The sequence below is a fragment of the Dipteris shenzhenensis genome, chromosome 30, assembly GCF_047967505.1.
Source record: "Dipteris shenzhenensis isolate YYH24624 ecotype China chromosome 30, Dip_SZ_1.0, whole genome shotgun sequence".
NCBI lineage: Eukaryota > Viridiplantae > Streptophyta > Polypodiopsida > Gleicheniales > Dipteridaceae > Dipteris > Dipteris shenzhenensis.
This window is the reverse complement of record NC_141625.1, coordinates 36913221-36974168: the sequence shown is the minus strand read 5'-3', so window position 1 is coordinate 36974168 and position 60948 is coordinate 36913221. Positions and strand designations below refer to the sequence as shown.

General features: G+C 43.0%; 2 protein-coding genes across 2 annotated transcripts; both read right to left on the bottom strand.

Moving 5' to 3' along the window:
- Nucleotides 1–249: 249 nt before the first annotated feature.
- LOC147882060 (uncharacterized) lies at nucleotides 250–36516 on the bottom strand. Its single transcript, XM_087401767.1, has 7 exons — nucleotides 36322–36516; nucleotides 36006–36235; nucleotides 25190–25456; nucleotides 22640–22951; nucleotides 22286–22447; nucleotides 19130–19213; nucleotides 250–645 (listed from the first exon to the last, which is right to left on the bottom strand). The coding sequence occupies exons 2-7, from the start codon at nucleotides 36078–36080 to the stop codon at nucleotides 532–534; spliced, it is 1014 nt and encodes a 337-aa protein (XP_087257893.1). The 5' UTR covers nucleotides 36081–36235; nucleotides 36322–36516; the 3' UTR covers nucleotides 250–531.
- Nucleotides 36517–52841: 16325 nt separating this feature from the next.
- Nucleotides 52842–55113, bottom strand: LOC147882059 (ADP/ATP translocase 1, mitochondrial-like). Its single transcript, XM_087401169.1, has 4 exons — nucleotides 55016–55113; nucleotides 53973–54483; nucleotides 53496–53867; nucleotides 52842–53390 (listed from the first exon to the last, which is right to left on the bottom strand). The coding sequence occupies exons 2-4, from the start codon at nucleotides 54471–54473 to the stop codon at nucleotides 53094–53096; spliced, it is 1170 nt and encodes a 389-aa protein (XP_087257295.1). The 5' UTR covers nucleotides 54474–54483; nucleotides 55016–55113; the 3' UTR covers nucleotides 52842–53093.
- Nucleotides 55114–60948: the final 5835 nt, after the last annotated feature.

Below are 60948 nucleotides of genomic sequence, written 5' to 3'. Positions count from 1 at the left end.
CTCATCCAGCAATAAATAGCAGACCATGCAGTTTACATCATACACAATAGTCCCCTAAAATGTTGAAAACCATCAACTCCATCCTAGCTGCTATGTCCTTCTGTCTTAAGACTTTAGAACACTATTCTGATTAACACAATAGCTGAAGCTTTTCGAACCACATGGTGATACAATAATTGGAGACAAAAAGTAGCAATTTCTATGCTCTATTAATACCTTTGATGTATCACCATGCATTACTTTGGTCTAATTCAAATCGAAACTTCAAAAACCACTTTGATCTGAGCACCCTTTTATTCAAACATGAGGGTCCCCAAGAACATATCCCACAGCACATAGGCAGGAAATGGTATGCTCATATACCTCAGGACACTACAATTAGACCAGATGTCAGAATCATTTTCCAAGAAAGGGCATCCTCACATTATCTCCATTGAGATGCCAGACCATGAAGACCTGCACAAAGAGCAGGATGGTGTGGTGGAGAGCAAAGTAGCAGTTTATCGGATATTTTAAGTGTGCATAAAGCTCTCACAAATTGTTCAGCAAAACACCAGACATCACAAGGACTGCCTCCCCTTGCAAATATACACGACCTTCTTCAAAGTCCACTCTGAGATGTACTGTTCCACCTCGCCTGGATGCCTGGCTCATGAAAGATAAATATGTATAAATAATCTTTCATTACAAAGTTTTAGATAGTTCCAAAGACAGTTTCTTACTTTTTTGCAAATCAGGAATATCAAGCCTTTTATTCATGGACACTGCACGCAAAATTGTGACCGACACTGAAGATCCTATCTTTAGTACAGCACGTTTGAAATCAGATATACATTATAACCAATGTGAATGGAAAATTATTTCTTGTGTAATCATTTTAATATCTTGTAAGCATGTGATGCATTTTTATATCTTGTGATGCATAGATGAAGATCCTATCTTTAGTACAGCACGCTTGAAATCAGCCATACATTATAATGAATGTGAATGGAAAATCATTTCTTGTGCAATGATTTTTATCTCGTAAGCGAGTGAAAACAGTCACTTTGTCTATTGTGTTTTGTGTTAAATATTCAAATCATGCTTCTTTCCTTGGAAAAGATTTCATAAAACTCCATGTCTCGCACTGCTCGCTGCTTATACTTTTGAATTAATCCTTCTATCAACTTGTACCAAGAATTCCTTTTTGTGGAAAGGGACCTTCTTTAAAGCCTGCACGTCCATATAAGCCTGGTTCCAATGCCTGTGGCAGAAGCCCAAGCTCTTTAGCTTCCAGAGGTCATGCAGCAGTATGAGATAGTATTGGTTCATTGATGGCTAGTGCATCATGGATGCAGGTGTATGCACGATCATTTGAAACTTGCAGCATGGAAAAGATTGAATTGGTTATATTTATTTTCTGATGATGCTAGCTTGGGGGCTTGTCCCAGCACTTCATGTATTTATGCCATAGAGACAGAGGCATGTTCCCTCATCTATTGTTGTGCATTCACGAGGAACAGTTAGTGCCAGGGGAAACTGTTGTAGGCCTTATGGAGAATGGAGTAGGAAATGCCTAAATGGGGTTTAAGTAGGAGAGTGCCATGTGGCCTAGAAGGAGTTATCCCACATATGATGGGTTGTGGAGAGGTCTTGGGGCAGGGGCCATACTTGTATTTGAAGGAGATTTGTATTGTGGAGAAGGGAGATCTTCATTTGAGCCTATTCTCGTTTCATTAGTTGCATTCTCTTCTTTCTGTCATTAGTGATGTTAGGTTGCCTTAGCCTAGGGTGTAGGACAAGCACCTACCTCGTTGACGGTAGGTGCGGCCGAATGTAAATACGGACCAAGTGGTACATGCCATGCCTTGTCAGAGGGAGTTGTATATAAGAGAATGGATTAGATATAGATAGGGTCCTCCAATTGCTATTCTAACTAGTAGGTGTGTTGAGTTCGGCTAGTGAACAGGTTGTATTGCCTCTTCGTAGAGTTTTTTCCTAAGTAATACAAAGAAGCTTTCATTCATTCCATTGCCTTCAACATTTCTCTCTCTCTCTCTCTCTCTCCCCGCCTTGCTGCTCCTCCCCACCTTGCTGCTGCTCCTCACCACGCCTTACCTCGCCAGGCTGCTCCGCCACACCACGCTCCAGCTCCCCGCCTTGCTCCAACTCCCTGCCATGCCTCAGCTCCCCGCTACGCTAGCCTTACCTGGTTTGGACCTGTTCGCCCAGCCAGCCTGCCCACCTGCGCCTCTGCCCTGTCTGCGCCTCCATTGCTGCGGCTCCCTTCCCTTGTGCTGCTGCTGCTTGCTCCATTGCTGCACCTCTGCCCCGCCCTTGCTGCTGCGCCATTGCTACGCCATTGCCCGCCATTGCTACGCAATTGCCCGCCATGGAGGCCCATAAGCAGCTGCTTGCTGCTTGTGAAGCAGCCTTGGGCTGCGAAAAACACCAAGGCTGAGCTTGGTAGCCAGCCCCCCCCTCAGCCCTCGCAATCTACACCAAGAAGACTTTTTGAAGTCTATCAGATCAAGAAAGGCTCTGCCACTATGGGGACAAAGGAGAGCTCACCCGACCAAAAAACAAGGGGTGATAAGGACCGGAAGTATAGCCTCATCTGGACGAAGGCGGAGAAAATAGAAGACCCGAGCGCCAAGGCTTGCATATCAAAACTCAAGGAAATATGTAAGATGCAAGACACAGAAATTGAAGGCCTACGCAAGAAGCTGAGAGAGACTAGAGAAGATGAGCTCTCAAACCTTCGAGCCCAAATGCAAGATGAAATGAAGAAATGGCAAGAGGAGATGCAAAACAAATGGACACGTGAGAAAGGTAAAATGATGCATGACATGACTCGTGCCCTAGATGAAAAAAACAGTAAGTTGACCTAAAAATTTGAGACATTGGGAGCCCATGTTGATGCCCTTTAAAGTGAGAATGACAAACTGAAGGCAAGTTTCAGCTACCTTTTAACGAGGAGCTGAACACCATTAAAGAGCAAATGCAGCAACTCAAGAATGCGAAGGGGTTGTCAGAGGAAGGGTGCAAGATCATTGATATGCTGAAATCAGAGAATGAACAACTCGAAAAGCTTTGCAAACAATGGTACAAGGGAAACACGCCGAGTTCACATAACAAATCACGAAAGGGAAAGCTGATATGCTTGCACGGAAAGATGTACTAAAGAAAGACACAACACCAAAGAAAAGGGAGCTTATTTCTGAAACAATTGAGGAAGAGAAACGACGGGATAGCAAGAGTTTGAATGTGCTGGTCAGAGGCCTAACATTAGGTGATAGCCCCATGTCAGAGGCCAAAATCATCTTTGATAAGATGGGAGTAAACCTCACCTGTGAATCAGCCTGGAGAGCGGATAAAACATATGCACCAACGAGGCCTTTGGTTGTAAAGCTGCGAACAGCCATAGATAGATCCACCCTTATGAGTACACAGATAGCACTGAAGGGGACTAAGATCTTTCTAGATGAAGATCTCACACTCCTACAACAAGAACACACAAGGGAAGGAATGGTACGGGTGATGGCTGCAAGACAAGAGGGGAAAATGGGCAGTTTATAGAGATGGTAGTGTGAACATTCGAGAGAGGGTAGAAAAAGAAGTATGAGATGCAGCAGGAGAGGGAGACAGCACATGACGGTGTCTAAACGATGGGGCGAGTATGCAAAACAAATTGAGGATGGCTTCAATGCACATACTGGAAACAAGCAGGTGGGCCTGCTAGATTTCAACGAGGATTCCCTCATAGTACCAGAGATGGATGCAGCAGAGCTGGGGATCGTGAGGCAATCGACAGATGCAGATGCACCAGTGACAGCGTATGGGAGACATTTACTCGAGTTGAGTGCTATACATGATCTGATCATATACAACGGTCTCCGAAGATGGCCATCATCTGGCTGACTCACCTGTTTCCCACAAGGAGGGGGTAGTACGGTAGACTACCTGCTCGGTCCACTGGCACTAGCCCCATGGATACATGATTTTATTGTGCCACTGCCTCCACTCGAAGCCGACCACTCGTATCTCACTTTCTGTATATCGGTCGCCATGCTAGCCATGAGGAGGACCCCCCCACCACCCACTCGTGTTTAGATCCATTCTGATCGTGCTCTTGACCTGGCGTACGTGAGCCACCTGGCTTCTGAGCTTCCAGTACTACTTGGTGATGGGATGGACCTTGCACAGGCATTAGACACTCTTATATCGGTGATACAGGATGTTGTCGCCAGATCCTTTCCCACGACACGATCTGCACGTGTTTCAGATGGGAAGATTCCCCAAAATCCATGGTTTGATGATGAGTGTAGAGAGATGAGAGCCCACCTTACACGTGAGATAACACTGGGACATTTGACTCCACCAGAGACACACTGGATCTCACATCGAGTGACACGATGTAAGAAGCGGGCTTTCCTCATGCACAAGATGGATGAGGTGATCAATTCCTTTCGCGGAGGAGATTCTACCATGGGATGGGGACTCTTATAAGAAGGGAAGTCACCCATTCCCATCACAGATACCGCAGTCTAGCACACATATGCTTGCTCTCTATATGATGTCCTAGGTCAGGCACCACCTGATATGTCCTCTATGCCCAAACCCACCACATGTCATTTGTTTACTTCGCAGAATGTACGAGCTATCCTTCGGCTTCATCACCGACGATCACGAGATCATGAGAGGAATTACGCACTAAGCATTTTGCGCATGGGCAAGAGATCCTGACCCCGATATTAGCACAACTGTTCAATCATGTCGTATGCCATGGCTTCCCACCTACCTGGAGCACCACCACCATAGTACCGATACACAAGGTAGGTGATCCCATGGACACTGGGAACTATCATACTCTTATGATTGGCCACACTTTGGCGAAGATATATATGAGTCGGTCCTAGAGAGGGAGATTAGCAGCCACACAGAGGGTCACGGACAACGGGCACTTGGGCAGGCAGGATTTCGGAGACAACACTCCACCCTAGATCACATTTTCACCCTGAGGGCTATTATTGAGGAGGCGAAGTTGAGGCGTCAGCATGTCTACACTTGCTTCGTAGATTTTCGTAAGGCATTTGACACTGTCCCACGCTCTCACCTAATCAGGAGGTTATAGGAGTTACAACTCCCAGATATTATTATTTGGGGGGTCATGAGTCTGTCAGAGGGAGGATACGTGCCCCCAGGAGGCTTATCAGACTGGATTGAGAGCACCATCGGAGTTAAGCAAGGTTGTCCTCTATCACCAACTCTCTTCAGGCTCTATATTGACAAGATTACTTCTTTGACTCGACGGAGAGGGTTCGCTCTTGGCTAACCTGATGGTGCAGATATTATTGTATGCCGATGACATAGTCCTCATATCATCCTCAGTAGGGGGATAGAGGCCTTGATAGTTAACTTTGGAAAGACCAAGGCTATGATCTTCAACACCTCGTGAGCAGTGTCCTGTCACCATAGTTTTACACATCGTGGTGAGCCTCTGGAGATAGTGGAGTCCTACACATATTTGGGGATAGTGTTCATTGGACTAGGTTTCACGATGATCCATGCGGGTACGGCACGACTCACATGAGGATGGGGTGCTCTGGCCCGACTACAGAGGCGATGCTTCCAGGCACACTCCCAGGACCCCCCGATGAAGGGCTGGCTCTTTAATACACTGGTGAGACTGACTACCATGTACGCAGCACCTTTCTAGAGGAGTTTTATGTGGACATCGATCACCGTACTGTGAAGTATGTTTGTAAACAACCTAACTTGAGTGGCCGCCAAGCTAGGTGGACAGAACTCATGTAGGAGTTTAATATGGAAATTCAGTACCAAAGAGGGAAGGATAATAAAGTTGCTGATGCGTTGTCACGCATTATGCATAATATGAGTTTCACGGTATTAGAGAGTGCTCTAATGACCGAGATTAGAGAAACTCAAAAGGTCGACGAGTTCGTCCAGAGCCTTTGGCCTAAGGCTTATGTATTTAAACCCAAGGAAAAGGGTGACTTGGCATCCAAAAAAGGCCAAACTTATGCAAGATATACCATAAGAGATGGTATGGGGAAAAGAAATGGCAAGGTAGTAGTACCTGATTAGAATGATCTCAGACAGAGAGTCATTTAACAGTGCCATGATAGCCCATGTGTGGGACATCCAAGAGTCGAGAAAACGTATGATCTCGTAAAGCAAGATTTCTTTTGGCAAAAAATAAAAAAACATATTCATGAATATGTGACGGCGTTTCTCGTGTCAGGTAAGCAAAGTAGAGCAGGTGAAGCCACCTGGCTTGTTGCAGCCATTGGAAATACCATCAAGCAGATGGGAGAGCATTTCCATGGATTTTATTGTTGATCGGCCTATGACACAAGGTGGATATGATTCTATCCTTGTGGTTGGTGGACCGTCTAACCAAAATGGCTCACTTTATTCTGACTAGAAAGTCCGTTGGACCGCAGTATTTGATGCATTACGGAATGAGCAGTGGGGATCATCCCGAGAATGGTCAGACAGAGAGAGTCAACTAAAGTTTAGAAGATATGCTAAGAGCATATGTGTCATTGAAGCGGCATACATGGAACAAGTGGTTGCCATTGTTAGAGTTTGCCTACAACGATATAAAGCATTCCTCTTCGAGTTGAACTATGGTTATAGACCAACAAATCCAACTACAGTTGGAGTACCTTAGAAAGTGCCTAGTGCCGCGAACTTTGAGGTTCAGATGCGGGAGATGCTAGCACTTGCTAAAGCAAATATCCGCTAGGTTGTGGATAGAGCAAAATCTTATGTGGATAAGAGATCTTTGAGAGAATTTGAGGAAGGAGAAAAAATGTTTCTCAAAATTCCTTCAAGTTCCATCTCTCTATCAGTTGGAGAGTGTATCAAGTTATCCCCTCGATATTGTGGGCCGTGGTTGATTCTAAAAAGAATAGGCAAGATGACCTATAAGCTGGAATTGCCACAAGGATGTAGGGTGCATCCTGTGTTTCATGTTTCTCGTCTTAAAAAGTTTTTGCACCCAGGTGACTCACTAATTGAGGGTGTTATTTTGTTTCAGGAGGTAGAGGACAGTGCGAGGCGCAAACCAACAAGAATCCTGGACCAAGGAACTATGCAAGTTCCAAATCGAAAGATACTCACGATGTTGGTTGCATGGCATGGACAGTGTCTATTAGATGCTACCTGGGAATCCTTATACCAGATGCGGAGAGCATTCCCAGAGTTTATCATCGAGGACGCTGATGTCTAAAGAGGGAAGGAATATTACGCTCAAGGTGAGGTAACATGACCTCAGAAGGGTTGGTGGACATTTTCCTTTAGAGGACCAACTTTGTAATATACTTATTGTGCTGAATGAAAATGGTTAAAAGAATCAATGTCAAGGTCCTTGGTGAGGGTGACATGGCACAAGACTAGGTGGATCTAAGGCTAAGGGGCCTAAATGCATTAAATGTGCCAAGGGGCAAGTGAATTAAATGATATCCCAAGAGAGAGATAAAATGATGCATTTAGGTGATGCTCTCAAATGATGACATGTGGCGGACTAGATCCATCTAGGGATATGTGGGCTCTGTGTGTAGCATGCGAGAACTTCTTCTTACGTATCTTTTGAGCTTGCTACAGTAGGGAATTGGCTGGGTGGAACATAACTGTGCCAGCAACCGTGATTCCAAGTCAGATTTCAGTTTTGGTATGCAGGTTTTGGGTGGTAACACATATTTAGAAAAATTTGATGTAGTATATCCTTATCTACAGTTTAAAAAAAAAAACATGTATAACATTTGAGAAAAGTGTTTCAATCGCTTAGAAACAACTCTCTTTTTGCTTAAGAATCCAAGTGTGAATTCTATGTAAAAGAACTACACTACTTGGGACATATTATATCCTATAGAAGTGATTTGTATGGATCCTAAAAAGGAAGCGGCCGATATCGTAGGTTTGTCTAGATTTTAGATGAGATTCATCCAACAATCTAGTAAGATAGTTATTCCGATGATGGTTCAGCTTAAGGGGAAGGGAAGCACCTTCATATGAGATGAAGGAAGAGTTTTGAAAAGTTAAAAGTAGCTATAGCTGCACCTCTTGTCTTAAAGGTATTGGAAATGAACCATTCGTGGTTGAAACAAATGCCAATGATTTTGTTGTTCGAGGTGTACATTACAAAAGGGTCGACCAATAGGTTTTAAAAACAAAAAGTTAGATTGCGCTCAATGGAATTACTTGCCATATGAGAGGGACCTGTATGCTATAGTTATACTTTAAAGAAACGGAGGCACGCTTTATATCGTTCAAAGTTTGAGATCATATTTTATCAAGAAAGTATCAAAAATGGATTTGCAATCAGCTAGAACTTAAAGGAAGAAAAGCTAGATGGGCTAAATTAATGCAAGAATATGATATTCAATTGACACATCAAAAGAGAAAATTTAACGTGGTAGGTAGCAGATTCCTTATGCTGAATGCCAACAGTAAATAAATTGAGTTTTACTCAATTCCAAAATGATTTCCTAGAGTCCCTGAAGAAAAATGTGAGTTTGATTCTCACTATTCTGAAATATGTAAAACAATTATGAAAAGGGATTCAACAAGTTAACGAGCTTTCATTGAGGAGTCACATGGTAATGGTGGCACACCACAAATTGGCAATGCAACCCGACGCTGAAAAATCTGTACACTTCTCGAGGTACGTGTTGGAGCTGTGGAAGTTGAATTCGCCAATTAGATAGAGTGCTGGGAGAGAAGGGTGAGGAGCAAAATACAACACTAGGGCTGAGAAATAAGGGCTGGACCCCCCCAAAGGTCTTTATTGCAATAGAATAATCTTTGTACAATTGGCTCTTGAAAGAGCATAGAACTGAGTACAATTTTCAATACATCTGGGAGGCCACAGGCCTTTAATCCATTAGAGGTTAGCGAAATGCATGCATTCCTAATTCTTGGACTATTTCTAGTCCCTTGTGGACATCCCCATAGTTCTCTTTTTACCAATGCAGAGCAAAAGTGAAACAATAAAACTTATTCATGGTTAACCAACTTCACCATTCTTTGACCGAAGTCAATTCTAATAAAGATTACTCTTTATTTTCTTGGAAGAACTCCCAAATGGTGAACAGGCAATAAGAGACTCTAGTGGAAAAAATATAGTATTGAAATTGGCTACCTGCCCATTATAGGTTAGCGAAATGCATGCATTCCTAGTTCTTGGACTATTTCTAGTCCCTTGTGGGCATCCTCACAGTTCTCTTTTTACCAATGTAGGGCAAAAGTAAAATAATAAAACTTATTCCTGGTTAACCAACTTCACCATTCTTTGTCCGAAGTCAATTCTAATAAAGATTACTCTTTATTTTCTTAGGAGAACTCCCAAATGGTGACAAGCAATAAGAGACTCTAGTGGAAAAAATATAGTGTTGAAATTGGCTACCTACTCTACAAAGATAGAGTAAGTGTCCAAGATAATACTGACATTAGGCACCGAATTCTTTTTTAGTGTCATGATAGTGTAGGACACTTCAAAATTCAGAAGACGTCCACAGTTTTGAAAATACAATTTTCTTGGTATGGAATAGACAAGGACGTCCAAGATTATGTATTAAAATGCCAAAAATGCCAAGTCAATAAAGATGAACACCTTAAGATAGATTGTCTGCAATATCCTTTGGAGAGGTAGTCAATAGAGCGAGCTGGGAAAAGCGAGCGAGAATTTGTTGAAGCGGTAGGAAAATCAAGAAAGCAAAGAAAGAATCCAAGTGTTCTATAAAATAATTGCTAAAGTAGAAAGTATTCAAAAGGGGGGTTATGTGTCACATTTCTTGAAATTAAGGAGTCCAAAGTTAAGTACTATTTTAACGTGACCCACTTGGGTTTGGCAATTACTAGGGGGTCACTCATAAACATGTAACATAGCACTTTAATGCATTGGGGGGTATTTTTATTATGAAGCGACTTATATGCTGTTTATGTTCATGAGAGATTTATAAAATAGCAACTTAATGTAATTTATATATGTAGATTTATGAAGGGGTGCCAAAACTTTAAGATTGAAAATGTAAACACATACAAGGGTTTAATCAATTACATAAGAAAATATAAAAATGCAAGAATAGGGGTAATTTTTAACACATGCTTGCTCGCACATACTTTATGGGTTTATAAAGAGTGACCCCTTGAGTGCAATTAGAAGGTAGAGGATGTAAAAATTTGCCTCTTTTTTTTTGCCAAAATAGACAATGTCTTCTTGCTCCCTATTATGGGAAACCTTGCTTTAAATTTGATGCAACAAACCAGTCAAAAAATCATAAAATTCATATTCTGATACAAACAATTCTTTTAGATGGTGTAGATGGGCTTGATATTCATCTAAATTATGCGTTGTCATTTGATTTGACATGTAACATTATGCCATTTGGATTTGACAATCAAACGATTAAAAACTCATCTTTTGGGCCCAAACAACTAAATTTTGACAACTTGCAAAGATACAGGGATGTAAAAATGTCATCTTTTGGGCCAAAATAGGGAGCATGTTAACACGCTTCTAGTTTTGGCCCAACATCCCTGTATCTTTTGATTTACAACTCTAAATGGGTCATGTTACATATCAAATCAAATGGCAAGGCATGATTTAGATGATTATCATGCCTTCTTACACCATATTATAAAATTTCATGCATAAAAATATGAATTTGTGATCAATTTGTTGCATTAGTTGGATTAGTGGGATGGAAATCATTGGGGAGGGATGTTTTTGCAATAACAAAGAAACATGGGTTTTGTTTCAAGATGAATAGGGTTAAGTATATAAGCATTTACATATGCATGGAATGTAGACTATTCCATTCAAGAAGTCCTTGGAAACGCCCCACTTGTGTGAAGGTTGCATTGATGATCTCAATTACTATGGTGGAAAGAGAGAACTTGATAGCACTAGGGTTTGTCTTTGATACTACTGATGACTTATCAATGAACACACCAACTCTATTACAGGGGATGTGGAATTAGTGTTAGTGGCTTTCAACTTTATATGCATATTTAACCTTTTAGCAATTGAGAAAACATATGGACTTTTGAATAAATTATTATTTTTTCTACTCAAATAGGAGATTTATAAATCTTTTATTATTTTGTATCCCTCGCTTTTTTGTAATCCTCTCCTTTGGAGATCCCATGTGGCAAATGGGAAAGTATCTCCGTGTATTTATTACCTAGGACACAGAGGGGGCACGACTTTGTGTAGTTTATCATGGGATCAATTGACCAAGATGGTTGAATTTATTCCAACCAATGAAGAAGTTAAAACTCCTAACTCAGCAAAGCTAGTTGTAGAGCATATTATAGGTTATATGGGCTACTAGCCGGTATTGTTAGTGACTGGGATAGCAAATTTAGTAGTCATTTTTGGAATTATGTTTTTATGAGGTTGGAAACTACTTTGAATATGAGCACTGTGGATCATCCCCAGAGTGATGGTCAAACTAATAGAGTCAATAAGGTCCTTGAAGATATGCTTCGAGTGTATGTAAGTAAAAGGCAAACTAATTGGGAACAATATTTGCCCCTATTAGAAATTGCATATAATAGTGTCAAATTTCAACAACAGGTTCTAGTCCATTCATGATAATGTATGGATTTCAACTTGAGCCCCAATTGTGGTGGAACATGAAAAGAGAAGATTCAAGCAGTAAAAGACTTTCTTCCAAATATGAATCAAATGCTTAAGTTGGATAAGGATAGCATTAGAAACGCTAGAGCAAGAAGTTACACAAACCCACACCGTAGAAAGCTGAAGTTTGAAGAAAAAGAGAAAGTGTATCTTAGACATTAACCGGTAACCATCCAACCTTTGACTCTTGCTTGCCATGGATACATGGATACATGAGTCAATGCCATGTGTATGATCAAAGTGTGACATCAATCATGACACATCGATAACGTATCCATTAATTTCTCCAAATATGCCATACTGAAATATTCGCCAAAATCTCCCAAAAAGTGTCCACTGAAGCATGTGTAGGTCTATAAGAAAAGTGGGGAACATCATCAAGAGAACATGACTCAACCAAATTTTATTGAACGGAAAGAACCTAAGAATAGTCATGGTGCGCATGAAAGACCTCACGCCCCACCCCAAAAGAGAGAGCCAAGCCACCGAAACCCAAGTCATGAAGAAGGGGGACAAAAGTGCTTAAAAGACTAGCAATCCCTTTCCAAATAAGCCCCACCTGCTTGCAACCTCATAGGAAACGCTGAATGGACTCCTCAGCACAAAGGCAACACGTCAGGTATAGGATGCCTAAACCTGGACCTACACACGTTCACTGCAATCCCTCCGTGAATAGAAAACCAAAAGAAAAGAGTCACTTTTATATCCGAAGGGATTTCCAAAGTCTCTTCCAAAAGGGATTTTGCATGTCTGTAGAAATCTGAAAATTCTCCCTATGAGGAGATATGGTAGGCTTCCAATCCTTGAGGCTGAGTTGAAACCTCTCGGCATTACTAAATGAGTAGCGAAAGAAAGGGCAGCTCTTCTCTCTATTTTCTACATCAATCCACTCCCACTCCTTGGGGTCCCACTGCAAATACTTTATGGGACACCTTCACTTCATGAACCCAAGGGAATGTGATGCGGGTTAGGGTTGAGATATCGACTTAAAATCAAGAAATGTTGTTCCACATGACTCAAAACCCTGACAGGTTCAAAAGCAACATCCACAAAGATATCCTCATCCCTAGACTTGAATAACTTGCGCCCACCGTGAACATTAAAAACCAAGGCATCCTCGTCTAAACCACATCCAAGTCCTATGACTTGAAGTGGAATACCTAAACTCGTAAAAGCCCCAAGCCAAGTAGAATGATGGTGTGGCATACCATCTGTAACAACCTAGTACTATCCACCCAATCCCCACCCGTGGAAGGAGAGTGGGACTGCATGCAACGAATGGAAAAATATTTCCAAGGTTCCTATCTTGGCAAAAGCCACCACAACCTCGCAAAGCAAGGTCCTGCACTACAACTTTGATTCTCTTACAGGATACATGGCAAAACATTCACGGAATCAAGTTTGCATGAGGCGACCCCTCCATCTTGGCAACGTCCTCTTCCTTTTCCTGAGGACGGTGTGAGGGACAAACTCGCCAATATCACAGCATGGAACCTCTGGGTTGTGAGATGCAGCCTAGTGATGGGTGAGCGGAGTGTTCCACCCAAGCGGCGGCCACTCTGGTTGCTATCTGGCAGGATATCATCTATACTCTGCACGCCACTTGGGAGTGCGGGTCATTGGATTCTAAAGCAATCGCCGAAAGGCAAGAGCGGTCTTGCAAGGAATGGCCTGCAGACAATTTCTACATTTTCACGTTGCGAGGGATCCGCTAGTTGATTAGTCCTCCCCCCTGGTTGTTAGCCCCTATCCCTTGGGAAGTAGGCCGATTTTTATTTCCGCCAAGCTTTTGTTTTTCCCCAGGTTGGTGCTTTCAAGATAGCCGACTTGTATGGTTGACTTTTCAAACATTAACAAAAAGTTCATTTCCTCCGCTTCGACCACTCTCTACACGGAGACGGTGTGATGAGACCCGGAACTACCCGATCAAAATCCTCTTGAAGTGGGGGAGGTGAATCCACGAGTATCCTGGTGGGTTGATGAATCCCTCCTCTAAAATCCGTAGGCGGTGGTCTCTATAGAAGCTGAGCTTCACAGGGAGCTCGCGAGGTGCCAACCAAGTCTTGAATGTCTGTAACTGTACGAGATCCTCTAGGATGACCTAGTTCACCTCATGATCTGTGAGCGGGATAGAGGGGGCCTCAATGCTATACTAGAAGAGGATAGATAAGATGTCACATAAAAAAGTAGTACAATTAGTGGTGGATGTGGACTTGTATAGTCCCTCCAAATTTCCCTCCAACTCCCACTAGAGTGATACTAAATTTGTCCCTTTTCCCCCCTTAATTATAGCCATCCCTTCCCATAGAATCTTGCCCTTAAAATTACATGTTCTGGCTGTCACACGAGGGTGCTGAGACAGCAAAGTGATGCTGATCAGCCTAGTAAAAGAAAGGGGTACTCCTAGACAATGCTCTCTGGCTGCCATGATTGGCTCATCCTCTAGAAGTCCTTTCCATCTGATGAGGTACTCATGTATGCCTTGTTGCGGAGTACTCGATCTCTGAACCGCACAATGCGCTCGGGGACATAAAGGATATGACCCTCCTCATTCATATGTGGTAGCTCTGGAAGTATGTGCACAAGCCGGCCCACGTGTGGTTTCAGCAAAGACACATGAACACATTGTGGATCTTGGAGGTGCTCGGTAGCTCCAAATTGATATGTTACCTCCCCTATCTTGAGGATGATCTTGTAAGGGCCATAATACCGATGAGCAAGCTTTGTGTTGGTATTACCCTTCAATGAAGCATAACCATTCTTGTGGAGACGTGAATGCACATAATCTCCTTCCTCAAAAATCAAGTATCTCCTACGTTCATCCACAATTTGTTTGCTTGGCTTGAGCATCTTGAATAATCTCTTTAACCAATTTTAGGAGAGCTTCCATCCTCTCGAAGTCATATCGTGCTTGCTGCTTTGTCACAGCCACGTTTGCGATTGAGGAAGGCATTCCGACTTTGCACCCATACATTGCCTCAAAAGCCCTTTTGAATTTGGCATGAGCCCTTTTGAGGCAATGTATGGGTGCTGTTGTAGCGAAATTCAGCAAGTGCAAGCCACTTATCGCACAACCTCTGGGTTTCATGCTCAGATATTCCACTACCCATTTGTTCACCCTTTCAGATTGACCATCAGTCTCAAGATGGTATGCAGTGTTAGGAGTAAGTAAAGTACCCACTGCTGAAAATAATTCCTGCCAGAAATGACCCTAAATTTTGCATCTCTATCATTGACAATTTCTAGAGGGAATCCATGATGCTCAAACACATGATCAACAGGCAGCCTGTGATACTGAATATCGGGTCTTAGTGGGTATGAAATGGGCTTGTTTTGTCAACCTATCCACCACAACATAGATGCTATCCCATCCCCAATTAAATGGAGTGGCGTTCTTGTAGTCACAAGACGACAGCGAGGGAGAGGTAGTATACATTTTGTGTTGGTGATTGGTCTCCACAATGAGGGCTTTGAGCGTGAGAAATTGTCCCGTATGAAGCCTGCTAGGCTAATTGCTCTCATGTCATCCCATTGTGCATGCTCGCTGATAAGTATCCCTAGTTCTGATCCGCATGCATTGGCCATCGGGTGACCCATCAGAATGTGGTCTGACGGTTCCTTGCATCCATGTGGTGTCCTTATAAATTGAGATGATAGTGTTGATTGTCCAAGCTATAGGTAAGCCTTTATAGAAGGCCTCATTAAAGAGCTTGGCTAGGATCGGTACAAGTATTTTCCAGCTGCGTGTCAAGAACTCTGCTTGAGGCCCTTATGATCCTTTGGTCCGCCATTCTATAGTGCTTTAATGGGTTCCTCCAGCAATAGATTCCTCTAGCCATATTGTAGTGAAGATATGGAGTCTTTACTCCATAGATATTTTTCTAATTTATTTATTACTAGTGTGCATGTTTGCTGATCACACATATGACTGTTTTGTGTGAGTTCTCTTCACAGGACTTCACAAACTGGCCAGTTATCTTCAGCAAATCCAATGCATTGGTCATCTGAAGCTTTAGTGACTCGCTTTCCAGAGTAGTTAAAATACCGTGAGTTTATTTTCCATGGTTCATATACCATGAGTCTATATTTTCTTATTATGGTGGTGGCACCTTTTGAAAGGGTAGCCATAGCTGAAAACTTCATATGGTGACAACCAATGACATCTAGGTGACAAGATGTCACCTTTTGAAAGGGTAGCCATAGCTGGAACTTCATACGGTGACAACCAATGACATCTAGGTGACAAGCTGTCAAGAGCTTGTGAACTCCACTATATGTAGAGTGATCTTACAACCCAAGGGGTTGTCTAGGCCCCCACGGTTGATAATTTCTTACTAATCACTCTCACCTGTCACCATACCTCATGAGACTCGGATGCTCCAAACATCCACAAGGTTTCCATACCTAATCATAGGCTTTATACACCCTACATACATCCTAGTACCTTCAAGCTTGCCCTTAAGGGTGATCCTTGGTGTTCTAGGCAACACAAAATTAAATCATGTACATTAAGATTCAGGGAGAAGATATGATGAAAGGCCCACAGGGTCACTAGCTAGGAATGTTGTTAGTCACAAGTGTTCTTCTACAGGTCGTTTGCATTTTTTGGAACCAAGGAGAAGAGAATTCCTTATGAGATAGCAAAAGGGGAGCCAGAGTAGGAGCTAATTGAGGATGATGTTCTCCATATGATTAGAGTCATTGGTTTAAGTGATGGTTGATGATGGATAGACCCGCACCCATTGGCTATCATGAGTTGTCCTTGGTGCCTCTGCCTCTACGGTGGATGTGTACTCCACCACTTTGGGACCTTGGAGAGGGGGAGAGGACAGATGCAACAGACCTTGTAGGACTCTCATTCTTTGACTACATAATTATGAATGCCAAGCATGGCCAGTTTCAAAGGTTACCCGAGGTTCTCACCTAAAGAGCACATTGGGAGTCCTTTGGCATCACTCTGACCATGAGATCTTCTTTTGGAGTCGACTCTAGATGTCCTATCGGGTTACATTTTTTTGGATCTTCCAATAGGTGGATTCCTAGTCAACCCTTGGAGAAAAACCCCACATGCTCGAGATGCTTCGTAGCCTTGGAGTCCATTTAGCGTTGCATTTGGGGATGCAAAGAGGCCCAAGGGATGTAGTAGGGCATCACAATCTTGCTTGGTAGAATGAGGAGAGACACGCCTTACATCAATGGGGCATCAATAGCTTGGCTTACTCAGTCAAGTCCATAGATCCTCCATGAGCAAGCCTATCATTCTCATTCATAGGGAAGCACCTCAACTTATCACTATATATGCAATGCCCTTTTCCATAATAGATGCCAGGCGCCCTCCATAGACTCGGCTTGGGAAATCATCACCAATCTCATCGCTTGGCAGATTTGGAGATCCAAATGCACAAGGGCCCTTAATGGAACCCATATCTTTGCATCTCAATCACTCTCAATAATCTAGCAGGATATTATACACCCCCTCATGGCTACTTAAAGCAAAGTTCAGGGCTCATCATGTGCAGCCAAGGTAGGAAAGCGGCCTTCATGAGAGAGTGCACTCATAGTTTATTTTTCACTATTATGCCGCCGCCGCAAGGCCCTTATGGCACTTCACTTTCCGGTTGGTTACAACAGCCTCACATTTTTCTCTAATTGATATATTAGAGGTTTTCTTCCTTTCATAGGATTTGTCTTGTTCTATGTATTTGGCCATACTTAATAGAAGTCCACTTCTTTGCACACAAAAAAGAAAAAGAAAAAGAAAAAAAGGAATACGAATGCACTGCACTCACTCTTTCCTATCAAAACCTTGCTAGTAGACTGTGGGAGAATGCATCACACTGTTTTTGCATTCCAATCTTATGATCTTTGTTTGGATTTGTGAAGCTAACGTTGTTAGTTATTTTAGTTCATGGCTATTTAAATTACAAGTGTTAAATTAAATAAATAATTGGGAACATGCCTTCCACTACAGCACAACTCTGATAATCATCTTTGACCCCAACAATCTTAAGATTAAGAGCCTTATTCTGCCTCTTCCTCTCCTCCTCAAAGGCGTCTTGAATAACATTTTGAGGCTTGTGCCAGCTCACCACATTGGACTATGACTTAGTCTCCTTAGCATTTACCTCCATTCAATGGTCTCAAGGGTCTCTTGGATAACATTTTGAGGCTTAGGCTTACTCACCACCTTGGAGTAGACTTAGTTTCCTTGCCACTTTCCTCAATTTGGTCTTAATTTTGGCCTCCTTCCTTTTGGACTCTTCCCTAGCCTACCCATGGCTGGTTTTCAGCTCCTCCAAGCATATTTGCAGTGCGGCATTTTCATCCTTCAAATTTTCAAGGCATTAGGATCAAGCCCCCCTATTACAGCCCTAGATCATAACATGAGCTATGGATGGGTTAGGCCCAAGCTGTGAACCCATTTAACAGGGTGTAAAAATGCCCTTAAGTTGGGGACACCCCTGGATAGGTCTATATGTATGAGCTGTGGGCTCATTTTTGGGCATGTGGTGGACCCCTTAGGATACCATGACCTAGAGCAGGCCTATGCCAAGTCTAGTCAAACACCTGGATTGGTGGATGCTTGGTTGTGACTATGGTGCTTGGCTAACCTTAGTCTCAGAGGGTGGTCTTTTATACACAGATCTACCAATGGGAGGGTGAGTTTGCCAGCTCCCACAAGAAGGTCCTTGTTAATGCTTGGTGTTTTTGCAGATCAGAAGGTCTAGGGTTCGGTCCTTTGGTTTGTGCTTAGCTACCCCTTATCTTAGTCCATGTTACAATTGGTATCAAAGATACTTTGTTGCTTAAATCAAGGCAATTCACTTTGTTTCAGTGAAGCTTCCTACAGGTCAGCAATTGCGATTTTTTTAGGGGTTTGTTGTTGGACACAGATCAGAAGTCAACTTTTGCTTCCTTCTTTTCTCTGCTGAAATCTGATCCCTTTTTGTGCCCTCCTGGTGGATGACCTTCTCATTGCAGGTGTGGCATTTGGGAGCTATATCCCAAAATCACGATGGAATACCTATGCTCAAACCCTGATTTGATGACTTTTGCACATTGCTACCCCTTCAAAGAAAAACAGTGCAAAGGCTATGCATAGCAGAGGTTGGTGTGCCAAGTATATCTGCTGAAATTTCCAGCTTTGATCTCTATGCTTCTTATATGTTATGTGACAATTGTGGTTGGCATTTTTCTAAACGGTGTTCCGAACCGTTTGCTCTAAGAGATTGAAGACTCCACTTATTTTCGCTAGGGCTTGTCAAAACTCCCAATCACAAATTTGCACTTCAAGGAATTCTTTCAAGGATGAGCCTTATTTGATATGCAATGGACTGAGCTTATGTTGTAAGCCTTATTCTCATATATGTCTTTTGCAAGACACTTTACTTTACTCAAACATGCATGCAGACCTCTATAAAGAGTTATATACCTCCAGATAATTATTTGAATGCAGAAACAAATGAAAATATGACTCACTTGATAAGCTGTCAAACTCTCCTTCTTAAGCTTCTTCCCCCAGAAAGCAGCCAGTGCGCAATGTGCCTGTCCACAAACTGGATCCTGCCAACACAAAACGATTTAGTTGAAAGAATAATCTCCCAATCATTTTTCAGGAGAGGGGGGGGGGATTTATCTCAATGAAAATTAAAAGATATGAGAGTAATAAAAGTATGTGTTGTAAAATAAAGAAAGCCGGAAAATGGAAAAATACCTACATAACAGTATTATTGTTTTATACTGCATGAATATTAGCAAAAGCAGCCATCCAGGCAAAATTGATTAAGGCCTTGAATGTGAGTGGACTAAACAATTGCTTCCATAAAGCTTACATGAACATGGATTTGAAACGTGCTTTATATTTCATTGCAGAAAGACAAAAAAGGGCAACAATATCTTAGAATTATTTTTAAAGAATCTAACTGACTAATTTCTGGCATCCCTCCTTGATTTTCATACTATTTTACTCAAGCTCATACAAACTGGACCTAGCAAATTTGTCTTCTAGAAAGACTATTGGTGTACATATTGACAACATTGTAATACATGGGATGATAACTAATGTATTGAACACTTCCATGCTCTCTTGTTATGATTTTCAACTTGTGTTCTGTTAGCGTTGGTTCTAAAATTAGTGGTAACAATATTCTAGCTGGGTGTATGTTACATACATCAGTGCAAAACAGGATTTGGGGCTGTTTTAGGGCAGCTATGCAATGTGAATGCCCCTGGTTACGGAATGCCTGGTTACAGAATGCCCCTGGTTGTAACAACATATTTGAACCTTGGAGGAACAATATTTTGTACCTCCTCTAACCCATCCTCTTGCTCAGTCTTTCATGAATGTGTGTGTGCGATCCACAGAGGGAAACCCATACAGGTGAGAGTTCCGGTGTCATGTGCATGGACCATGACTTGGAAGGGCACACATAGATTAGGGTTCGAATTAGGGTTTTTGGTATTTTTAGTGCACTAGGCTCGAGCCTATATAAGGATCCCAGGGGTTCACTTTTCAATGGCGCAAGTTAGAGCAAGCTCAACTCTTCCTTGCCTCCTGTCTAGATCCTGGATCATGTTGTAGATGCGCACCTGCTTCCTAGCATAGCCCAATACCCAACAGCTGATCCAAGGCCCATGGCCGCCATCTGGTGGTATGGGATGCCAGGCTAGTTGGGATCTGGTTGGGAGATGTGCCAATAGCTCAGCTTGTAGCTCGAAGGGGACGTCCCAGTTTCTCGAGTCTTTTCCTCGCAGACTCTATGCTTGTTTTGCAGCTCCAGGTTTTCAAGAGCCTTGGGGTCATGTCCACTCCTGAAGTCGAGTTTCTGTAGAGAAGGAATCGCAGGCCACGGTCTCCTCCAGGTATGCAGGAAATTCGCATCTTGCTCACCCTTCCACAAGCATATACCTAGATGAATCCAGGAACATTCCCAAACTCATCCTTCCACAAGCACACTAAATTTGTCTATTAGAATCGAGGGAAATTTTTATTTTTGAGTAGAGAAGGTGGATTCCATGCAAGATCACCATGAACAGGGAAGGTGGAAATTTCGTTTTTTCAGTAGAAAGGTGGAAATTTCATTTTGAGTTGAAATCTGCAAAGAAACGTAGGAAAGGAGTACAGGAGCTTGAAATCATTTAGGAAATCTGATCCAAGGCTGCTAGAGGGAAGGTGAATTGTTGTAGGCGTGTGAATTCCAGCTTTTGGAAGGCGACTTGAGGTTCATTTGCCACACATGGAGTGGTAGTGCTTCGATTCACCTTGGGAAGTGAGTGTAAACTGAGTTAGGGATGCGAATTTCATTAAGATTGGTTTGCGTACTAGTTATCAAGAAAGGACAGCCTTATGGTCATTACGAGTTTCTCATATTACCTTTTGGTTTGACCAATGCTCCCGTGACCTTCCAACAAATGATGAATGACTTGTTCCGAGATTATTTGGGCAAGTTTGTCATTGTGTTCTTGGATGATATCTTGGTTTACATTAGAGGATCACCTTAGCGATCTTTGGATTGTCTTAGTTTTACTTAGACAGAATCAATTGTATGCCAGGATGAGTAAATGTGACTTCGTAATGAAAGAGATTATTTACTTAGCACACATGATTTCTAGGGAAGGTATTAGCATTGATCTAGATCTTATTGAAAAGGTTTGGATTGGCCAATACCTTAGACTGTGAAACAACTTCGTTCTATCCTAGGGTTTACTGTGTTTTTTAAGGAAATCGTACGTGATTATTCTAAATCAAGGTACCATTGACCAACATATTGAAAGGTTGTGGATGTCGATTCCAGTTCGCCTCCATAGGGTTGGAGAAGTGGTCCCCAATGGTGTTTGATGCTATTATGGGAGATCAGTTTTCACGCATGATGGATGAGTGGATGGGGCCACAGGGGGCACAGCGACGCGTCACTGACTTCTATACATGTGAGTCAGCCCCAGGACACAGTGGAGTGGAGGAGGAGGAGCTAGCCGACATGAGAGCAGTCTGGATCAGCAGCCCACATGGTACCACCGAGATAGGGGCGCAGAGACCACATGCGCGATAGAGAGTAATCAGAGTACACTCTATTGAGGTCCGCAAAATCAATAAAGACTGCATGGCACAAACAAGCATTACATGTTAACTAGAGAGGATCAAATTGACAGACCGTTCTTCATAGAATAAACTCATATGTCAACCTATGAGCTGTGTAGCATCAGCCACAACTAGCCTACCAAAATTACTGCACAGGACTACCAGACTACCAAGATGTCACTAAGATCATATACAGTACATAAACAGAAGGAAAACAAGCTATTAGCCAACACAATTATTCTGATTTTCTTGTTTCAAATTTCTTAAAAGTGCACCACTTCCAGAAATTGTCCTATTGCCATAACTCAATTTCTTAGATATTCTACTTCTTTCAAGAGTTTTATCCAATTGTTACAAGAGTTACTGTCAACGCATGTGTGCACACCATCTGTGTGGCATTCAAAAGTGTGGTTTTAGCAAAAGATATTTATGTCTCATTACATTAGAATTATTCATGCCCTATTCAGCAATGATACTAAAAATCTCAAAGTCAACAGAAAAATATTCATAAGGAAAGTACATGCAAAACAAAAAACGCCCTTCAAACATAACCTTACCTCATCTATACCAACTTTTGGGGCAAAGAACCGAGAGTTAAAATCATAGCCCACATGATTGGGTGCTGGTCCTGTCACTATGATCCCTCTAGCCGAGCTCTTTCTCATTTCATCAAAACAAGGTGTGAGAGCCTCTACTTCCTTTCCTGAGGAAAGCTCCACCTTAAAGAAAATTTAGGTCAGCTCATATGTACATATCAGTACCGCTATTTTATTCACAAATTTCAGCAAGAGAAAGAAAGAAAGTTTATTAATGTCTACGCAAGACCAAAAGGTCCATGAGAGATAATAGAGCCTAAACGAGCTAATGCCTTGATCGTAGCTTAAAAATATTACAAGAGAAAAGATTCCTACCAGGAGATCATTAGCAATAGTCTTCCTAAAAGACACAGGGGTAACATCTTTGAAGGTGTTTGATAAAATTGCCAGCTCGGAGTTGCACTCAGTGGATGGTAAGATAGGAAAATTTAATTCCACCAAAAACTTATCAGGAGGGTATAGCCCATCTGTAACATTACCGTCACCTTCATTTGCAAATGTTTCAACTCTGCATGCAGTCAAGACTCCTCTTCTTTGAGTATGAAAGTGAATCAATTTTCCATCCACAACCCTGGACGCAAAAAGCAGGTAGGCAGATGCCAAAGTCGCATGCCCACAGAGATCAACCTGTCCAAAATAATAAAGCATAATTCCTTGTCACAATCTTACATACTATCATCACTTTGCCATTACGTTGTATTACACTTGCATGCTTTCCTAGATTCCTTGACCTCAATCATGCCATTCCATTAGTGTTTCCCCAGAAGGGGATGTGAGCTCATCTTCGAGATATGTTTTGGTCCTTAAGAGCATAGCTGAAATGCCCTCCCAAGTAAGAATTCCACTTACTATGTGTTCGCCCTGGATCAAATAATCCCAATAGCACCCATATCACAAGGTCTCTACTGATTCATTGCTCGAGTGTGTTACGTGGTTACGGATGGTGCCAAAGTACAGCAATTAGGCTGTCCTTGGATTTTGAGAGGGACCGATGATGACCGCGAGGGTGGTGAAAGGATTGCTCGAGGACGCTGGCGTGTTTGTGATGAGGAGAGTGATACCATGGACAGTTGGTGCTACCTGGATTGTACCTGTGTTCCAAGATGGTTTACCTTGGTGGAGGTAGATTACAGGAAAAGGGGTTGCAGGTTCAAGGACTAAGATGAAGGACGTCTCCACCTTGTTCTTGAGAACTTCTCCATGTAAGCTGATGGAGCATCTACATCAATGAGTGGGAATAGGCCCACAGTGGGTCGGTGAGAGGGGATGTTGGAATATAGTAGTCACCTCCCCACCTAGGAGCCCCCAAATGATGAGGACATGGGGCAGGATGACCTGCCCTAGGTTACGGGATTTGAGGGAAGCCACGTGGGCTGAGAAAGAGGAAGCAACGGGGGTTGAACACAGAGAGAGAGAGAGAGAGAGAGAGAGAGGCTGCCATTTGAGCAGCATATGGGACTGCTACACAGACCCTGAAAGAGGGCAAAAAGGCAAGCACCTGCAAAAGCATGTGGATCAGCATTTGTATTATGTTCGAGTCTGCTGAGGGCCCATGTGCATGCCTGCAACAAGACGGTAAATGAGCAGGAATTGTTGGCAGTCTGTAGCAGGTAGGGTCACTCGTACAGGCCTTATTTGTAGGCCACTGAGACAAGGCCAGCTCTGTGCAACAGACACTAGTACAACAGGTGGTGGACCAGTAGGGGCCTGCCACATGGCACTCCAATCGGCAATTGCTGACTGGGCCAGCCCAGTCTGTAGATCTGGTTGCCTGAACTATAATTTGAGTCAGCCAGATCTTGAGGGCATTTGCTCTATAAAAGGGCCCTACTTTTGGGGATCCAGTATCCATCTTGTGCCTCAATATTGGCTGCATCTAGAGCAGCAGGGAGGCCAGGGCTCAGTATTCAAGGAGTGCCCAGAAAGGTATTACAACAGCCAGCCCACTGAAGTTCTTGGTGAGCACGCAGACTAGAGGACAGCTTTATAAGATCCCAAATGTTCACATTTAGGCAGTACAGTGACTACTAGATGGTGACACATTGAGCATGCTTTTGTATTAGGTTGTGTCCATATATATACCTTCAAAGTTCATAAGACTAGAATATATCCAATTACAAATTAAATTTTTCATAAAACAAGCAAAAGACCTAAGGAAAGAAGGGAGTCTGTGACTTTAGAAAAAATTATCGGTAAATGAGACAAATAAAAATATAAATAACTTAGTAAGCAAAGCTACACTTATGATCTAATCAGTACCCAAGTATAAGCTGCCATCTGGGTTTCGAAAGATTCCAGTATCTTTGGAAAGGTTTTGTTCATCTTTGGAGTAATCTACATCACATGTTTTTCTGTTCTACTCCTAGAATGAGTTTGCACGGGTTCCTTGTGTGGATGAACTGAGTTCCAAAAAGATGAGCCACACTAATGGCTTGCAAATGTCACGTGTGGTTGTGTGGTAGGACAAAAGCAGACGAGTCTGAATCCTGACAAATGCCCACATCTCACAGCGAGCAGTGCAACTTATCCTGCCAACTTTGGAGGAGGTGTGTAGTGCTTGCCAATGTGATGATAAGGTGCTGAAAGAGAATGCCAAGACTGTTGTGAAGCCAATGCCAAATGAGAGCAATGGGGAGGCATGGAAACAAGGTGAAGTTGCTGTCCGAGATAAACGTTGATGTGCACACCCAAATACCTTTCATTTATACTCCCGTAAATCCTATCAAATTTGTGGAGATATTAGATAATCCCAACATAGCCATAATGAGGAAAGAAAACAGCTTGCAGTGGGGAGGACCTTGAAGACAAAAAATTAGATGACAGTTGTACCATGTCTACAGTAGAGCAATAAGAATGGAAATATACCTCTGAATTGGGAGTGAACCATCTGATATCAAAATCATGGTCTGTGTCATCAGGTAATATGCATTTCATCCTCTGCTCACACTGTGTCCCTTCACTTCCACCATCATATGATTCACTTGACGCTGCAGACCTTCTTACTAGGAATGCTGTTTGAGAAAGATTGAATTCTGATGCCACCTGCTGCATCCAATGACTTTCCTGCCAAGCAGGAAGCAAGCATATAGCGGCAGGATTGCCTTTGAAAGGTGTCCCTGTGAAAGCATCCACCTGCAATAAGAAATTAGGAAGCTTGACAAATATGGGGAAGAAACAATTACTCTCTATTTAAGTAACGTATGGACCAACTTAAGTTTGCAATTGCCAGCCCCACAATTTCCTCCTCCTCTTCACAGCATCTATAAATGGAAGCATCACGAAGCAAACAGTAGCTACTGAGATTTCTTTCTATTTTATGTTACTTCACTAAAACAAAAATTGAGTATTTTTCCTCATATCAAAGCACCTTTTATACATTATCCCTTATTTGCCCTCATTTAAACCATAACAGAATAGTTGTTACACTGCATGGTACTACATGGAAGGAACTGTCCCTTATTCCTTCACTAAATTTGAGTATTTTTCCTAATATCAACAGCACCTTTTCTCCATTATCTGTTATTTCCCCTCGTTTAAAACGTATTAGAATAGTTGTTACACTGCATGGTACTATAGGGAGTGAACTGTCCCAGAAATCCTACTCTGCATATCTAATAGTTGTTACACTGCATGGTACTACAGGGAGTGAACTATTCCAGAAATCCTACTCTGCTTATCTAATAGTTGTTACACTGCATGGTACTACAGGGAGGGAACTGTCTACTTTATGTTACTTCACTAAAACAAAATTTGAGTATTTTTCCTTATATCAACAGCACCTTTTGCCCAGTATCCCTTATTTGCCCTCGTTTAAACCATAACACAATAGTTGCTACACTGCATGGTACTACAGGGAGGGAACTGTCCCAGAAATCCTCCTCTGCATATCTGATAACCTACCACACTACGTTGTTCTGGATGCTTGAGTGGAGGGTATTTACTTCAAATGATGGTTCAAATTTAAAAAAAAACTGAATCCTTAAAAAGGATTAGAGAGCACGACTTTAAGTGACAAATCTTTTTAATACAAAAAAAGAAACTTTCTATTAATGCTTGGAAACACTGAAACAATACAAGTCGGCTGTCCCAAAGGCGCCAACCAGAAAAGAAACCCCTCTGCCTGACAAGCCAGCCTGCCTCCCAAGAATCCAGCTCACTGCCTATGGTGTCTCAAGAACAGGGGTTAACAACCGGGGGGGGAGGGGGGGGGGACTAATACAACCAGCAAATCCCTCGCGGCGTGATGATGTAGAAAACTCCTGCAGGCCATGCCTTGTAGAACCGCTCCCGCCTTTCAGCGGTTGCCGATGCCCTATACTCCCAGGTGGCGTGCAGCGTATAGTTGATATCCTGCCAAATAGCAACCAGAGTGGCTGACGGCGGAGCCCGATGTCCCCGCATCATTTTGACTTTGAAAAAACAAGTAATTCCAATGACTCTGCATCGTGCCAGCCTAGACATTAAGTCCAAAGTGATGTTGCGAAGTATTAAATGCATCTCAATCCTCATGGATATCCCCCATTGTGAGTTTCCCTTCGCGTCTTCCAAAGCCTTTGATTCTTGAATGTCAATCAAGGCATGACCAACCAAGTTGACTTGGTTTCTTGAATTGCAATTTGCACTCATCCGCCTGTATCATCAACCAATGTATCGGACTCCTCCGGAGTCTTCATGCACCATCAAGGAACTCAGTCCTTTGCATGAGATGACCATGGTAGTTGCTCTTACAGTTGCACGGACTTTCCCTCCTTGACTTCATTCTTCTCCACATCATCCTCATGGTTAATATCCATCAATGCTGGTTGGTCTCTTAGGGCTTCAATATCCACTCGCCTGACATGTTTCTCGAACATGACAATCTCTGCTGATCCTTATTGCCTTGGTGGATAGGCTGTAAAACCCTTTGAGTGTATATCCATCCTATGGCTATGCACATGCATAAAGTAAGCCTATGTGGTTGCTTCATTTAAAACCCCTAGCTCTAAGCCAACTAGAGGAGAAGGTTCGATTGGTCTATCGGGATGAATGCCAATTGTTGGCCCTGCTACAGCCTACACTGCTAGAAGTAGATTGCTTACATGGCAGTCTCAGTGGACTTTGTTGTGTGGATGCTAATGTGGTATCTTGGGTGGCTGGCCACGTGTCCTTTGTGATGCGGGTGCTGATATGGCATGGCTGTCCACGCATTCTACTCACTTCCTGCTACCCTGGTCTGCATCGTGTTGTTCTGTGCCTTCCTCCTGGGGGTCTCACAGCCCTCGTGGCTGCCCTACGCCTACACAAATGGCCACTCGCTGAGGGATGGCCATGACAACTCTCGATGTGTTGCATCAAAACACGAAACACTAGTTCTTGGAGATCGCAATGCAACTCTACAGAATCACCATCTTGTCCTCGTGGAAAGCTGCTCCAAAATGGTGGCTGAAACAGTGGCCTTCCAGGTTCCGCTACATTCACCCACCTAGAGGTCTTTGCAATGGCTGACTTCTTAGCGGCTATCAGTGCCTCAACAGCGTCCTCTGCTGGTTCACTGTGTGGAGTTGTCATTGCGGTTGCCATCTCCCTCCAGAGTTGTGCTATCTCCTGGCTCAGGCTGTGGATGAGACGTTCCTGCTCTGCCTCTCGTGTACAGAGGCAATGTATGATGGGATCGTGTCGCTGTGGAGTGTGTATGGGTGTGGTGTGAATGGGGGCTGAAGTGAGGCATGGTGAGGGGACACCTGGAGTGTGGGAGTGGAAGGACCTACTGAGAGGGGGAAGGATGGCTGAGTGAGGGGTAGGGGTGACAGGAAAGAGGCAAACTGTGTATGTGCGGTGATGGGATAGCGGGTTGGGCTGAGAGGGGGTCCTGATGGCAAGGATGCTGTAAACTCTACCGCTTCCCCAGGTACTGTCAATATCGGTGCAGTCACCGCCAGAGATGGTGCATCACCTTTTTCCCCTTTGGCCATTGTCCTTTTCTATTCTCTGTTTTTCTCAAATGATGCTGTGAGTTTTTTGGGCTGAAATTCAAGGAGGGGAGAGGGCTTATAGCGGGTATGGTCCCAGGTCGCAAGGGTGCGGGCACCCTTGCTGCAGATCGCGATGGTGCGGGACAGATCAGGACAGCCCACGGGGGCTGTTGGAGGTCGTGGGGTACTGATGAGATGGTCTGAAGAGCCAGAGGGACCAGAGACCTTTGGAGGTGAAGGAGAACAATTTTTGTTCAAATTGTTCTGGGAACAAAGCTGATGTCATTGGATTTATTTGGGTCACCTCCCCACCTGTGAGCCCCCACTAAGGAGGACAGGGGGAGGTGTACCATCAAGGTATGCAAGCTACATGTTTGGGATGCAAGGAAGGGCTGCCACATGGGTAGCATGCAAGGTGCCATGTAGGCAGCATGGACTGCAAGAAAATCTGTCAAAGGCGCCAACCAGAAAAGAAACCCCTCTGCCTGGCAAGCCAGCCTGCCTCCCGAGAATCCAGCTCACTGCCTATGGTAGTGTCTAGGCCGGCACGATGCAGAGTCATTGGAATTACTTGTTTTTTCAGAGTCAAAATGATGCGGGGACATCGGGCTCCGCCGTCAGCCACTCTGGTCGCTATTTGGCAGGATATCATCTATACGCTGTGTGCCACCTGGGAGTACAGGGCATCGGCAACCGCTGAAAGGCGGGAGTGGTTCTACAAGGCATGGCCTGCAGGAGTTTTCTACATCACCACGCCGCGAGGGATTTGCTGGTTGTATTAGCCCCCCGCCCCTCCCCCCCCGGTTGTTAACCCCTGTTCTTGAGACAAGTCCAAAGTGATGTTGCGAAGTATTAAATGCATCTCAATCCTCATGGATATCCCCCATTGTGAGTTTCCCTTTGCGTCTTCCAAAGCCTTTGATTCTTGAATGTCAATCAAGGCATGACCAACCAAGTTGACTTGGTTTCTTGAATCGCAATTTGCACTCATCCGCCTGTATCATCAACCAATGTATCGGACTCCTCCGGGGTCTTCATGCACCATCAAGGAACTCAGTCCTTTGCATGAGATGACCATGGTAGTTGCTCTTACAGTTGCACGGACTTTCCCTCCTTGACTTCATTCTTCTCCACATCGTCCTCATGGTTAATATCCATCAATGCTGGTTGGTCTCTTAGGGCTTCAATGTCCACTTGCCTGACATGTTTCTCGAACATGACAATCTCTGCTGATCCTTATTGCCCTGGTGGATAGGCTGTAAAACCCTTTGAGTGTATATCCATCCTATGGCTATGCACATGCATAAAGTAAGCCTATGTGGTTGCTTCATTTAAAACCCCTAGCTCTAAGCCAACTGGAGGAGAAGGTTCGATTGGTCTATCGGGATGAATGCCATTTGTTGGCCCTGCTACAGCCTACACGGCTAGAAGTAGATTGCTTACATGGCAGTCTCAGTGGACTTTGTTGTGTGGATGCTAATGTGGTATCTTGGGTGGCTGGCCACGTGTCCTTTGTGATGCGGGTGCTGATATGGCATGGCTGTCCATGCATTCTACTCACTTCCTGCTACCCTGATCTGCATCGTGTTGTTCTGTGCCTTCCTCTTGGGGGTCTCACAGCCCTCGTGGCTGCCCTACGCCTACACGAATGGCCACTCGCTGAGGGATGGCCATGACACTAATTCAGATTGTTGGTCTTGAATCAACCCTGATGAAACAGCACTGAACTCTCGATGTGTTGCATAAAAACACAAAACACTAGTTCTTGGAGATCGCAATGCAACTCTACAGAATCACCATCTTGTCCTCGTGGAAAGCTGCTCCAAAATGGTGGCTGAAACGGTGGCCTTCGCAGGTTCCGCTACATTCACCCACCTAGAGGTCTTTGCAATGGCTGACTTCTTAGCGGCTATCTGTGCCTCAACAGCGTCCTCTGCTGTTCCACTGTGTGGAGTTGTCATTGCGGTTGCCATCTCCCTCCAGAGTTGTGCTATCTCCTGGCTCAGGCTGTGGAAGAGACGTTCCTGCTCTGACTCTCGTGTACAGAGGCAATGTCTCTCAAAGGGAACATGGTCCCAGGAATCTGACAGGATCGTGTGGCTGTGGAGCGTGTATGGGTGTGGTGTGAAGGGTGGCTGAAGTGAGGCATGGTGAGGGGACACCTGGAGTGTGGGAGTGGAAGGACCTACTGAGAGGGGGAAGGATGGCTGAGTGAGGGGTAGGGGTGACAGGAAAGAGGCAAACTGTGTATGTGCGGTGATGGGATAGCGGGTTGGGCTGAGAGGGGGTCCTGATGGCAAGGATGCTGTAAACTCTACCGCTTCCCCAGGTACTGTCAATATCGGTGCAGTCACCGCCAGGGATGGTGCATCACCTTTTTCCCCTTTGGCCATTGTCCTTTTCTATTCTCTGTTTTTCTCAAATGATGCTGTGAGTTTTTTGGGCTGAAATTCAAGGAGGGGGAGAGGGCTTATAGCGGGTCTGGTCCCAGGTCGCAAGGGTGCAGGCACCCTTGCTGCAGATCGTGATCGTGCGGGACAGCCTGGACACCCTTGCTGCAGGTTGCGATTGCGCGGGACAGATCAGGACAGCCCACGGGGGCTGTTGGAGGTCGCGGGGTACTGATGAGATGGTCTGAAGAGCCAGAGGGACCAGAGACCTTTGGAGGTGAAGGAGAACAATTTTTGCTCAAATTGTTCTGGGAACAAAGCTGATGTCATTGGATTTATTTGGGTCACCTCCCCACCTGTGAGCCCCCACTAAGGAGGACAGGGGGAGGTGTACCATCAAGGTATGCAAGCTACATGTTTGGGATGCAAGGAAGGGCTGCCACATGGGTAGCATGCAAGGTGCCATGTAGGCAGCATGGACTGCAAGAAAATCTGTCAGAAGACAGTGACTAAGGCAGCACAAGCCTAGAGCAAAGGACACCTTGCAAGGGCAGCCAAAATGGGCTGTCATGGCCAAGAGGCTGCAAACAGATCTGCAGACCTGTGCAGCAAACAGGTGTAATCTAAAGCAGTTAGACAGGTAAGGGCAGGCTGGAAATGTGCAGCAGACAGGCGCAGCATGGAGTGCTGCCCCTTGGAAGCAGGTCGCAGTGTTTGGATGGACACATGTCTGCAAGACTGGGCCGGGCCAATCTGCAGACTGGTCAGGCATGTTTCAGGGGATTCCAAGCCCTATATAAAGGGCCCCTGGGGGGATATTCCTTATTCACTCTCCAGGGTTCTAGGCGCCTTGCCCAACAGCAGGAACGTCCTAAACACCCACAGAAGGTTCTAATACCAGGATGCCTATGCAGCACTAGGAAGGACAGGCATCAAGAGAGACGTGTGCCTCATCATTGGCTGCAAATGGAAGCAGCAAGGAGGTCAAGGAACACGGAGCAACCACTGGCAACAAGGTGTCTTTGCGGGGCATCACTATGCGGCCCAATGAAGCTCTAGGAGAGAATGCAGGCTGAGGCTAGATGGTAGCACACTGTGCACACCTTTTGTACACTGATATCACTTGCATGAGGGAGGTGTCTTTGAGAGGACCTCAAGGATCAAAGTTAGATGGATGCAGGGACACTGCAGCTGTCTCTACAAGTTTACACAGGGATGTTGTGGGTGCCAGCATATGGTACCTGGCTTGTTTTCAAAGCAAGCATGCAAATGGGTGGATTCATTGGTATGTATACTCTTTGTGCACACATTTAGACTTTAGTAGCATGCTATGGGCAAAGTCTTTGCTTTATGTTTCTTAGGTGTGGAGAGACTGGAGGGTGAAAGCCTTCCTGGTAGGCAGAGGGAGAAGTCTTGGTGCTTCTTCAAATCTTGGCTCCAAGTTACCGGAAGAAACACGATGAACCTGTTGAAACCTTCATGGTGGAGACAGGGACATCTACAAGCCAAACGAGTACGCTGTTACTGGAGGATCACTCAGTGCAGAGCTCATCTGGAGCTCATAGTCCAGGAATTCTAGAAGGACACTTGGCATCTCATTGTTCAAGTGAATGACTCAGATGTGGATATAGCCAAAGTGAAGACATTGAAACAGACATTGGAAGCTATCAGACCTCTAAGAAAGATGTATTAATGAAAATATGAACTGCAAGAAAGAAACTCCATGTGTCCAGAGGAGCTCTGTCATATCCTGTCATGTGTCCTGTATCATGTCAAGGGCACATGACAGAAGCTTTGCCTGGTCCCGGCTAGGACCTTGGCATGAGGCAACCTGATGCCGAGATGCTACAATGATGGTGCCTCAGATGGGCGGGTGCTCGCTAGGCCTATTGTAGAGTTGCCTCAAGGATCTAACCTTAGACACACTTCATAATGCAATAAGAAATAACAATAAGACAACTAGAAAGCGAACCACCTTGATCCACCCTCTCATTTGCCCATCACACTTAGGATGATCAACGAAAGTCATACTCAAAGTAGTTCCCAAGTTTTGAAACACTTCCGTCCAGAGAACTTTGGATCTCTATCACTGATTATGTCTCAAGGCAACCCAGATAATCTGAACAGCTGCTCGAAAAACTTGTGAGCCAGTTTAGTAGCCTTCACAGTTGTCTTGGTAGGTAAAAATATTGCCATCTTTGTCTACCTTTACCACTACCCAATAAGTTCCCTCAATCAGTTTGGCGTAACCCCAACGTGAAGTCCATGGAAATACTATCCCATTTACTTCCAAGGATATCTAGAGGATGCAACAACCTTCTACCCTTTAGGCGTTCTGCTTTATTTACCTGACACTACTGGCATTTTACCACACAATCAATCATTCCGGCCTTTATCTTAGGCTAGTAAAACGTGTAATTTATTCAATCATAAGTTAAGCTGAATTATTCGATGACCTTCAGTCAGAGTGCCATAACATTCATATGGGATCCTCCTCCTAATCTCGGCGACATCAAGAACGCAAAACAATAACCCATTCCGAATGTAGAACTTGTATGGAGCTCCTTGTATGGACTTGCTACCAATATCGACCAAAATGACTGCCGGTTCTACATAGCCCTATCAGGGAATCATAGAGGCTAGTTAAAGCTCAAGAGTGTACCTCACCACTGTGACTCAAAGCATAGGCAATCCCATTTAAGGTACCCTTCCAGTACCTCATCTCCATGTCAAAATCTTGCATTAATTTAGCCCACTGTGCCTGCCTTCTTCTCAACTCAGGCCTATTATAGATGTTTTGATAATCTCATGGTCTCTCAACTCAGGCCTATTACAGATGTTTTGATAGACTCATGGTCTCTCAATACAACAAACTTGGATCCCATAGAGATAGTCTCCAAGTTTTCAATGCGTGAATAACTGCATATAATTCCTCTCCATGAGTAAAAAGCTACAAGTCGATCCTCTTGGATAAAGCTGCAGGTGCCACAAAATACTAGCATCAGCCTCGACCACGAATGGTCATCTAGGATTCAACAAAGCCAATATAGGTGACTCTCTCACCTCAATCTTGAGAATCTGAAAAGCCTCATCAAGGTTTTCATCCTAGGGTATAAAACTAAGGTCCGCATCCTTTAAGGAGGTTCGTTTAAACGAACAGTTAGCTTCAAATAGTCACTCACTCACTTCTTTACAAAGACATTGGATCCTAGAATGCTTGAAGTTGCCTTACTGTTTGAGGAACAGGCCGATCCAAAACCATCTGGATCCTCTCATGATCAATGCTCATGCCCTCTCAGGAAATCTTGTATCCAAGATACAAGAGAACTCACTCTTAGACCCCTTTGCATACAATTTCTCACGTTTTAGTATCTCAAATACAAGATGGGGATGCCTGATATGCTCGTCAAGAGTACTAGTCTATAGCATAATATCATCTAAGAAAATAACCACAAATTTTCCTAGACAATCTCAAAAATATCATTTATCATCTATTGAAATGTCATAGGAGCATTCGTGAGTCCAAAAGAAAGTACAAGGAACTCATAATGGCCATATCCATTCAGAATCCATCTTAAAGATGCCTTCCTCAGCTATTCATATCTAGTGATAACTAGTACTAAGATCAATCTTTGTAAATAGGCAACTCCTTGTATACCGATCCTTGATTCAAACCTTATTCGATTTCTTATCATTTATGCACATCCTTCGACTTTCATCCTTCTTGAACTTTTGTAGCACCAATGAACCCCACGGGGATTTACTTCTTCTTATTTGCCCCGTTTGTAGGTATTCCGATAGCAGTTGAGATACGTCATCTTCTATAAGGTGTCATGTTTGCAGGTTGAACCCCTGGAAGTAATTGTATCTTATGATCTACCGGCGACCTATCTAGTAGTAAACCATGCACTAACTCAAAAGAAAGTTGTTTTTATTTTTGCAAGTGCTCGTGTTTCCCATGCATCTAATTTAGAAGGCTCAGACATACTATTAACTTCAGATGAAAATTTATATACCCAATCAGATTTGATACACTTCATACTCACAATTTGCAACTTCCAACGAGTTTACAAGAGTACAAAATGGAATATCAAAATCACCTTGTAATACATGGTGGTACACCCTCTTTAATGAGACCCTACTAATCAGTTTGGACATTTTGTTTATGGAACCATTCTCCCCAATTTGATCTAGATTCATTAGCATAAAGTCTAGATTATCCATGTGAGTATGTATGCCAATGGGAATCTCTGTCACACATCGATCCCAACCGCCATGCCCACTTTATAGACATGGTCACTTGGTTGTGTGCCAGCACTCCAATTTCTGCACAAGTTTGGCATTCAATGAAATCGTGATAACTATCAAAGTCAATTAGGATGTGGAGTGTTTTACCCAAAACAAACCCACACATACAAACAAGGTCATTGGGCTTGAGCAATTTCATATTGTAGGTACAATCTTGAAGAAATAGTATTACCTTTGACCTCAGTCAAAGTTCCATGTCCACTTTGATTTAGGACTAAAGTGTATATAGAAGAAATAGTATTACCTTTAACCTCAGTCAAAGTTGCAACCAAAATTAACCAACTCCAATCCTTAAGAAAGATCTTAGATAAACTCAAAACGTTTCCATTACACGGCATCAAGGGCAGTACTAACAATGTGATACATGAGTTTGTTCACGTGCTTTGCAACAAAAATCAAGACCAAGAGTCAAAATCAGGACCAATATTTGAAAGGAGTATAATTTGCATTTTCCTTGCCTCAGAAGAAAGAGAATATATTACTTTTCGCAAAAGGAACGAAATGTTAACGTCAATGCCAAACGCATGTATGTACATACATCATGCACGCTGAACCGATAAATGTACATCCTGTGGGACGTGCAAAGCGACGCGAGCCAAACTCGAGGAAATAAGAATACCCATGGAAACACTACCAATACCATATCTAAATACAAGGAAGGATTTCTCTCCTTCAACGCCGCCGTCGCTAAGACCTTTGCTGCTGGCGTAATCTCTCCGAGTCTCCCACGTTTACGGACCTCCAATGACATCTAAACGTACACCAACCACTTCTACTACTATGAATCGCATAATGATCGTCGGGTTCGGGAGAGAAAAGTGGGCTGTGGTACTAAATTCAAATCGAGCTTCTTAGATGATTTATGTCATTCAGCCTGATTCATTACTTCTCTACATTCGCAGAGGCGCTCTTTCAAACTACGGAGCTAAAACGCGGAGTCCAAAGACGATGCACGATTCGTCTTTGTCACATTGCATAAAGGCTGAATGATTTGAATGAAAAATGTTCAAAACTGCAAGAAGCGTAGCATACCACGGCGTAATTGATGACTTTGCCGGACGAGGAAGAGAGATCACAGACGGGAAACAAGATTTTGGAAGGACCCATTGTTGGAGCTCGATGGAAGTGTCGGAATTCAATTAAAGTGATGCTCACTTGTTGATGGAATTGTTGGAGTCTTGCAATACTCTCTCAGTTGTGCCAATACTCTTGCAATACTCTCTCATTTGTGTCAATACTCACATTCCACGTGTTTTTTTGACCTCTACATACATTGACTAGTCAAGAGCGCTCGTATCACATGTGAGGTAGTTTTCTAAGCTTATCACATGTTTTCTAAGCTTAACACCAGAATTTTCTGCGATCTGTTGCGCTGGTGCTTGCGATCCGCAGGAGACTGAGTCAATTGGGAATCGAGATTAAACCAATTTCACCGATTTGTCCAGCTGCCTCGAGATTACACGCATCTCATCAGCTTCACCGCGATGGATTAATCTTTGCAAACAGTGAAGAGTCTCTGAATATCACAAACAACAGCTTGATTGTTCAGCAGCTCTTCTCCACAATAGTCAAGAGGTCTTATCACATGTGAGGAGATGGAGTGTTAGCATCCATATTCGAAATTATTTCTATGCTCTTCATGTGCTATAAGAGTTGAAAAAGGAACAAGGTGAATGATTATAAATCATTCAAAGGCCTGCCCTAGATTCAAAATAGCAAGGAAGATGTGCAGTGCGGAAAAGAGGACGGAGATGATGAATTGAAAGAGAGAGACATTAACCAAGTCAAAGCTACCAAGTCATCAGTGCCACGTGGATTGTCTACCTCAGTACTGACCTTCTGCAAGCACACATGTGCACACAAGTGACACATCGGCACCTTGCTCCACTGGCACACCTCTTGGCAAGCACATCCTTGCATGTGACACACAACTGCCACATCATCATTGTGCATTTCACCTTTTTTTTTGCCCCAGTCGTATCTCTTGATCTAGGAAGAATTTGTCGGCACTCCAAAAAGAAAAATCGATCGATTTTTTGTGTTCTACACATTTGTCTCATCACGCACACATTTCGGTGCAAGTATCACTCACTGTTCAGCCTTGCCAACAAATCCACTTCCTACATGCACATCAGCCTCTACATCGATGCATCTGACCCAGAATCTAAAACAAACAAAGAAAATGAATTATTTGTTGCTTTTTCATCACTCGATGGTTGGTCTAGATATAGATTAGAGTAGATCAGATCATCCATAGTAGAGAGAACTCCAAAGCAGCCAATCGAAGCCATGCCAAAAAAATCCTAAATAGTTCCTACTCAGGGTCAGTCCCAATGCTCGCATGTGGTTTCACATCATCACATTACCTGAAACTTGGTTCATCAGTTTAGTGAGCAGACTTAAGAGTGTTCAAAGGTATTGATCGATTGATCAGTGGGGCAGATAGTACATGATTTGATTTCACACACACATGCCATCATTGTAAAGCCTATTTGGCTATTTTTTGGCATTGTGCACATCATTTCAAGCCTTGTAAAGCCTCTTGGCTATTCCCGGCATCATTTGTCACAAGCCTTGTAACAGATTGGATTATATATTATAGTCCTATCTTCTCCACCGATAGTCCAGATTTCAGTTGATACACTCAATGTTTTGCAGTTGATTCAAACAATGATTTCATAGACACTTTGGGTACATTTTCTTGCACCATGTCTATGACTAGCAGCCTCAATTTGGTGGCATCTACTAAGTTAGACAACTCCAATTATGACACATGGAAATACCAAAACCATTCTTCAACTTCATGACAAATGGGATACCAACATCTACCACCATGAATAAGAGCTCTTGGAAACCGAACACAAAATTTCCAAATGGACTCATTACACTTATAGGTGAAAAAGGTACATAGATAGAAAGGCTCACAGTGTGATGATATCCTAGATTGATTGAATGATGGAGGAAATCGCATATCTTTTCCCATGCAGACATGTTGCACTTTTGGTAGCCATCCTTTCTTCCCAAACTTGAACTTCAAGATGCGCCCCTTCCACTCATGCAAGATATCACCTCTCTTGCTCTTGGGAAGCTTATGTGGACCTTTGGTTGATCCTTTCATCACACTATCGAGTCATTTAAGCTGTAGGTGCAAGGGATCCACTCATCCAATGCATTTTTGGGGTTATGGAAGACATAAGAGGTCACAACATTGCATGGTCTTGTAGCCTTGCTCCTCACCATGCTTGCAAAGGTTGCAACAACAAGAATGGGACTCCTACACAGGGCAATGAAGCTCCAACAAAGGCACAAAAGAGGGAGAAGGAGAGGGACAAAGCAGCAACAATAGAGGCATAGGAGAGGAAGAAGGAGAGGGATAGAGCAACTCCAACAAAGACACAAAAGAGGGAGATGGAGAAGCACAGAGCAACACCAATAAAGGCACGGGAGAGAGAGAGGGCAGAGGGAGAGAGAGAGGGGGGGGAGGTACACAACAAATGGAAGAGAGAAAGAGAGAGAGAGAGAGAGAGAGAGAGAGAGAGAGAGAGAGAGACACACACACACACACAGAGGAGCTGTAGCAAGCAAGCCAGAGCAGGAGGGAGTAGAGAAAGAGGGGGAAGAGGGCAAATGCAAGGGAAGCAATTCAAAAATGGAGGGAATGGCAGGTTGGACCAGATGAGTGGGGGGAAGAGGCCCTAGAAAGAGGGAGGGGAGAAGAAAAATCTGCCACAAGGAGCCTACCATCTCATTGAAGGTAGATTTGGGCTCATATGGGGGAGGTACACCTGGTAGGAGGTTCAAACATGGGTTGGGGGGGGGGGAATGGTTTGGGTGGTTCCTAGTGTAAGGGGACCAACCAATAGGGGCTCTCTGCAAGCCAGCCCACCCTCCACCTCAACATACCATTGCCCACAACTTCTAGCACTCTCATTGGTACACCTCAAATCCCTCTCTAATCCCTTGAAATTAGGAAACACTAATTGGAGACCCTTTTGAGACCCCATTTCTCCCCTAATGGTATGCTCTATCTCATAGATGAATCCTGCATCTATGAGTTTTTGGATCTCCTCTCTCAGTATGAGCACATATTTATATGATAGGGTTGCTGATGCATTGCCGTGACATCATTTAGCATGGGTATCGTGTGTTGCATGACTTCAATGGGCACACCCTTCATATCTGTGTATTTCCAGGCCATGCAATCCTTGTACTCTGGAAGGAGGGCAATTAAAGCATTCTCCTCGTTGGGGGCAAGGTCATCTACTATGAATACTGGTTGTGGGTCCTCCCATTCCGACGCTAGGTTTACCTCCTTAACCTTGGTTGGGCTGTCGTATCCTTGGAAGCACCCTTCTTCCTAAGTTCTCTTGGCCTACTGGTATAAGATCTTGTGATCCTCGATTGTGTAGGCCTTGTAATGGGAAGGTACCTGTCGTAGATCCTCCTCCTCTTTGGCTCCTGCTCCACTCCCCTTGCAGTGGTATTCCTCTTGGCCCTAGTGAGAGCCTTCAGGACTTTGGGAGTTGGGAGCTTTGAACCTAAGGGGGGTTTCGTCATGGCACTTATGGAGCCGACTGGGGGGAGGTAACCTTGCTCAACCGTGATCCCCAATTGGAGGAGAGCTGATGGTGAGCAGTCATGGCACCCACATATGTAAGCCCATGGAGGTCCAATTTGACCCTTACTATCCCCTTGCTCACCTCGCGGGGTTTGAGCATTTCAAACATCTTGAGGGGAACCACCGTGCTCAACCGTTCGTGCTCGGGGGTTGTTATTTGGAACCCTATTCTTTTTGGGACGTTGATGGTTGCTAGAATATGCATCCAATTCTGAGAGAGCTTTGGCTTCAAGAGAGGGGCATACCAAAATTCATCTGCCTCCTTCTCGTCCTCTTCTTTCCCACTAGTTTGGAATGGTTTCAAGGATGCGGTCCTATAGATTGTGTCGGATTCTATGGCGAACGTGTACAATTTGCTCCTCATGCTGTAAATAGATGTTATTAGAGAATCATGTATGAGTCTGGACATTCACAAAAAGGGCTTGCCTCGGATGGCTTCATATCCAGACTAGTAAAGTCCATGACTACAAATCTAATGGAGTACATGGCATACTCAGGTCATCCTAGGAGAGGGCTCATTCGGAGGTAGAGGAGGTGGCGAGGGTGGCTGTCTCCTCATCTGAACCGTCTGGGATGAGCATTTGGTTCATTCCTTTGCCCACCCGGGTGGCCTTCTTGGACCTAGTCTGTGGGGGTTGGGGCACCTTGGGGTTTTGCGACACGGGAACTTTGTCCTTCCTTGCCTACTTCTTCATCTCCTTGCCTATGGCTTTGGCCTGCATTCTCATGATGACCTTCAAGGGTACTGCCGCTACTTGACCCTATTCAATGCTCAGCAAGTTTATGCTAGTACTCTTGGGCGGGGTGGCTGAGTTGCTGGTCTCCTCAGGGGGAAATCCTTGAATAAATGCTCTACTCCACAATCAACACCCAACGGCATAGGGCATGTTGTGGGCAGAATTACCAAGGTAAGATGCCTATAGGGACAATCCTTTAGAAAATGTAGCCCTTGGCATTTAAAGCATGACACAGGAGGGTCCATTGAGCCCTTATACATGCATTCACTTGCCTTGTGCGGACCTTGGCAAGTATAGCATTGGAATTTGGGCATTTGCAGTACGGAGTTCATGCCTCTTGCCATTGTGGCCACGAGAGCTTTGTGGAACATTGGGACATGCTGATCCTTATGTAAAAGATAGTGACTTATGATGCCACTTCCCTCCTCACAAGGGTAATAGTCGGGGTGACGGTGGTCCTATTCCAACTCCTCCCAATCATTGGTTAGTGCCTCCACCAACACTTGATTGACTAGAGCTATATGAGGTGGGGGAGGTTGTGGACCCAGTGTGGGTGGTGGGAGCCTATTGTGCCTTATATTGCCTTGAATTGGCTAAAGGGACACCTTTTGCATTCATATGGTTGGGTGGGGCTGTCAGGGCTAATGGGGGTCTTGCTTGGTTGATAGATCTAGTTGGGGAAGGACCCTCAAGAATCGGCATTGGGAGGTGTCGTGGTTTCCCCATCTATAGCAGTGTGCACAGTAGAGCGCTTGCCTTGCCTTAAGGCAGGGGCACTCATTGGAGGGGTGATCAACATTGCATACCCCGCACCACATGTTGTCTCTCCTAGGAAACAAATGGGGGTTGCTCAATGTCTCCTTGGAGGTCCCTAACTTCCACTACTGGCCTAGCTAATCAGTAAGTTGGAGGCTAACTCACTCATATCCAAGCCCTTAGGCTCATTCTTCTCCTTCTTGGTAGGCTCTGTGCTGGAAGACCTTACCAATTGTGATACCTCTGATGGAGTTGTAGTTTTGTCCTAGACAACCTTATCCATCATATTATCACTTATATGGATAGCTAACTTGCGGTAGAGTTTGAAGGAAGTGGGATTCATAATCCTTAGCAGCTTTGGGTCTGCCAATCCGATGAGGAAGCATGGCAGCAATCATTTGTTGCTCATCCTTTCATATGGTTCGTAGCAGGAATTGAGGTGTTTGATCCTAGCAATGTAATCTCAGAAGGATTCCTTGTCATTCTGTATGAACATTGCAAATGAGGAAGGGATAGAAGCCGACGACCCTGTAGTGGTAAGTTCGAACAATGTTTTGTATTTTGATGGTCTTCTAGTATAATTTGGTTTTGTTGGTCTTCTAATGTTTGTTGAATTGTTGCAAGAGGAATTTAAGGTCGATGAACCCCCATCTCATTCGGTGAGCCACGAGCAAGTTTTCTCCTCAAGGGCCTATGGAGCTGGTGAAATGCAAGGCATTGTCACGTGCTATTGGGTACTCCAAAATTACTTGGAATGCCAACAAGGTCATTTTGGTACATGGCCTGGCCACTATCAATGCTTTTGGATCAAACATTCATGGCAAGGCATTGACAATAATAGCTATGTCATTGGTAGCAGGAGAGGAGGATCTTAGTGCTATTATAGCTAGGTTTACATCTAGTAGTCCACTAGGGGATTCAAAGACCCCTACTCTCAATCATAATAGAACTAGCTAAGAAGATAGATAGCCTATGAGGCCTCTTGTAATACATTCTAAAATATAAACATATATTTCAATGGATACTTGACTTTTATTTTTATCGTTGATGCTATATTTGTTCCATCCTTTCAATTGTGTTAATTTAATGCATTTCTAGCCAATTTAGCAAGATTTTCACCAATACTGGGTGTTCTGATGATCATTTTTGTCAAATCCTAGAGGGATTCCACCGTGGCAATAGAAGGCAAGTGTTTGGGATGTCGGGAGGAGCCCAGAATGCTCAAAACCCACCACGGTGCAAAATTTGGGCATTTTGGACTCCTCATGAACACTTTTGCCTTCTACACCACGGTAAAATTCCTCCAGGATTTGTTAGAATTCAAAAATAAACATTGAAATGAACAATAAAGTCAGTCATAAACAAGGAGAATTTACTTAACAATGTGATAGTGTACAAAATCTAGATATATTTTATTAAAAAATATCGTCCCTTATGCCTCAGATACAACAATGTGCCTTCAAGGATAGGGGGTAGTCTAAGTCCTAGGGTGGGCTCCAATGGGTTCTAGGACTTCAAGCTTGGGTCCATTCATAGCTGCTTTGCCAGAGCCATGTTCTTGTCCATGACCGTGACGTGCTGGCACACAAGTTGGCATCCTCAAACAAAGAGTTGGTGACTTGCTCTGTAGCCTCCTGGAGCACTCCCATAGCTCTTGTGCTGAAGTGCACGTTGTCCTTGTGCCCTTGTGCTATCTCTCATACCACACAATGGAAGGGAGCATGCAGGATCAGGTTGTCAGTACTCTTCTATAGCTGTCTGATCTCCCTTAGGTCCCTTGCTCTTGGCTTTCTCTGTATGGCTTCCTGACTCTTAGTGGAGGCCATATAGGTACACTCCATGGCCTCTTATTTGCTTTGAACTTCTTGTCCTGCTCTTCTTTGCTTTGATCCTCCTCCTAATTATCCTCTCATGGCCTGACTTGAGCTTGCACCTTTTTTGAGGTCTTTGTGATGGGACTTCCTTGGCGTCTACTTGTCCTGACTCTAGGCGATTCCATGGGCATAGGAACTATGTCCATGATGGACTCTATAATGAGGATAGGGATGATGTACTCTTTCTTGCAATTTGTTGAATCCTCTCTGAAACCTTGTCGATATCGGGGAGGTTCTCGAAAACATTTTGCTCATTTGGGGGAGTCCTCTCATGGGGAGGGGTGACCTGTCTCTCATGGGGATAAGATATCAAGGTGGTTCTTTGACGATTATCAAGGGAGGTCATTCCACCGTACACATCGTGAAATGAATATCTCGAGCCCTCCAGGGAGTTTGGGGTTGGCTCAAGGGGATTTGGGGGAGGTCTCTTAGGAGTTTTTGGAGGGCACATGCTCTTGGAACTTGGGGGAGGGCTCACGGGGAGTTTTTGGAGGGTACATGCTCATGAGACTTGGAGGAGATACATGCTCATGAGACTTGGAGGAGGGCTCATGGGATGGCCCACAGAACTTGGGGGAGGGCTCACAAAACTTGGGGGAGGTCTCACAAGAGTCAGGGGAGGGCTCACGAGACTTATAGAAGGATCATGCCCTTGGGAGTTGGGGGAGGGCTCATGAGAGTTGGGGGAGGGCTTACGAGAGTTGGCGAGGGCTCACGAGAGTTGGGACAAGTTCTACCAATGGTCTCATAGAGGTTCGTGTGCATAGATGCCATGGAGGTTGTGGAGCTGGAGGAGGAAGGGTGGAGGCGACGTCCTGTGGGTCTGGCAATATTCCTGACTCGTGCCATCAAATAATCAAAGTCATGGTTTTTTCAATCGTTTTATATAGGCCCATCATCTTTTTAGGCCCCTTTTAATTACGTTTAGGATTTCACCTTGCCCTAACCCCTCCAACCCCACCCCCATCGCCCCCCTCTCTTGCCGTCACCCCCCTCCCCCCCCCCATCCCCCCTCCCTCCCTTGGCCTCTCATCCTCCCCCCCCTCCCGCCATCACCCCCCTCCTTCCACCCTTGCCACCCTCGCCCCTCCCTTCTCTTCCCCCTCCCTCACCCTACCCCCACCTTCCCTAACCTTACATAGACCCCAAGCTCCAAGAGTGAGTACACAAATTATGGTCAAAATAAGCAAAATATGCATTGCATAACTGTATACAATTACACCATAGCTTCTGTTTCTAGTTGGACCCATCTGCTCCCTTCTCTCTCTAGCTTGCAACCAACATGCGACACCTAGACTCCCTATGGATGCTTTCCAAGAACTATGCCTTCTATTCTTTGATACAATTTGAACTTCTTTTACAAGTTCTGATGCCTTTTCCCTTTCAAAATTCAAAGTCCTACCTAGTAGACATCTAAAAAACTAGTCGAACATCTCATGCAATGCATTGCTATGAGTGACATCACCACCATGCCTTGAGTTATTGAAGTGGGCTGCCTTGGCTCTATAGTGCGACTTCTCCATGCCTTGTTTATTCCAAATGGACAAAGGGACCCAATTCTGTACAAACCATGGTCTGTGTGCATAGAGAATATGCTGCAAACATGATGAGCAGCATTTCAGCAACAAACAATTTTGATAAAGCAAGTGCTAAATATTATGATGTTGAGACAAGATTACCATGTAATGTGTAATGTGCAACTCCCCCCATGCTTTCACCATTAATTGCATAAACTGTTTCATAGCCATCTTGAACCTTTCATAATACCTCTCATCGATTCAAACCTGGCAAAGAAATTTTATCAATGCATCTACCTTTGTCCATACTTTAGCTCTCAAAGTTGCTACTTGAGGATGAGAAGCCTTACTGGTCATACATTCACACAATGCTTTTGAGTATTCTCAACCCAAGCTACATTGAGACAATGTATGTTTGTCTTTGTCAAGATTGTCATTACATATGAATCTCCTTGCCTTCTCTCCACCCATGGACACTTTGGGAGGAAGATTTTGTGTTGCCAGGTATGTAGTCTATGGTGTAGACTCGAGCCTCATTCACCTTTAGAGATCAGATGCAGATGCACCACATGTTAGCAAGGATCAGCCCGCACTTTTTTATCATGCACATTCCTCGGTAAGCCCTGAACATGAGGCACACTTATCAATAAGCCCTCAGCATGAGGCAAATTTGACGGTAAGCCCTCAGCACGAGACAATCTCATCTACATCAGCACAATTTGATTCCAATGATGTACAATCATCACCTTCATGCATGGTTATAACTCCATTTACTATCACACCAGATGTTGCAGATACTCAGCACGAGTTCAGTAATGATCATTCAGTGTTTTAGCAGGTAAGACATCAGTACAAGGCACTCACATCTCTAGCCACGTGCAAAGATATATGCCATAGTGCATTCATCTCTTTAGGTGATTCCATTGCTACAGTGTGGACTGCCCTCACAAATTATCCAGCTCAGCTGTTAATGATACTCATTGGGTTGGTAAATGAAAGGATCACTGTTAAAAGAAAATGGTTTTGGTGATAGGTAGTAGGAAATTGAATGAACGATATGAGATTTCTAACTACATGTGAATAATTCAAACTAAGGACCTTGGAACATTCTATCAATATCAAACAATATCGATGATGTCCGATGCATATAAAAATTTACACTTACATGGGGTCATACTCAAATGAAGGCCTTTGCAATGTTTCATGCCCAACCATACATGAGATGTTTGAAGTAGATGAAACTTAAATTAAAAGAAATACATTTATGATAATTCTATAATCACTAACAAGATTATGAATAGTAATGTTTTCTATAATTATTCCACATCTTACAAAAGAAATGGCATAAAATTTTATTTTTGGGATGGAGGTGATTTAAAAGAGAAGTAGTTGCATTTACAAGGATGCATGATAGTGATCAAATTCCATATGCCATTCAAGAAGACTTAATAAATAAAAGTGAAGTCATTGTATCAAAGATTCTTAGCCTGCACGTCGAGTTGAAGCATAAACGTGGAGATACGGACATCATTGAAGAAGTTATACCTTAAATACATCCATTACAACTTGTATCGCATGAGACTGAGATGAAACTTATCCTAAGGCCATCATCCTGGATACAAATCACATCTCGTTGTATTTCATAGTAGAAGATAAAACTTATGAAAATGATAGCATTTGGGATACAAATCACATCTCTTTGTATTTCATAGTAGAAGATATTTTACAAAATAAAGTCATTTGGAAATGGGGTTGTAGTAGAAGTATCGTGGAAATCAAACTCAATTTGAACTAGTGGAGCTCTTTTCATTTGCATAGATGGAGATTACCAAAGTCACCAATAGTGGTAACTTTTATAATACAACCTCCTTAGATGGTCCCTATTATGAGGTAAGGAAGGTTTTAAGATGGAAGGTGCAATTTCTAAAGGTTGTATTAAAGCATGTGATTTTCAATGACAAAAAAAACATATACTACAATATCACCATACAAGAGTGAGTTCCTTTCCAAATTATAGAATCTCTACACATTCAAATGTGAATGAATTCAATTATGGACCTTATGTACTCAATTACAGAAGTCATATCTTATCAATAGTTGATGAGCTCATTGAGATTGAGAAAGTGAAGGTTTCAAAGCTGATGTGATGAATTCATACATGTTGAGAAATTGAAAGGTATCCTTGGTAATCTCTTTGTAGGTGTGGATGAGCTAATTGACATCAAGAGTAGAAGAGTTTCAAGGTTCTCAGAACTCTCAAAGCACGTTGTATACAAAAGGATGCAACCAAATTAAAGAAAAGAAAACTTGGTATTCAAAATAGCTCTTCAATTGTATCAAACTCTAGATCAAATCATAAAATGATTATTTAGTATTTGACTTTGATGTAGCCATTGAGGATACATGTGATAAATGGAGTGTGATGAAAAATTGTGACGAAGATAAAATAGAAAATACAAGAAATGTATGAGGAAATGCTTTGCCTTTACAACATTTGTCACATAAAATTCCCAATGGTGAAGACGTCACTAAAATGACACTAAGGTGCACCTTCCATTGGGCCTACAAAAAAAAGAAATATTTATTATATTGAAGAAAAACTTAGGGAAATAGAGCATGCCATGGTTTCTTCTTATACCTTAATATACAATTTGGCAAATAACGTATGCACATGTTAGAATTTCAAAAAGACAAAAAATGTCAAAATGCAATTATTGTGATGATTTGAAACAAGAATTTGAGAGTACCCTGGTCTAGAGGAAAGGGAATTGTATGAAATGAAGTGTAAATGTCATGGACTTTCTCGATATGCATGGAGAAAATATGAATTTTGAAGGAGCAAGCTATTTCAAATCTAGAGGAGTATATGTGTCTTATTTGGATGGTATGGATCAAAATACAACAAAATTGCCTTGCTCTTTTCACTGAACCTCATAAGCTACAAGGATAATATTTGAAGACTCATTTATGTGGAGTCTTAGTGTATGTCTTTAAGTTCTTGGTAGTAAGACTAAGTTTTTCAAGATGCAATGATTTTGTAGTAATAGAACAAAAGCTAGTTTTTTAAGATGCAATGATTTTGTAGTAATTGAACAAAAGCTAGGATATGAAAGGAAACATATTTGTTCCTAGTGAATTCTTCAAGAGGAGAAACAACTATTTACAAAGTATAATGGTTTTATGTCTTTAATTAGGATCACAAAAATACAAGTTCTTGAATGTTTCCATGATCTAACACGGCAATAACTCTTTTTTCTCTACAGCATTGCTTTCATGTGCAAGCCCATTCGGTAGTTATTAAAAGTAGCATGAGCATGCCCATTTACTGTGAAAGAGTCCTCCATGCATCTTGTAGTGGTTCAAAGCTTTGTAAGGGCTCACTTTAACAAATCACATAATGTTTTACTCAAAAAAGAATCAAAAGCATTATTAAATCATTCTATAAAAATTGCAAGTAACAAGTCCTTGACAACAAGTAGATAAACAAGTGCAAGTTTTTCCAAGTCCTTGATATACTTTTGGTCGGCTTTCAAAATGTCCACAAACATGTGAACACTATATTAGAGAATTTCAAATAATCCCAATACTTTGGGAGTTTTCTTTTTACTCTAGTTTTTGTTATATCTTGAGTATCAAAACCTCAAAGTTGGCAAAGTTTGTTCCTTTAGAATCTACTCTTCAAGACCTTTCCAATGATATGTCACATGAGGGGGCTTTGATAAAAGCTTGAAAGGGTTCACCGAGCCCCCATTTTAAGATCTTAAAAAGAAATGAAAGAGGGATGGGTCATTAAATATGAGTGGGGACATGGCCGTTTTGGCAACAAGACCCTCATTTCAGAGGCTTTTAATAAAGGTGTTGTTATAGAAGCTAAATGACAAAATAATTCACTTCCTCTCATGTAAGGCCAAAAACTTAATCCACACAAATAGATCTATATGGATGTGAAAGAGCAAGAATCCAGTGTGCATAATAGAATGATTTTATGCAATCGGGGTTGAAAGAGGAGTGCCTTCATGATGATGAAGAAAAATCCATAGTAGACATTATCACATGCCTCAAGATAGAAATACCGCAATTTGAATGGGACAAGAATGATATATGCAATATCAATCAACATGGCACACAAGCACAAATCTACTTCAAATGGAGGGTAGCAAGAGTTAAGATCCTTGGACAAACACACATGCTGAGGGCTACAAAGATTCGGATATCTAAGGAGCTCACTCTGATTCAACTCAAACAAAGGAATAATGAACTCACCAAAGTGAGGAGAAGCAAGCAAATGGGTGGTTTATCTAGATGGGCAAGCTTTAATTAACGATTTCAAATCTAGACCCAAAGACTCTCAATCTTAAATTGATGTAATGAAAGCCACTTTATGGTAAGACTAGAAACATAGTTGTGTGCTAAAATAACTTCAACCAGAGTTTGCCATGTGCATTTTTGGACTCTCATTCCCAAAGATGTAGCTACTATTTCTTTTTGTGTACTTTGTCGTATAGACCTGTGAGGCCTCCTGAAGATGTTATCCTCACAAAAAAACAAAAGCCTAAACCTAAATACTCCTTAGAATGGCCTAAACTACCACTTATCCTTCCACTAAACACCCATTAACATGGTTAACTTGGCCAAATGAACTACCTTCTAAACAATGAACCTGATTAGCCAAAAACTTCTCCATCCCTCCAAGACCCTTGTAAGGGCCAAAAAAGAAAATCAATGCTACTATAGCTTTTGTACATTACACTGGTCACAAATGACGGGATTTGACACCCCAACTTGTCAAACCAAACCCACACAACCTAAGCACTGGTCTAAGCTACGTTCCTTAACTGTGGTCAAGTTACACTTTATATTATTACCTTTGCATATTGACTGGGGTTTAAGACCCTTAAAACATACCCACCACACGTCGTAAAGGAGAATCCTTCTTCCAAACTCGACAATTGCACAAACTTCGTCTACCTCATCTACACAACCTTTGCCTCAGACCACTACAACCTTCAACTCATTATCCAACTTTACCAAGCCTTCTTCATGTCCATCATCTACTCATGCAGCCCTAGGTGCGACCACACACACACACACACACACACACATTTACATATATATGAAATCTGCCTATGCAATCCCCTAAGGTAACCCACAAACCTTCCTTAGTTAGTCATGTTCTCTCCTCCACAATAAGTAGTCTCCGAGTCTCCTTTGCCTATGCACTCCACAAAGGTAGCCTAGAAGTAGTTAATTAGTTCTCTCCTCTACAACTATTGTTGCCCAAGCTCACCTCAACCGAGCTGGCAAATCAGCTGATTTTCTCCACAAAGTAACACTAGAGGTTACCTCTCTCTTACGTACTTTTAAATAGCTTTTCAATGAGCTGCAAGTAGCAAACTACACTGCACCTTCCTAGTACTTCTCATCAACCTCTACAAGCCATTTCACATCTTCAAAATCATCAACCAAAACAAACCCACCAAAGATTCTCCACAACTATAAAACGAGCGGCTTGTCACTAAAAGTTCTTAAGCTACTCGAGCTACTTCCTAGAGCTACAATTGACAACAACACACACATTTTCACAACAATTGAACGTATAGAACCCACTCGAGGACACTTTCAAGGACACGAGTTCCGTTCAAGAACACAATTACACAACTTCCATCTGCACTAAGGCAAAATGCAAAATGCTTGAGCAAGCTCTCCCCACAAACTCACCTTCTCACAACAAATTGAACCTGCAAAACCCAGAAGGGCAATCCCAAGGACACAATTCCAAAGATTCAACAGCACAATCTGAGAACTCGAATCTGAAAAAGAAGAGCCATAAACAAAATCATTCACCCCTCTATAGGCCACACAATCCAACTGTAACAAAGGTTCTGCTCACCACATTTGACAACAGGACACGGTCCAACAAGTGGCAGAGATAGTACATTGAAGCACATTGAAACGTCAGTGGAGACACAGCCTAAGAAAAACAAGCGAGGGCAGAGGGGAGCTCACAGTTGGACAGTGAATCTTCACTGAGGGTTGTCTTTAAAGCACTAAACTGAACACTTTCATTTACCAGATGCTTCTGTCTGAGATCCATAACCCATGATACCCTCTTTGAGCAAACGTTACTGCATTAGAGCATTACCCTTACTAGCTGTCGTGCAGGGTACCCAATGTTTGAGAAAACCTCACGTTTCACTGTACTTGTGCTGCAATAAAGTTCTACACTTCTTTAAGTAAACCTTTTAGTGCGGATATTATTGCATTAAAGTAACTGATTTCATAGCTTTTCAGACAGGATACCCAATATTTGGGGAAATCACACAATGTACTGTAGTCATGCTGCAATAAAGTTTTGAAAGCACTCTTTTCCAGAACCCGGTAAAGTAATCTTGGTTGCCCACAACCAATATTTCCATGTCTCCATGGAGATGCATGTGCTCTAGGGACGATCAATCGAGATGATTCAACTGCCTATGAGGTAACCTAAAAAATAGCACATGTTTAATACCATAATACATATGTATATACTCGTGCATGCACACGTGCATACGTGCACATAGATGCATCTTTTGTGCTCTAGGGACAATCAATCTAGATGATTCAACTGCCTATGAGGGAACCTAAAAATTAGCACATGTTTAATACCATAATACTTATGTACATACCCGTGCATGCACACACGTGCACGTGCACGTGCACGCATGCACGCATGAGTAGCTGTGGGTCAAATTGTACAAATCTCCCCTCTTATCTTTCAACATGATCAAAGAGAACAGCACACTGAAAGGACAAATTTTCTTCCTATGAGATGTTGTATGGAAAATGAACATCTTAGATCACCAAGTGTCAAAGTGACATTCCACGACTCTGTAGAACAATTCACCGGTGACATCCACCATGAACCAATGTTACAACTGCATTACAACTTAGCGCAAATTAATACCTTCTTCCAACCACAGCATCCCATTAATAGCTTCTTCACCCACGATGCCCAATTCTAAAGCCACTTGAATATGAAAACTCACCAATGCCGAGTATCAGCAAGGCAATAATAAAAGACTCAAAGTGACCCTATATCCACTATATGGATTTAGGAATGCTATAAGTATTCTCCATAAAAACTGCCACCAGCAGCTAACAAATACACTACTGAAGAAAACATTAATAAAGAGCAAAATGCTTGTAAGAACTTTTCTCAATATTAAGCAGAATTGAAAGCTACCACAGCTTTTCTCCAATAACTGGCCTTTATTCAACTGGATACAAGAACTGAATAGGCTGAAGAAAATTTATTCAATAACCTGACATGGAATCTACACAGCAGCCCCACAAAGAGCTAAGGCATTGCAGGGTCAGACTAAAAATCAGGCAGGGCACCATGTTGAATGAAGCTCAGTATCACCGACTCCCCTAAACAACTAGTAGTTTCTGCCTTGAGAGAAATGCGAGCTAGGCAAGTGTGGAGGAAGGACAAGCCTTCTGTCCCCTCCCCAATGCTGCCAAGCTCTGACTCCAGGCTGTTTATTAGCCAGAGCAGCTAAGCCCGTACCCATCAGAAATTCTCATTAGCCAGAGCAGATCAACCCTTCCTCATCAGAAATTTGGATGTGTCAGCTATTAGCAGTAATTCAACAAAGAAGAGGCTAACCAGTGTTCCACAGCTTGATCTACACGCAGCCATTTTCAGTTGCTGATTGTTGTAGACCAGTCACAAAAGAACAGGATCTGCTGCTTACACGAATTGAGCACAACTATGACGGCACTGACATATCATATGGATCCAGATTCAGCCACAACTCATCCAAAATGATAAAACTCACAAGGCCACCCACAAATTAGTCATGACAATCATCCTGATGTATTTAAAAACCTCGGTTCAGCGCTACCTTGCAGAGAGCATCAGCATATAAATATATGCTCTCAGCAAATAATCACCTGTATATGTGAAGAAATTTTTCATTCAAAGGCTTTAAGCATGGGTTCAATAGTTTTAAATATAAAAGCTATACATAGAGCTCAAGCAGAGCTGCTCTTGTTCTGGGTGTGACTAAAACCATCAAGGCTAGCACTCAAGGAGAAGGCCAATTGAGAAGTTGCTCGCAATCTCTTCACCCAACCTACAACCACTTGTGTTATCTTCCACAGAAGCAAACTCAGTAAAAAAACAGCATGCAGTCCTAAGCAATGCCTCATTAGAAAATGGGAACAATTTCACAGAATAACCATGAAAGTTTGAAAACATGACATCCTTTAAGGTAAAGCATTAAACAACCTCACTCTTGCTATCACAGCAGAGTAAATAAGCAGATCCGAACCCGACTCTCTATTGCACTCAAAGAGCATTTAAACAGCAGTGTAAACCCAACTATACCACCAAAGCAAGCCTTCAGCAATTTATTCTAGAGTACTTTGAAAGCTCAGTTAAGGCCTGAGCATCCCACTGAAATAGAGCCTAAAAACTAAAATATGGTACGTCAGAAGTAATTCGGGCACAAAAACTGACGCATATGGGATCAAATAAAACAAATACTCCGTCCGAAAGAATTGTTGACCTTCTATAGGCCACCCGTTCTCAGTTTTCATCATCATCCGAACACTGCATTGAAACATCCAGTGCACTAACCCCCACCAGAGCCGTATGTCTTGCCAAAGAAGATCAACTGGAGCCGATCGTATCCAGCAAGCACACCGGCACCTGCAATGGCTCTAAGGATGTTGGCACCAGCACCTTTGAATAAAGACTTCACACCCTCCTTGGCAATAACCTGTTTGAAACAATCAACGGAGCCAGAGTATTTAACAGCCTCTCCAGATGTCATCATCATACGTCGCCTGACTGTGTCAATGGGGTAAGAGGCAAGACCAGCACCGGTAGTGATACTCCAGCCAAGCAAGAAGCTGGCAAGAAAGTTATCCTACATTCACCCAACAAAGCTCCTTACAAAATAATACCAACAGATACCAACTTGCAAAAAAGCGCAGACATCAACTGACTACCTCTTCGTGCAGAAAAGGCTTACCTCAAGAGGACCAATCAGAACAACAGGCTTCAGGGAATCATACATGCCGAAGTACAACCCTCTGTATACAATGATGCCAACACAAGAGATGGTGAAACCTCGGTAGAGACCGCCAATACCATCACTAGCCAAGGTCTTCCTATACACATCTAAAAGCCCATTGAACTGGCGTTCCCCTCCTTTCTTTGCAGATTTGGCATCATTGGCCAGCCGGGTCCGGGCATAATCAAGTGAATAGACAAACAGAAGCGAGGAAGCCCCAGCTGCACCACCAGATGCCAGATTACCAGCAAACCATTTCCAGTAACCATCCCTGTCTTTCTTGAAGTTGAAGAGCTTCTTAAAGTAATCCTTGAAAGCAAAGTTCAGGGCCTGCAAACACATCGCAAAGAATGAGTGCACAGTCTTTCAAAGACTACGAAGACATCCAGTATGGAAAACCACTCAATCAAACCCTCGGAAAATGCCCCTCTGTACCTGAGTAGGAAAGTATCTAATGACATTTGCTGTGTTGCCACGCCATAGGGAAACGAACCCCTCATCTTTGATAGTCCGTGAGAAGCACTCACCAATCCCCTTGTAAGGCTGAGATAGCCTGCCCGACTTCAGCATCTCATCTTGATTCTGGATAAGAAGTTTGACTCGTTCGATGGGGGCGGCGGCAGTCTTGGAAACTGCGGCAGATACTCCGCCCATGAGGAAATCCACAGCGAATGCATATGGACCTTTCTTGTCCACTGGAGCAGCAACAAAAACCGAGTTCGTTGACAACGCCGCCTGGGAGCAACCTCCAAGATCCATCGTGGACACGACTGACGACCAAGGTTGGGTCATGAAATTCGTTCTCCTTGCATACTGAGGATAACCAGGAGCCGCGCCATGAAGCTGCATCTGGCGGTTATCAGAAAGCTTTGCTCCAAGATAAGTATACCCGGAGAGCTTGTGCATCACGGACGGTGCCTGAGGTCTCTCCGCCATTCCGACTTCACTGCATCTCAAACAGGCTCTCGGTTACTGTTTAGCACGATCTGCGCAGTTCACCACAAAGACGCTTCCAAGACGCGATACAAAACGTTCAATTGCGCGAGTTATGCAAAAAAGCTGCGAGATCTGCGTCTTCGTCGAGGGGAAAACAGACAAACGCGAAGATACTGTAAAATTCGTCCTTCAACTACGAATCTAAGGAAAAAACCGCGTGATAAGTATAACGAGAATATAACATGGTGCCTGCAGGTAGAAATACATCATAAAGGAAACAGATACTAGAGAAAAGTCATGAAAAGCACAGATACCCGAGAACCGTCATGAAAGGCAGAGAGAGAGAGAGAGAGAGATCCCGATCCTAGAGAAGGCAAAATGCAGATGTGAAGAGAGAGATGCAAGCGTGGTGGAAGAAGGCGAGATGAAGCGTGCTGAAAAGGAGGGAAAGGCAAAGAGAAGAGGAAAAGAAAGAAAAGATGAGTGCGAGCAGGGAAGGAAGGGAGGACGAAAAGCGAATGCGGGGGGGGGGGGGGGAGTACCTGGAAGGGCATGCGAGGGAGGGGGAAGACGGCGATGGCGGCCAAGAAGCAGTCGTCCAGAGAGAACCGAAAAGTGGAAGAAGAAGAGGGGAAGAAGAAGAAGATGAAGAAAGGGGAGGAGAGATCGGAGATGATGAAGGGCGTGGAGAGGTTCTAGGGCTCACAAATCGCCCACTCCCCGATGCCTGCCCTTTCCTTGCACATACATGCACATCCACATCCATTCATGCATCCCCATCCATCCATCCATCCATCCATCCTTCCATCTCACACCCCCTCTTCCTCTCCCTCGGCATCTCCTCCACCCCCTCATACGTTTCGTTGGCTCACTATCACGCCTCCTTTCGACCTTCCCCAAGGTCCCACCACACTAGCTAACCACTTCAGCTCCACCTCACCCCACATCTTGTCGCGTTCGTTGCTTGGTTTTAGTCACACGTTGCTCATCACCCCGTGCACTGTCGCTTGCCAACATGAGGGAAATGCCCCGCCCCGGCCAGGCATTTCCCCAACCTCAGCTGTCGATGACGAGCGGTCGGATCGCCACGCGTCAGTCCATTTTCGGGAACTGCCTCCCCTGGGCATTCCTCAAGAGTCAAGGTCCCCGGAACCTGATAGAGATATAGCGATGTCAGATCCATCTTCCTGTTGCCACCAAATAATTTCCATGTTGCTCAGCCATCTTCCAGGGAGACTGATGGCGACAACTGCGCAATCCATCTTCTTGATGGCGACAACTCGAGCGTGGGGAGGTGACTTCCTAAAAAGAAGTCCTTTCGATCAGACGGCTGGAATTTCTTTCCAACCGCCCCAGGACCTTGACATTACGAAAATTCTTCTTCTTCTTCTTCTTCTACCTAGAAACCTTCTCCATGTTCTGACCTGCCAATCCAACACTCCGCTAAACACTTGCCATCATGGTTGCATACATGTGTTTGTGCATGCATGTGTGCACGCCTATGAGTGCAAGTGTGTGTGTGTGTGTGCACGCGTGTGTTGGAATCGACATTGAATGTGCATGCATGTTAGTGGTGGAAAGGGCAAGGAAGGAAAGGGCATAAAGGAGTAGGACACCCCCCCTCCTGTGCACTTGCACATGCTTCTACCTTGGGAATCTTTCCTCCAAGTTCTCCATTGCTCTACCTAGGAATCTCCTCCAAGCTAACCTAGCAATCCAACATTCCCAACACATGCCGTCGTGGTTAGACTTAGGAATCCAACATTCTGAACACATGCCACCATGGTTGCACCGCTCACACATCTATTGCTCGTATGTGGCCTCGTGCATGCAAAAAACCTACAAACTATGTAGAGTGAACATGCAAAGTTAAATCCACGATTTTTTTATTTGTCCACTTAGCACGTAGCCCATTGATGCTAGACGAGATTTTGAACAGCAAATAGGCAAGCACTTTCTTCCTTCCTTGCCCTTTCCACCACCATCCATCGATGCACATGCATGCATGCATGCCATCCATCCATCATCCTGTCGTCCACATGCCTCATAAGTCTCAGGTATGCTGGCGAGAAGAACAAACACAGCTTCTTTGTCACTTATAGGTGGGGTTCACACCACCCACCCAATCGTCTCCAAAAAGGCATGGGAATGTTCGCCGTCCTACTTGGACGAATATAAAGCATGGACCCAGACTCTAACTGCAAAAAAAAATTGTCCACCACATGGAGGCCGCCCACCATACACTCAAATAGCTACAAAAGTTTGCCCGCAAATAGCAACGATTGGGGGTTGAACCCATGCTGCCTGACTCAATGCATTTCAACTATCCACTCCACCAATCCAACATTGGTGTAATTAAATGTTAGCCCTCTATATATAACTTGACTGCTCAATTGTGTAAACCACACACCCAAAGCTAAAATCTTTTCCCCTTGCAGCCCTAGACACTCAAAAATTGCCCTCATTTGATTTGTGGCTCTTGGCTCTCCTGTCGCTAATCAGGGCTCCCTTACCTCTTTCCCTTGTTCCTCCATGCTCCACCCCCTCTCCCCTCACCCCACCTATCTCACTGCTTCTCTTGCACTTCTCCCCATGTTCGCACCTCACCACACACCCAATATATGAATGCTTCTTATGAGGACCAGCAAACTTGAGAGCTTAGGGGTTATACACTCCCATGGTGATATGTACCTCCACAAACCTTTCCTCCACCATTTTCCCAGTCCCATTAACCTCCCACAAGGTTGCACTCAAAATTATGAAAACTGTAGAAGGTGTGCTTTCTCCAACAGCCACTACTCATGATGGCCAAAAAATTCAAGCCAAATAATGTAAGGAACTATGTAGATCCCTCTCAAAGCCTCCTCCCCACCATTTCACACTCATTGTCCTTCTCCAAACCCTTCCCCCCCCCCCCCCCCCAAGCACCCCCCTCTATCTCCTTCGATGTAGTGTTTAGGGATAAGATGCACAGTCGTGGTGAGCTCCTCATCAAAGTGGCAAGCATCCTCCATGCTAATAGCTAATTGTGCCCACCAACATCATCTTCTTGTGCTTATATGCTCCCATTTTGTTGTTGAAGCCATTGGTTAGAATTGGTCAATATAATAAATAGAACCAAATTCTATTTGCTTGAAAGACTTAAAAGTGAGGCCAATGAACAAATTCAAAATGGGTGCTTAGAGTTTTGGCAACTTGAAGCTTGAGACATCCAAAGTGATCTACGTTTAATTTGGACTCTAACCATTCCAAAGTCCTCAAGTATTGTTTGGCAAGCCTTCTTGAAATTGAACCAAGTTTGATTTCAAAATTTGAGAAGATTTGGTTAATGTTGAGGCTTGATGGACCTTTGAAAGTGACCCAAGTTTGACTTCAAAACTTATGTCCTTCTTGTCTAATGGCAAGGCTAGTTTTGCCTTGCTAAAGCCTACTCCTAAAATCGACTTAATGAAATCAACTCAAGCTTCAATGAAGCACTACATTGAACTTGGAAATCCTTGAAAATACTTTCATAAATGCCAAGCTTTGAAGCCTTGATAGCTTTAATGCTAGGCAAACTCCTAATAAAAAAGAACCAAGTTTGATTTAAAGCTTAAAGTCTTTAACCTCTTGATGACCTTGAATATTTTGAATGGCAAGTGAGGCAGATAAATCCAACAAAGCTTGACTTACAATGGGGAGGACATGAAAGATGTAAAATGTAAATAATATTGGTAACAAAGAGTGGTGAAATAAAATTTTAATCAAGGAATAACCTCTTGTAGATAGTAGATATTAGGTGAATGGGTGGTAAATCAATGGCCATGTGGCATCAATGATAGCACATCATCATTTCATCCAACCTACTATGTTACCATGATGCCAATTTTCACCTCACCTTCTGACTATCAAGCTTGTTTGCTTAGCTTTCCAACAATTTGTTGGGTTTGTAGGCTACCTACCCATTCTCCAAGCTTCCTACTTACACCTTGTAGATGTATGGCAAGCTGTTTGGCATGTATATTTGTGAGTAAAGTCTCTATGAAGCTTCAAATAATATAAGCATGGGATGGACTTGCAATGTGAAATATCTATTGGAGATTCATATACACCTCCTTGTGTGATCATAGAGTCATAGAGCAGAGTGGGTTTGAGAATGTCACAACTAAAAGGTGACAGTTCCATTGAAAAGTTGAGCTTTCAACATTGGCTTCAAGTGAAGAGGGATGTGGAGAAGAGAACAAAGATGTGGGAGAAGATTCTACTCTACCATGAATGAGGGCTTGCAATTTCTTACATACATACTTGAAAGAGGCTTCTTTTATTCCAAATTCATTCATGCTCATGTGGCAAAGCAAGAAGAAAACAAATTCAAGGAAGTGGCTCCTTCCAATAGTCTGATTGAAATTCATAGCACCATTGACCATGCAGCACAACATTTCAAGAATGTGGCTCCTTCCAATAGTCTGATTGAAATTCATAGCACCATTGACCATGTGGCACAACATTTTAAGAATGTGGCTCCTTCCAATAGTTTGATTGAAATTCATAGCACCATTGACCATGTGGCACAACGTTTCAAGAATGTGAATTGGACTTTACTGGAACCCTTCCTTGGAAGACAAATGTTGATATAGGGAATCTGGAAATGCTACAGGATGCATGTGATTTTTATCAGGTATTGGGTTAGAATGTCTTAGATGGTGCCTTGCATGGTGCTTCTAGCAGACAATCCATGGTGAGAAGATATGTTTTTGGGGGAAGATAGAGAAACATACCTTGAGCCCAAAGGTCAAAGAGATGACGAGCAAATAGAGGAGATGTGGAGTAGTTCAATTGGTGGTATTGGCTTGTGAAGTACCAAAGGTTTTCCTTTTTGGATTTATAGCGTAAATCTCGTAAATTCCAATTTAAAGAATGTAACTATTCCTACCATTATAGATAAAAAGTGAACAACAAATGAATTGACAACACTTGAAAATAGTTTTAATGCCACAAGCATGGAATTATTATGGTAGAGGCAAATTTTAATAGGTTTAGATTATCTCATAAAACATAGTTACATTTGAAATAGGCACTAATATGTGCATTAAAGAGCACAAAAGGAATCTTTTGAACATATCTTTAAAAACCCCAAGAAAAACCATGTGGTTTTGAAAATTTTCATTTTTATTAAGTTTTAGTACACATGTTTCCAAAAATTGTCATGAAATCCTCAAGCATTATACTTTAAAAATTATGGGAAAATGTACACAAGGACTTCCTCTTTCCACTTGCACTTTTGCACTAAATTTGTAGAGCTTGAAAACCTCATGATTACTTCAAATATCTTCAAACTTGTCAAAAAATGCACAAAATAAAACTTGTTGCTTTGCTATGGATGCACTCACCCTCTCCTCATCTAAGCATTTTCATCTTAAAACCAAACATTTCTTCCTTGAATCCAACTCCTTCTAGGTCTTTGCTTGGCATTCAATTTGGTGATGAGGTTGAAGATCTCTTCTCTTTCTGTCTATCTACCTTCACTTCATTAAATTCAATGTCACCTCAATTGCAATTGATCATCTTCATAGTCTCTTGGGTGTATTTTGTGCATTTGCCTCATGTGGCAACTCTTTGATAATTTTTGGTAAATAATATTGTAGTTTTCTTTAACAAACTACTTGATTATCTCAATTGAAATTGGAATACAAGAATATCAACATTGGATACAGTCAAATTTTCTAATGGCGGTGCATTCTTTGTTGCTTTTTTACCCTTACCTCTCGTCTTCCTTGTTGCTATAATTTCTAATTCTAATGACCCATGAGTGCATTTGAGGAGAAATACCAATCAAAGTAAATCTCCTTCACCTTACAATTCCAAGATGACCTCAAGAAGTGCCAATCTTACTTGTTTATCTTAATCTGATTGCTTTTTTTGAAGTTTTTTTAATCATTTATAGTTAATGCTGATAATAAAGTTTGTGTTGGTGCTTCTGGTCTTTTCTAGTTTCCAATGATGATTTCATACTTAGCCTTCAATTTAAAAATGTTCACACATTTAAATTATCCAATTCACTATTTAATATGATAATATCATGAGACATTGCCATAGTTGTTGAAGTGATTTTGATATTGTTAAACTAATGCTAATAGCTTTATAAATCTTCTATTATTTATTATATGAAGGATGTTGGTGAAGATAGAGCGAAAAGTTGAGCTATATTGACCAAGAGATGATGATTAATATATGAAAAATTGATTTAAATATCAAGATCTATAATGAGATCAAGAAATTTACAAATCCACTTGAATATAATACCAACGTGTTTTTTAAGATGTTATTAAAGTTTGGGTTCAATATAGATCCAATTCAGACCTTTATTAAATAAGTTATGGTATTTGACAAACTTTCCATTTTTATGTCTAAAAAAGGGCCTTGACTTAAGGGTTTGTTGGAAATGGTGTTGATATTTAGGTAACTAGACCTAACTAGGTTGAGGCAAGGTCTAGTT

What these genes read in the sequence shown, in the direction of transcription:
- LOC147882060 (XM_087401767.1), bottom strand. Translation starts at nt 36,080, where the DNA reads ATGGGTCCTTCCAAAATCTTGTTTCCCGTCTGTGATCTCTCTTCCTCG. An exon ending in AAGTCATCAATTACGCCGTG is followed by an intron (nt 25,457 to 36,005) that starts GTATGCTACGCT and finishes TTCTTATTGCAG; the next exon opens with GTGGATGCTTTCACAGGGAC. An exon ending in GGTTCACTCCCAATTCAGAG is followed by an intron (nt 22,952 to 25,189) that starts GTATATTTCCAT and finishes TATTTTGGACAG; the next exon opens with GTTGATCTCTGTGGGCATGC.
- LOC147882059 (XM_087401169.1), bottom strand. Translation starts at nt 54,473, where the DNA reads ATGGCGGAGAGACCTCAGGCACCGTCCGTGATGCACAAGCTCTCCGGG. An exon ending in TTAGATACTTTCCTACTCAG is followed by an intron (nt 53,868 to 53,972) that starts GTACAGAGGGGC and finishes ATGTGTTTGCAG; the next exon opens with GCCCTGAACTTTGCTTTCAA. An exon ending in TTCTGATTGGTCCTCTTGAG is followed by an intron (nt 53,391 to 53,495) that starts GTAAGCCTTTTC and finishes GGGTGAATGTAG; the next exon opens with GATAACTTTCTTGCCAGCTT.